The following is a 72,089-nucleotide window of genomic DNA, read 5'->3' as shown; positions in this document are numbered from 1 at the left end:
GTGGTATCTTCAGAATCTGAGATTCTTTCTTCTAACTCTTGTATTCTGTTGGTTATGCTTGTTTCTGTAGACTCTGTTTATTTACTTAAATTTTCCATGTCCAGCCGGTCCTCTGTTTGTGTTTTCTTCTTTGCCTCCATTTCAGTTTTCAAGTCTTGAACTGTTTCCATTATCTGTTTGATTGTTTTTCCTTGGTTTTCTAGGGTATCATTCACTGATTTATTCAATTCTTCAAACTTTCTGTTATATTTCTCATCCAGTTTTATAAGGGCGTTTTTTCACATGCTGTTTAAGGGCGTCAATCACTTTCATGAAATCAATCTTTTCTACTTCTTCTTGATTAAGGTGTTCATGTCCTCCCGTTGTGAGGTCGCTGGTTTCTGGTGGCTTCATGTTGCTTTTCAGCTTGTTGGACAAATTCTTGCCTTGGCGTCTGCCCATCTCTTCTTCAAAATGCTCCCTTATGGATCTTCTTTTACTGGATCAGGTCTCCTTGCCTACCCAACGCTGGCTCTCCCCAGTATTTGTCTTCCCAACGCTGGCTCTCCTGGTGCCCCAATGCTGTCTCTCCTGGCGCCGGCGCCGAGAGATCAGGCCTCCGTGCTGATGGGGCAGCTCGCAATCAAAGCGCCTACCCTGCTTGGTGCAGGCAGGCCATAGAAGCAAAGGAACTCCCACCCGCTTGGGTGCCCCGAGGATTCGGACCCAGTGCCCAGACAGGCTGGGCTGGGTGATGTTATGCGCCCAACGAGTGTGGTGGGGCTGAAGTGGGAAGGGTTCTGGATGGAAGCTGGGTGGGCTAGGAAAAAAGAGGCGGTATGCCGGGAGAAGAGGCCCTGCAGAGAGCCCAAGAAGGATAGGGGGCCAAGATATCCAACAATTCTTATGGAGGTATCCTACACTCAACATTGGGATTTTTGCTTAGAAATCTGTGGCTTCTTGGATGAGCATTATCTACCTATGTCATAAAACCTTTAAGAATTAGTCAAACCCTTTAAATCTTAGCTTATACAGCAATAGGTGGCAATACAGATTTTTAGACAACTTCAGGCTTGGTTGACAACAACCCAAACCCTACCTTTTTCCCATGCCCCCACTTCTGTACTTGTTTACAGCTAGTATTCACACCTTGGTGCATATTTACTGACTCTCCCACCACTGTCACTTCCCCTGCTCCACCTATATGACCACTCTCTTCCTTCTTGACATCTACAGATGCTACAACTTAACCATAAAAAATTTTAAATTTTGAAGCTAAGATTTGCATATGATAGAGAATCTATGATGTCTATTTCTAGGTGTAGGTTAAGTGTCCCCATATAACAATTTTTAGTTCCATTTATTTTTACAAAAATTATTTCCCTCTAGTGCTGTATGGAATTCCATTGTGTATATATACATCACATTTTAATTATCCACTTATCCATTGATCAGTAATATACATCTACACTGATTCAAGTTCCTAGATAATGTAACAGGGATGTGCACGTGTTTACTATAGGATATTGAGTCCTTTGGGGACTTTCTAGGCCATGTAGTAGTTTAATTTTTAGCTTTTTGAGAAACTGGCAATGTGATTTATATAGTGGGTGAGCAAGTTTATACTTCCACTTACATCGAACGAAAGTTCCTCTCTCCCCATACTTCCCCAACATCCTATGCTGTGTTGTAGGCTTTAACTACAAACAAAAAGTGGTTGATTACTCCTATAACATTCATGACACTGTTGCACCAATGGGAATATCTTGCCAGGTCAGTCACTATTATCTCGTGTCTCTTATACCTGTTTAAGGTATTGGCAGAACAACAAGCTGTGGTGGGGAGCAAATGTCTATAGTTGAAAACAGCTGCCTCATGGGTCTGACCAATCTTGTTGGCAGCAATAACAGTGGTAGAAAAATTAGAATTTTTTTTTAGGACCAGGGAATTGAGAGGGGTGTACCTGACCTGTTTAAGGTGGATCCTTTAATTCAGGTCCCTAGAACTCACAAGAATTCTCTGCGTTTATGAAAACCTAAGTTTTAAACAGCAGCATATTTATGTTAGAATGACTGCGACAGATATTTTGCTACAATAAAAATATTTTTAAAACTATGGAAGGCAGTGTGAAGAGAATTTTGTTAACTTGTATTTGTCCTCACACCTTTATAACTTGCAGGTACACACCTTAATAACTTGTATTTGTGCTTTGCTGAAATTTGTTTGGTGATGTTGTCCTTTTAAATGACAAAACCTCTCAGCTGTCAAACTGCATCAGAGATCTTTGAGAAGGATAAAATTTTACTTGAGTTAGTGATTAAAACACAACAGGGAACTCACTTGGTTGGCACCTAGAGCTACACTTCAGGGTCCTCCACGGTCGCTGAAGGTCTAATTTGTCTTTTGCTGTTTAGCGCAGGGCCTGCCAGGCTCCAGAAGATCCTGTGGGCTAAGAAATCTGTAGGAAGACAAGCCTACCTTGACCTGAGCAGCTAGGCTGTCTATTCCAGCAATTCTTTCCGTTGTCTGGTGATCTTAATTTAGATGAAAGGCAGTTTTGCCCAGTGGTCATAAGTTGGCAGTTTTGGAACAAAGTGCAGATGGACATTGTTGTGTGCCCATTTGTCTTCTGTCTTCTTTGGAGTAAATAGAATGCTGCTGCTAGGAGCCAACCTGTCTCTTTTTGTTATGAAAAGTCTTTTAATAATTAAATATTTAAATGCCATATTTCCCAGATCTCTTAGCAGTTGAGGGCTGTTTATCAGGGGCAACTACAGTATAAAATCTCCCTGGAGAGCTGGGTCTGAGCTTGGCTGTACTGGTTCTTAACTTAACAGGTAAGATTTATACTCATAAAAAGACAGAAAGAAGAAAAAACTGCTTGCTATAGAAGGTTAATGGCAGAACTGACAATAGTAGAGAAAATCTTAATATTTTTTTATTTTATTTTTTTTAGTTGTTGCAAAAAAAATTCCGCCTCCTCCCTGTTTCCCATTTTCCTCCCCCTCCTCGCACATGTTGCTGCCTCCCCCCACTCCCCTACCCCTCTCCCCCTCCCCCCACTCCATTCCCCCTCCCTCTCGAGAATGAAGAGCAGTCCAGATTCCCTGCCCTGCGGAAAGTCCAAGATCCTCCCACTTCTATCCAGGACCAGGAAGGTGAGCATCCAAACAGGCCAGGCTCCCACAAAGCCAGTTCATGTATTAGGATCGAAACCTAGTGCCATTGTCCTTGGCTTCTCATCAGCCTTCATTGTCCACCACTGTTGCAGGAGGTCTTCCCACTCCTCCAGCCTATAGACGCTGAGATACCAGCCCATTGGGGCGTGGTCTCTCTCCCTTTAAAAACGCGGCCACTTCTCTCTCCTCTCTCTCTTCACTTCCTGCTCCGCTTCCGGCGACTAGACTCCCTTCCTGCTTGCGTAGAGGGCTGTTGTCTGGGACGGTGATCTGTAAGTTTTTTCCCCTTTAAATAAATACCACCCTATTAACCATAATTCCAAACTGGTGTGGCATTGTTTGTGATTTACGCCTTCAGTTGGCGCCCAACGCTTGGTGTTAGGACCTCTCCTTCCCCCACTCGGCTGCCGGCTGCGAGTTCTGTTTGGCGCGAGCCTCCCTTCCTCAGCCGTGGCCTGTGCCTTGCGGCGGTGGCAGCGGCCTTGTTGGCGGCAGTCTTGTGGCCTGTGTCTTGTGCGTGGAGCCAGAAGCTTAATATAAATTATCACGCACTGGCTTTTCTTGCTGCAGTTCTTTATATTTTCTCTTTAGACACCTCAGATTGACTTCCAGTCCCCATGCACCCTATCGTCTGCCTCCCCACGTGGATTTAAACTCCACAGGCCTGAGTAGTCTCTGCCCACGTGGTTTGCTCTTTTCTGAGTCGTTTTTAAATCTCCCTTGCAAGCACAGCTCTTAAGTGGCGTGAACCAGAGCATGCGGTTGCTGAAAGCTGCAACCCCTCAGGGTGACTCTGTCACGTGGAGGCATAAGTGGCTTCCAGGTTGCTCTTCTCTACCCCTGGATTCTGGGTTTCTGGTTCCGTCTCTGGAATTGATTTAACTACATTTACTTTGTTGAGAAACTTGCATTTTCCAGTTTTTAACATCTACTAAGGCACTGAAACAGGACCCCGTTTTCATCACGACTTGCCAACAGCGCCACCTGCTGGATAATAGGTAATATGGCAGTTTTCGTTTCTAACGCAAATTTTACTGCTTTGTTTTCACTAATATAATGGATTAGTAAATTTATATTTACTAATACAATGGATTACATCATACAAGGTTTATATGATTATGGGGATACCTTAATTTGCTTGTTACTAGGTTTCAGTTTTCTTTTCCATATTCTATCATTAAGGAAGAATATGGCACTCCTAAGAATGATAGAATCTTTACAAACTAATAATGAACAGAAGAATATGGCACTCCTAAGAACGATAGAATCTTTATGAACTAATAATGAACAACTAATTGACAGGATTAAAATTATTGAAAATCAGAGGTTATCTGAACAAGTGGATACTATGACAGACAAAATTGACTCCATATCCAAGGGTATTAGAAAGTTACCTGAAAGGGTTCAGGCTGTTGAATTTGACCTTCAGACTTTATCACAAAGTTTTGATAAGGTAACAGACAGAATGTACCTCCAAGATGGGAATCTACATGATATACAAGAAAAGTTTAAGGAGGACATGTTATCTTTGAAGGAAAAAATTAAAGCTTTGGAATCACAGGTGCAGAATGGGACCAAAAAATTGATACTTCAGTGAAATCACTGGAAACATATACAGGTCAGGAGATTCAGGATTTAAGAGAGAAAATGATAAAAAGATTTGAAAAGATTGGAGAAATTATTGCAGCTGGTGAACAGAGTAAGGAGGCACAAGGACAGGATACAATGCCTCCACCAGCTATTAGAACTTGTTCTAGCAACATACCCTATACTTAATTCTGACAAAGCGTCAACTTCTAAAGGCTCAAAGGGAGTCAGAGAAGCTAGATGGACGCCAATAGCAATGAATGATCTGAAAGAAAATAAGCAAGCTGTTGTTAATTTTGGCTTGCACAATGCATATGTAAAGGACATGATAAAGACTTGGGCTTCTAATGCTAGAGCTACCCCCCATGATTTCCATCAGTTAGTGTCTGCAGTTTTAGATAATGGACCTTCCTTGATGTTTGGAATTTATTTCAGAGAAGAATCCAAGCATATGGAACAGCAAGGAAGAGCAAAAGGTGTGGAGGTTTCCCAAGATCAAATTCTTGGTGTAGGAGAATATGCTGATCCACAGGTCCAAGCTCTTTATGACGATGAAGTACTGTGTCTATGTCACCAAGCAGCTTTAAATGCTTGGAATAGGATACAAGATTGAGCAAAAAGGGTTGAATCATATACCAGAATTAGGCAAGGACAGAGAGAACACTTTATTGACTTTTTGCAAAGATTAATTAAGGCTCTGGACATAGGAGTAACAGACCCAGAAGCTAGATGAATACTTCTCGAATCTCTAGCTTTTGAGAATGCAAACATAGAATGCAAAAAGATAATTGGGCCTTTAAAGTCTAGATCAGCACCTATGGATGAATGGATTCAGCATACGATGAATGTTGAGATGTTTAGCTATAATGATGAATCTTGGGTAGGAGAAGCGATTTCCAAAGCAATGAGGAGACATCAAACTGCGAGGTGTTTTAATTGTGGTAAATTAGGACATTTGCAAAGGGATTGCAGGCAAAGAATTTCTAGGAATATCTCTTCTGGAAATGACAAAAATAGGAGACCTCGGCCTTCAGGTATATGTAGGAGATGCGGTAAAGGCTGGCATTGGTCCAACGAATGAAGGTCAACAACAGACAGATGGGGCAATCCGATACCGTTGGGAAACTCCTTGGGGGGCCTCTCACAGGCCCCAAGCCAACAGTGGCCCAGTCATTCCCAGTCACAGTGGAGAACATGCCTCACCAAGAAAATTAAAAGCTCCAATTTCTGCTGTAAAATGTAATACTGGTCTAAATGATGAATTACGTGTGGAGGATGAGTCAAAAAACACAGTAGGACAGAGTAAACGTATATGTTAGCAGACTTCTATTAACGATCAAAGACCAAAGCTAAGAGTCTGTATAAATGGCACTTTTATTGAAGGCTTATTAGACACAGGTGCGGATGTAAGTATCATTACCTCAGAATCTTGGCATCCGAATTGGCCTCTTCAAGAGGTAGATGTTCAGTTCCTGGGAATTGGAACCCTATCTCGTGTAAAACAAAGCACAAGATGGGTTGAATGCATAGGGCCCGAAGGGCAAATAGGAAGACTAAGGCCATATATAGCCAATATTGCAATAAATTTATGGGGCCGTGACCTGCTACAGCAATGGAATACCCAGATTAACATTCCTGTAGTTCCAGGAACTCATAATTCTGGGAAGGATATGATGAGGTATTATGGAAAAAGGTCACCAGCCATTCAGGCTGTACAAGAACATACAGCAAATACCAAACCTTTAGAGGTACCAACAGCCCTACCTTTAAAATGGCTAACTGAGAAGCCAATATGGATCAAACAGTGGCCTCTAGCTGAAGATAAACTACAGGCATTGGAACAGCTGGTGCAAGAGCAACTAGATGCTCACCATATTGAAGAATCAACCAGCCCTTGGAATTCTCCTGTGTTTGTTGTAAAAAGGAAATCTGGTAAATGGAGAATGGTGACAGATCTAAGAGCTGTCAACAAAGTAATTCAACCTATGGGCCCACTACAATCTGGAATTCCTTTGCCTTCTCTGTTACCAAAAGGATGGCCTCTTATAGTTATTGATTTGAAAGATTGTTTTTTCACTATACCGTTACAAGAAAAGGGTAGAGAAAAATTTGCCTTCACAGTGCCTACTTATAATAATTCTCAGCCTAACAGGAGATATCAATGGACTATCTGATGGAGGAAGGTCATTGGTTAAATAAAAAGGAACTGCCTTGGCCCTTTTTTATTGGTTAGGACATAGGTAGGTGGAGTAAACAGAACAGAATGCTGGGAGGAAGAGGAAGTGAGGTCAGACTCGACAGCTCTCCTCTCCAGAGCAGACGCCTCAGAGAGAGACGCCATATTCCCTGTTCCAGGGAAGATGCACGCTATGAAGCGCCGACCCACGATGGACTTAGGCTAGAATCTTCCCGGTAAGACCGGTGCTATACAGATGATAAGAAATGGGCTAGTCCAGGTGTGAGAGTTAGCCTAGAAGAGGCTAGGTAGAAATGAGCCAAGCAGTGTTTAAATGAATACAGTGTCTGTGTAATTATTTCGGGGCATAAACTAGCCAAGCAGGCGGCTAGGGTGTTGGGGACACAGCCCCGCCGCTGCTTATATTACTACAAAAAAACTCTCTCTCCGGAGCATCATATCCTTAGACCCAAATTCTGAAATCATACCCTCATGATATCCGTACTGGTTCCACTTGGCTGCCCATATAATGAAATGTCTCTCTGTACTTAGCTCCTTCACAGTCAAAAATTTTAAAGAAAACCCAATGTACATAATCCAGACTCTCTGTGAATTTCCCATTTTTACGTGGCTTATTTTTACTCTATCACTTTACTTTATTCTGTCTCTTTAAAGACTTTACCTTTTTTTTAAACCATTAACTTTATTTTCTATATTCTTTTTCTTCTCTCTCCCAAGCCTACGTACATTCATCCAACAGTGTGACTCATTTAGTGGTCTGAATCTGTCCTATTGTGAATCTGCAATTTTTTACTATCCAGAAGCACTTTTGATTTGTGTCTTTAAATCAGTAGGCACTTAAGAATCTAAGCTCTGACATTCCTAGGTTAACTTTTTGCTTTTTGAGCGTTTATCTTTGACCTGGAATATCTCTGTAGACCAGGCTGTCTTTGAACTCTCAGAGATCCGCCTGTCTCTGCCTCCCAGGCATTGGGATTAAAGGTGTTTGCTACTACACCTTGAACTCACAGAGATCTGTTTGTCTCTGCCTTTTAGGCACTGGATTAAAGGCGTGTGCTACCACACCCAACTACTCTCTTTCTTCCTTATTTTTGTTTTTACTTTAAGAACTTGAACTTTTAGTCTGCATATATTTTCAACACACTGTAAACCATTTAGAAATTTTCATTGCCTTTGAATCTCTCTTTGCTGTACATCTCTCTGTTTTTTGACCACATGAGTCTTTAATTTAACAAGCAATCTCAGTAGGACTAAAGCCGTGGCTTTGACGGCTGGATCCAGTCCATTCCTTAGCTTTCCAGCCTCACGGCGGATATACAGGCTGCAACCATGTTTATAGCCACACCTCTATGGCGTTTCAAGGTTCCTGCCAGCCAGCAAGCTACAACAGACAACACTCAAATCCTCTCTCGGTAGCCGGCCCTCCTGTCTCAAACAGTCAGAGTTTGCCCTGGCAGGATGGCCCAGAAAGCCAGCATTTTTAAATGGCGCAGCTTTTTTCCTGCTACGGCTGAAAACCGAAAAGCATGTGTTCAGCTTTTCGTCAACACCGTTTAAGTGTTTCGTGGCAGGAACTCTTAATGAGCTGCAGGCTTTGCAGCTAAAGCTGAGTCAGGAAGCCTCTCTTAGATGAGGCGCTTGCTTGCCTCTAGCAAGCAAAGTAGACCAGAGAAATTGTCACAATCAAGAAAACATGCTTTACTCTTTCCCAAGCTTTCTCAGGCTTTCAGTGGACTCAGTTAGCCACACGTCTGGGCGTCATTTGTAGTAATATGAGTGGTGGCGGGGCTGCGTCCCCAACACCCCAGCCGCCTGCTCGGCTAGCTTATGCCCCGAAATAATTACACAGACACTGTATTCATTTAAACACTGCTTGGCTCATTTCTACCTAGCCTCTTCTAGGCTAACTCTCACACCTGGACTAGCCCATTTCTTATCATCTGTATAGCACCGGTCTTACCGGGAAGATTCTAGCCTAAGTCCATCGTGGGTCGGCGCTTCATAGCGTGCATCTTCCCTGGAGTGGGGAATATGGCGTCTCTCTTTGAGGCGTCTGCTCTGGAGAGGAGAGCTGTCGAGTCTGACCTCACTTCCTCTTCCTCCCGGCATTCTGTTCTGTTTACTCCACCTACCTATGTCCTAACCAATAAAAAAGGGCCAAGGCAGTTCCTTTTTATTTAACCAATGACCTTCCTCCATCAACTATCCTCCGACAGGGTATGCTCAACAGTCCTACATTGGGCCAATATTTTGTAAGCAAGCCATTGGAAATAATTCGTAAACAATTCCCCAAGTCCATAATTTATTATTACATGATGACATCTTGTTATCTGATTCAAATAAAGATACTTTAGAAAGGATGTTTGAAGAAGTAAAGAAAGTCTTGTCTAGGTGGGGATTACAAATTGCCCCTGAAAAGATTCAAAGAGGAAATTCTGTTAATTACCTAGGTTACAGAATAGGGTTAGAGAAAATTAAACGCAAAAGGCACAAATTAGGAGAGACCGGTTAAAGACTCTTAATGACTTCCAAAGATTTCCAGTCTACAACCAGCTGTTGGGATAACACCTGAGCTAATAGTTCATTTAAACAAAACCTTAGATGGTGATAAACATTTGAGTAGTCCAAGAAAACTGACAGCTGAAGCAGAAAAGGAACTGACAATGATTGAGGAAAAATTACTGGAGGCACATGTGGATAGGGTGAACCCAAATCTTAGCTGCATCCTAGTCATATTGCCTTCCAGAATTTCTCCTACAGGGATTCTAATGCAGAGGGAAGATATTATTTTAGAGTGGATATTTATACCTAATAAACCAAGTAAAAAATTAAAAACTTATGTGGAAAAAGTCTCTGAATTAATTATAAAAGGTAAGCTGAGACTTTGTCAACTAGCAGGTATAGACCCAGCAGAAATTATAGTGCCTTTTACTACAGAAGAAATAAAAAAGTTATGGGAAGACAATGAACCATGGCAAAGAGCTTGTGCTAATTTTTTGGGAGAAATTAATAGCAACTATCCCAAAAGTGGTAAACTTAACCTCATAAAAAGAACGTTTTGGATTCTTCCTAGAATTGTACGTGATGCTCCAATAACTGGAGCCTGTACTTTCTACACTGATGCAAATAAATCAGGGAAAGCAGGTTACAAGTCAGATGAATTGAGTAAGGTGGAACAAAGCCCTTATAATTCTGTCCAGAAGGCAGAATTATATGCCATTCTTATGGTGCTAAGGGATTTTAAAGAACCTCTTTACTGAACTTCCTAATTACCCAGGTAACATTATTTCCCTTCTCGGATCTTTGATGGGGTTGAAGACTATATAAATATAGTTACTTTCTCTCATGACTTGGCCAAGTTATTTATTATACAAGACCTAAGCTAGTTAGAATAGGATATTTGTACTTATTATATATGATTTCATGATAGGTTTAGAACTCTCTTATTTAAACAAAAGGGGGAGGTGTTGCGGGAGGTCCTCCCGCTTCTCCAACCTATAGCTGCTGAGATACTAGCCCATTGGGGCGTGGTCTCTCTCCCTTTAAAAAAGCGGCCACTTCCCTCTCCTCTCTCTCTTTACTTCCTGCTCCGCTGGCGACTAGACTCCTGGTTGCGTTGCGTAGAGGGCTGTTGCCTGGGACAGTGATCTGTAAGTTTTTTCCCCTTTAAATAAATATCACCCTATTAATCATAATCCCAAATTGGTGTGGCATTGTTTGTGACTTACGCCTTCATATCTCCACTCAAGTCGGAGGATGCATGTCTGGTAGCAATATTGGACCATGGTCCAGGAGTGGGGCTCTCATTATGTTGAAGCTGGGGCTGTTTGATTCATAGAGGTTTGGGTTGAGAATATGGTAGGGCACCAAATTGTGGGATTGTATGGGATTAGGCCATCAATGTCAACCTCTAACATTCCTGTATGTTCTCTGGTTGAGTAGAGACTCTCTTCCATTGTTAAAGGACTGAAGCACTCTGGTCTGGAGGTTTGGGGGTGGGTAATCGCATTTGGGGTATATGGAAAGTGGGTGACATTCAAATGTGAGTGTCCAATCTGGAATACTAGCAGCCATTGTGGTTTCTTGTAGTGCTGGGAGACTGTCCCTGTTGCAGGATGAAGTAATGTAGGAAGGGTGATCAAAGACATGAAATATGGTGAACAGGCACAAGAAAGTGAGAGCCTTGGGGAATTCAACATGCAAATCTCCTACATGGCCTTATGTTGGCAAGCATGTTCTGAGGTAAAGATTTGATAAACCAATGCAAGATTGTGTTAAGTCATTGACTTCTCTGTCATTGATGCTTTCTCTGTGGAGAATAGTCATCTGTTGAACTGCCCAAGGAAAGTTTACACAATGTTCAAGACACTTGTGGCAACAGTAAAACTTTTCTGCATAGGAAAATAGCTTAAAAGTATGTAAAAATTAAAAGTAGAAGTACGCTTTCTGTGAAAGAATCTGCCTTTCACTTTTCTCTATATTGACATTGTAGACAGTCCAGACAGCTCATCAGAGAACCAGAGTCATGCATTTTTAGATGTTAATTTTTCTTTTTTTTAATTGAGAAAAGGAAAAAAAACCAAGTTTTCACCTCCTCCCAGCCTCCCATTTCACTCCTCCTCCTCCCACCCTTCTCCTCCTCTTCCCACTCCTTTCCCCCTCCCTCTCCAGTCCAAAGAGCAGTCAGGGTTTGACGCCCAGACGTGTGGCTAACTGAGTCCACAGAAAGCCTGAGAAAGCTTGGGAAAGAGTAAAGCATGTTTTCTTGATTGTGACAATTTCTCTGGTCTACTCTGCTTGCTAGAGGCAAGCAAGCGCTCTCATCTAAGAGAGGCTTCCTGACTCAGCTTCAGCTGCAAAGCCTGCAGCTCATTAAGAGGTCCTGCCACGAAACACTTAAATGGTGTTGACGAAAAGCTGAACACATGCTTTTCGGTTTTCAGCTGTAGCAGGAAAAAAGCTGCGCCATTTAAAAATGCTGGCTTTCTGGGCCATCCTGCCAGGGCAAACTCTGACTGTTTGAGGCAGGAGGGGCAGCTACAGAGAGAGGACTTGAGTGTTGTCTGTTGTAGCTCGCTGGCTGGCAGGGACCTTGAAAGGCCACGAGGCTGGAAAGTTAAGGAATGGACTGGATCTAGCTGGCAAAGCCACGCCTTCAGTCCTACTGATATTGCTTGGTAAATTAAAGGCTCTTGTGGTCAGAAAAACAGAGAGAGATACAGTAAAGAGATTCAAAGACAAAGAAAAATTTTAAATGATTTACAGTGTTAAAAATATATGCAGACTAAAAGTTAAAATTCTTAAAGTAAACCTCTGTGACTTCAAGGTGTGGTAGCACACGCCTTTAATCCCAGTGCCTAGAAGGCAGAGACGAACAGATCTCTGTGAGTTCAAGGTGTAGTGGCAAACACCTTTAATCCCAATGCCTGGGAGGCAGAGACAGGCGGATTTCTGAGAGTTCAAAGACAGCCTGGTCTACAGAAGTAGGCTCAAAAAGCAAAAAGTTAACCTAGAAATGTCACAGCTGAGATTCTTAAGCGCCTCGTGATTTAAAGGCGCAAATCAAAAGTGCTCCTGGATAGTAAAAAATTGCAGATTCACAATAGGACAGATTCAGACCACTAAACGAGTCACACTGTTGGATGAATGTACGTAGGCTTGGGAGAGAGAAGAAAAGGAATATAGAGAATAAAGTTAATGGTTTAAAAAGAAAAAAGTAAAAGTAAAGTCTTTAAAGAGACAGAGTACAGATAGTTATAGATATAAATAAAAATAAGCCGCGTAAAGATGGAAAATTCACAGAGTCTGGATTATGTACATTGTGTTTTCTTTAAAATTTTTGACTGTGAAGGAGCTAAGTACAGAGAGACATTTCATTATAAGGGCTGCCAAGTGGAACCAGAACGGATATCATGAGGGTATGATTTCAAAATTTGGATCTAAGGATATGATACTTTGGAAAAGAGATTCTGCTTTTGTTTTCACAGAGGATCAGACCTTGTGGATTGCATTTATCCCGATTTGGTATGATGGACCACGTCCTCCTGAAGGTTTGCTGTGAACATCTTCAGAAAATTGCTTTGCTCAACTGCCAACTGAGATGAAACTAGCACACAGGTTATACCATGAAAGACCTAATTAACGACGCCCCCATTCAGCAGGAAGCAGTTTGGAGAGAAAAAACTGCGCCCATGTTCCCAAATACAGTTTATAAATGTTCTTTTACATTTAAAGGGGGATATGATATAGACATGAATAATTTGCATTAGTATAGATTTTGCTTTATTGATAGAGATTTACGGTCAATTTTGTTATATGTATAAATGTTTCTGATGTAACTTTTACTTGATAACTGTTTTGTTATATGTAATTTTGCTATGTTAAGGTTAAAGCCTTCCTTTTTTTGTTTAAACAGAAAAAGGGGAAGTGATGTGGGAGTGTCATATATCAATCTGTTGATTTCTTTGGCTAAGCAATAAAGAAACTGCTAGGCCCATTGGATAGGCCCACCCTTAGGTGGGTGGAATAAACAGAACAGAACGCTGGGAGGAAGAGGAAGTGAGGTCAGACTCCACAGCTCCGCTCTCCGGAGCAGACGCAGGAAAGACGCCATGCTACCTGCTCCAGGGAAGACGCACACCATGCCCCAGCTCTGACCCAGGATGGACTTAGGCTAGAATCTTCCCGGTAAGCGCACCTAGGGGCGCTACACAGATGATTAGAAATGGGCTAAATTAATATGTGACAATTAGCCAGTAAGGGCTAGAGCTAAGGGCCAAGCAGTGTTTAAAAGAATAGAGTTTCCGTGTAATTATGTGGGGCATAAGCTAGCCGAGCCAGGCGGCTGCGTGTTTGGGGACGCAGCCCTGCCGCCGCTCCCATATTACTACAAGGGTTCCCTGCCCTGTGTTAAGTCCTAGGACCTCCCCCTCCGTCCATATCTAGGAAGGTGAACATCCAAACTGGCTAGGCTCCCACAAAGCCAGCACATTACGTAGGATCAAAACCCCGTGCCATTGTCCTTGGCTTCTCATCAGCCCCCATTGTTCGCCATGTTCAGAGAGTCCAGTTTTAACCCATGCTTTTTCAGTCACAGTCCAGCTGGCCTTGGCGAGCTCCCAGTAGATCAGCTCCACTGTCTCAGTGGGTGGGTGCACCCCTCATGGTCCCGACATATTTGCTCATGTTCTCCCTCCTTCTGCTCCTCATTGGGACTTTGGGAGCTCAGTCCAGTGCTCCAGTGTGGGTCTCTGTCTCTATCCCCATCCATCACCAGATGAAGGTTCTATGATGATATGCAAGTTATTCGTCAGTATTGCTAAAGGCTAGGGTCATTTCAGGTTCCCTATCCTCAGCTGCCCAAGGAACTAACTGGGGACCTCGGCCTGGGCACCTGGGAGCCACTCTAGATTCAAATCTCTTGCCAACCGTAAGGTGGCTCCCTTAACTAAGAATTGTGCTTCCTTGCTCCCCTATCCAACCTTCCTTTATCCCAATCCTCCTTTTTCCCCCAGTTCCCCCCATCCTCCCCTTCTCCCTTTTCTCTCCCCATCTCCCCTTACCCCCATCCTACCCCACCCCCAAGATCCCAATTTTCTCCCCGGCAATTTTGTCTACTTCCCATAGCCAAGAGGATAACAATATGTTTTTTGTTTGGTTCACCTTCTTACTTAGCTTCTTTAGGATCACCAATTGTAGACTCCGTGTCCCTTATTTATGGCTAGAAACCAATTATGAGTGAGTACATCCCATATTCATCTTTTTGGGTCTGGGTTACCTCACTCAGAATAGTGTTTTCGATTTCCATCCATTTGCATGCAAAATTCGAGAAGTCATTGTTTTTTACCGCAGCGTAGTACTCTAATGTGTATATATTCCACACTTTCTTCATCCATTCTTCCATTGAAGGGCATCTAGGTTGTTTCCAGGTTCTGGATTTTTCAAATAATACTGCTATTAACATGGTTGAACAAATGCCCTTGTCATATGATTGGGCATCTCTTGGGTATATTCCCAGGATTGCTGGGTCCAGGTGTAGGTTGATCCCGAACTTCCTGAGAAACAGAAACACTTATTTCCACAGTCGTTGCACAAGATTGCATTCCCACCAGCAATGGATGAGGGTACCCCTTCCTTCACAGCCTCTCCAGCAAAGGCTATCATTGGAGTTTTTGATTTTAGCCATTCTGACAGGAGTAAGATGATATCTCAAAGTTGTTTTGATTTGCATTTCCCTGATGGCTAGGGAGGTTGAGCATGACCTTAAGTGTCTTTTGGCCATTTGAACGTCCTCTGCTGAGAATTCTCTGTTCAGTTCAGTGCCCCATTTTTTAATTGGGTTTATCAGCATTTTAAAGTCTAGTTTCCTGAATTCTCTATATATTTTGGAGATCAGACCTTTGTCTGTTGCGGGGTTGGTGAAGATCTTCTCCCAGTCAGTAGGTTGCCTTTTTGTCTTGGTGAAAGTGTCCTTTGCCTTACAGAAGCTTCTCAGTTTTAGTAAGTCCCATTTATTCAATGTTGCCCTTAATGTCTGTGCTGTTGGGGTTACACATAGGAAGCGATCTCCTGTGCCCATCTGTTGTAGGGTACTTCCCACTTTCTCTTCTATCAGGTTCAATGTGTTCTGACTGATAGTGAGGTCTTTAATCCATTTGGACTTGAGTTTTGTGCATGGTGATAGATATGGGTCTATTTTCATTCTTCTACAGTTTGACATCCAGTTATGCTAGCACCATTTTTTGAAAATGCTTTCTTTCTTCCATTGTATACTTTTGGCTCCTTTATCAAAAATTAGTTGTTCATAGGTTTGTGGGTTAAAATTCGGGTCTTCTATACTATTCCATTGGTCGACTTCTCTGTTTTTATGCCAGTACCACATTGCTTTCATCACTGAAGGGGTTAAGTCAGCTCCCTTTAGAGGGCGGGGTTTGCCTCAGGCGAATCCCTGCCAATAAAGGGTGCGAGGAGAGGCGGCTCGCCCTTTTTGTTTCCTCCCTACCTGAGCTACGCTGGAACTTTGGTTCAGTAAGTTTAACAATGAAGTGGTAAATATTCTTTGATATCTGCATTGCCTTTATTTTGTGCGGGTACACATCACTGTAGCTCTGTAATAGAGTTTGAAGTCAGGGATGGTAATGCCTCCAGACAATCCATTATTGTGTAGGATTGTTTTGGCTATCCTGGGTTTTTTGTTTTTCCATATAAAGTTGATTATTGTCCTCTCAAGATCTGTGAAGAATTTTGTTGGGACCTTGATGGGGATTGCATTGAATCTATAAATTGTCTTTGGTAGAATTGCCATTTTTACTATATTGATCCTCCCAATCCATTTTCTGGTAAACTCCTCAATTTCTTTCTTCAATGCCTTAAAGTTCTTGTCAGATAGATCTTTCACTTCCTTGGTTAGAGTTACCCCAAGATATTTTATGCTGTTTGTGGCTATCGTGAAAGGTGAAGCTTCTCTGATTTCCCTCTCTGCTTTCCTATCCTTTGTGTATAAGAGGGCGACTGATTTTTTGGAGTTGATCTTGTATCCTGCCACATTATTACTAAACACATGATTACTAAAGGTGTTTATCAGCTGTAAAATTTCTTTGGTGGAGTAGATGTTAATTTTTCAATGTACAATAATATCTATAGTAGAATAGTAGTCCTGTTTACCTCATCACAAATACTAAATAAGGCATAATACCATTCACAGAAAAGACTTGTTCCCTATTTTCTAAGTTCTCTACAGGCATATCCACTGAAAGATGGGCATTGGCCTACACTCACAAAAACACTCTCCTATCATTGTAAGGAGTATGCTTGGTGGTTCCTGGCCACATGGCTATCTTAGACCTGAAATAATCACACAGAAAAAGTATTATTTAAATCACTGTTTGGCCCATTAGCTTTAGCTTCTTATTTGCTAACTCTTACATATTAATTTAGCACATCTCCATTAATCTGTGTATCACCATGTGACAGTGGCTTTCCAGAAAATTTTAGGCCTCTGTCTCTGGTGGAAGCAGCTCCATGATCTTCCTCTGACTCTGCCTTCTTCCTCCCAGCATTCTGTTACATTTCCCCCACCTTCCTATCAACAGGTCAAGGGAGTTTCTTTATTCATTAATGGTAATCACAGTATACAGATAGGACTCCCACATTACCTGGTATCAGAAGTGGGATGCAAGTAGTTACTTGCAATAATTAATTGATGTACCAATGTTGTGGACTAAATCTATGTAAAACCTGAAAAAGCTTAAAAAGAACAAAAGAACAGCATTAAGCATGGTTTGGGTCTCTGTTTGCTTGAGGAAGGCAGAGGCATGGCTTCTTTGGGAAAAAATGTCCTGTTTGGTCCAAAGCAGGTAATAAAAGCCAAGCAGTTTTGAAGTGCAGCTTCCTGGGCCATGCTTCCAGCACAAACTCTGGCTTTGGAGCATTTCAACAGTATTTTTGAGCCTGGGTGTTTGTGTGCCCACTCAGAGTTGGAAGGCAAGTGGATGAGACTATGTCTGTGGCTCGGCGCTCTCTGCCTGGGCAGTTGGAAGGCTCATGTTTACTAGGCTTGCACAGGTGGAAGAGCAATTTTGACTATTATATATGACTATGTATTAATCTGTATTTCTTAATTATACATTACATTTTTGATGAGCTATACAAACAGAATGCCTTAATCAAGATCAGAAATACATATGCATAAAACACTGTAGCAGGAGATGACTTATTAAATAAAACCCCATTCTATTTCAGTTTTTATCATCCTAAGTGGGCCTAAGTAAATGCCATAGATTACATTCAACTGATTGACATTCATCACTGTGTAGATTCTAAAGCATGTGCTAGGGCAACTAACATTTATAACACACCTAGCTGTGAAGAATTTCCCCATAGGTATACAGTTACTCTCTTGAATGATCTGATGTGGTTCCATTATCCTCAAACTGCATCAAGATTGGAAGCAAGAGACCTGTCCATTGTAAACATCATATGTGTTCCTATTTCTGCATCCTTCATTGTCATACATGTAAAATCACTGCCCTTTAATCCCAAAGTTCACTTCTTCTTGTTTTGCTAAAAAAGGAATTATGAACTGTGAATTATATGCTTGCATTCTTTGAATAGTGCAATTGAAACTTTCCTTGTCACTTACTTGATTGACAGCCCTGGTGTGTGATTGTTAGCATCACATTAGAGAGGGAATAGAGCAGTTACATATTAGCCCATCTTTGCCATTCTTTTAAAACAAATGTATTGTTGAGCTCCCATTAGATCAGCCCCACCGTCTCAGTGGGTGGACACACCCCTTGTGGCCCTGACTTCCTTGCTCATGTTCTCCCTCCTTCTGCTCCTCATTTGGATTTTGGGAGCTCAGAAGTGCTCCAATGTGGGTCTCTGTCTCTAGGTTCATCCATCGCTAGATGAAGTTTCTATGGTGATATGCAAGATATTCATCATTATGGCTATAGGATAGGGCCAGTTCAGGCTCCCTCTCCTCAGTTACCCAAGGATCTAGCTGGGGACATCTCCATGGACACCTGGGAACACCTCTAGAGTCAAGTCTCTTGCTGACCCTAAATTGACTCCCTTAATTAAGATATCTACTTCCCCTGTTCCCATATCCACCCTGCCTCCATCCCAACTGTCCCATACCCCCAAGCTCTCCCCATCCTCCCCTTCTAACTTTTTTCTCCCCATTTCCCCTTAGCCCCACCCCATCCCCACCTCAAAGTTTCCATTTTTTGCCTGGGATATCCCCAATGCCAGCTGGATGATGAAGCATGTGATCAAACCGGACTCCCTGAACGTGACTGACAAGGAGGGCTGACTGAGAAGCCAAGGACAATGGCACTGGGTTTTGATCCTACTGCATGCACTGGCTTTGTGGGAGCCTAGTCTGTTTGGATGCTCAACTTCCTAGACCACAATGGAGGGAGGAGGACCTTGGACTTCCCAAAGGGCAGGGAACCCTGACTGCTCTTTGGACTGAGGAGGGAGGGGAAGGGGAAGCGGGAGCAGAACGGAAATAGGACAAGGAGAGGAGATGGAAATTTTTAATTAAATAAAAAAATGTAGTGTCTCTTTGTATTTAATTGTTTATTTTCTGACACTTATTTCACATGTATCTCTTAAATTAGCTTTTAGTAATTTTGCTAATTATAACTCTTTATTTTACCAATGTGGGGACTACACACATTTTAATTTTTCGTATTGTTAATAGTTGTTATCAAACGCAGAGATTTACTCCACTGGGACTCTATAACTGCTCAAGGGTTGATGTTTCTTAATGTTTTGGAGAAAGGAATTGGTGTTTGGGCTTCAAAGGATCTAGTCTCAAATTCCTGTTGTTTGTTACTAAAATTTTCAATAACACCTTTTCTGTGTGGTAATAAAAATATTCAAAAATTATTTTTATTTTGAAAATATATATATGTAAATACATAAAGAAATCATAGTAGTACAATATCTAAGCGGGAAATAGTTTCATTTTACTCTGAGTAAATCATTTAGAATGAAGAAGTATGATTACTGTTCATTAGTCAGATTATATGAAATGACTAGGAAGAGACTCTTCCCAAAAATAAATACAAATTGTTATTATTCACTCCCAGCTTGCTTATTACACACTTTTATTATAGAAAGCCTCATAAACATTTTCCTCAGATTTTAGTCTTTATCATCTTCTATTTTATAAAGATGTTAAACTGGCTTATACCAATTAATGTAGGATGCTATTGTTGTGTTAGTGTAACTGGAAATGTAGTCAAAGCAGTTTTGTAGTATAAAAAACAATTGGTCAGAAGTCTCCAGTGAGAATATATGACATTCTGTGTAAATATAAATTAGGTGAAGAGTCCTAAGAAGGTAGAACCTGGCCTTAATCTCTGCAATAAGAACCTGGAGCTGGTCTATCTTTGTACTTTTGAGCCCAGTCTAATCTGTAGCAAATTGTTATTCAAAACCTTGGAATCCATTCTCTGTTATTTACCCACATTATAATTAATACTTTCTGTATACATTGGTGAACACATACATACAGCTTTACAAAATACATCTTTGGTATTTAAATTCATTTAAATATAAATCTTAAAAAGAGATTTTACACCTCCATTAGATAAATCAGATAAAATAATAACACAAAGATCAAGGGCATATGTTAACTATAATGCCCACTCATTATAAAGAATTGAAGGCATAACAGCCAAATGTTTCCCATACTATTGTACACCCAACGGGCATTATTTGACAGTTTTATCAAATTCAGTTAATTTCGTGAGAAAATATGATAAACTCTTAGGATCACACGTCTCTTGAATTTTTCACATTGATCGATGATTTAAAAATGAATATATGAATAGGTTTATTGTTTGGTTAAAGCCTCTGTCCTTGTCTTTAACTTTAGAGTAATTACTGAAAAACCAACAATTGAAAACAATCTTTGAAAGGTGCTGATGTATCACTTTATTTACAGAAGATGCACTCTGATGAACTTTTAAAGCTTTTTACAAGCTTCCACCTACTTATATTATTCTAATCTAACAGCATAGGCCATTTGTATTAGTATTGGCAGTGGTTGAGAATATGGAACAGCTCATAATAGTACATCTATTGACTACTCAGGATAATCTGTATCTCTCTGTTCATATTAGTCACCATATCCTTTTACAGAACAACAACTAAAAACTTCCAGTTTTTACTGGCCTTAGATTTTCCATGGACGAAGTCAATAGGAACACTGATCTACCAAATTCATCATTCCTATTTGAATGTTCAGAGCGTGGTTGTGCAACTGGGATAAAAATGTATAGTCACTTTCACTTTTCTGAAGAAGTTCGTGATTTGCCCCCTAATTATATGTGTCATGAACAGACTATGTGTCTAGAGGTGCTTACAGGACCAAACTTGGCAACAACTGTGATCACTGGGACCACGCTCAACCTCTAAATGCCTCAACAGGTGAGAATTTGTGTTGTGACTTTGCAAGAAATTCTAACCTGCTCTTATAATCCTAGATGCTAAGAAGATTCTGAGGAGGATACTACCATCAAATTTGTGGTAAATGGTGTCATTCAACGTTTTATTCATTAGTAATGGGGCCCGATTTCCCCTTTTGAAATTGAAATGATGGAAGAAGTAACAGATAAGGAGTTTTTTTTAGGAACACGTGACCTAAAGTGTGTTTACAAGTTCTTATGTATGTGTGCTACCTCATGGTGCTCCCTGTGTTGTAGGTCCTTCAGATTACCTATGGACCTTTCAATCCCATCCTGACCAGTCATGAACAATTTCCCTCTCTGTATCAGATGGCTGCCAAGGACACATATTTAGCCATGGCCATGATCTCTCTGATGCTTTACTTCAACTGGAACTGGATTGGACTGACCATCTCAGACAATGATCAGGGTACTCAATTTCTCACACAATTAAGAGGAGAGATGGAAAAAATTACAGTCTGCTTTGCCTTTGTGAGTGTGATCCCAGTCGAGATGCATTTATTCTTGACAAGAGCTGAAGTTTATTATAACCAAATAGTGACATCATCCACAAATGTGGTTATCATTTATGGAGACCCAGAGAGTTCTCTAGCTGTGGGCTTTAGAAGGTGGCAATCTCTAGGTTTACAGAGAATATGGGTCACCACCTCACAGTGGGATGGCACTGCAACTAAGCATGACTTCCCACTTGATTCATTCAATGGGAAAATAACTTTTGCACACCATCATGCTGAGGTTTCTCATTTTAAAACATTTGTCCAGACATTGAACCCTCTCAAATACACAGACGAATTCCTGGCCAGGCTGGAGTGGATGAACTTGAACTGCAAAGTCTCAGCTTCTATGTGTAAGACCCTGAAGAATTGCTTACCAATGCTTCATTGCAATGGCTAAAGGCACAGACTTTTGACATGGCCTTTAGTGATGAGAGTTATGACATATACAATGCGGTGTATGGTGTGGTCCATGCCATCCATGAAATGCTTCTTCAGCATGTACATAATCAACCCATGGATAATGGAAAAGGACATTATGCTCACTGCTTGAAGGTCGTGTTTCTTCTTTTGGATGAAATTTGATGTCATCAACGTCAATGTCTTTAAATGTCTGTCAAAGGTTCCAATTTACTAAATTAGGGAATATTTCAGAAAATAGAAAGATTTATGAAATTTTTTCTTTATAATAATGTAAATCTGATGCTGGTATAAATCTTAATGCAGAAGACATGATGTGGAAGGTACAATTTGTAAAGAAAGTACACTGATTTTGTTACAGAGTACCTGACAATCACCACAGCTATACTAACACTGTAAGCCTAAGTCCTTCCTCCTTAATCCTCTTCTTTATGACAAGATGAATCCTTGCATATATATTTTCAAATATGTAATAATCCATATATGACATGATTTTCACTAGTGTTCTAAACTGAATCTGCTCACACTGTAGGCACTTGGGACCTCATTTCTCATCCTGAGTGAAAGTAATTACACAGTAAACAGTGTCATTCTTCAGTTAAGGACATGCATTTGTGTACATAAGTATGAATGCATGGTTCTTCTTGTGTATGATTTCACCTTTTTGTGTTTCTAGGTATTTCTTATTGTATCTATTTTAATGGGTATATATATATATATATATATATATATATATATATCTGTACATTTGCTTATGTATCTGTTTGAGGAACTGAAAATAAATTTCTCTTGTATCAATGTCTTTCTGTATGACAGTTTGTTTCTGTGAATAACTTTTTGTGTATATTTTCAGTGCATGTATTTATATGTGTTGTGTTCACTTTGTATATTGCTTGAACATATGTATATATTTGTTTTTGTTTGTCTGCCTGTTTCTCTCAATCTATCTTTGTATATGAGCATAAATACATTAATATCAATAGCTCCCTGTGTAGGTGTTTTTGTCTGTGTGTGTATCCCTGTGTGTATTTGTAATTTAATTTGTGCTTGTATTTGTGGCCCTCTTTATGTGTTTCTCAGCTTTCTGTTTTTGTGTCTGTTTTGGTGCATATGTCTCACTTTGTATATTATTGTTTTCATGTGTGAATGTTGGCATTTGTGTGTATGTCTATATAAAATGTATGTTGATGCATTATGTATGTCTATATAGAAGTGAATCTCTGACTGTATGTCTCTGTCTCTCTCTCTCTCTCATGGTGTGTGTGTTTTCATATTGGTGTTTTGTATCTGCATATATGTCTGTGATTCTGTTTGGTACTTTTTTCTGAAAGAACTTAAATTGTTGGAACATTATGATAACTATAATTGTCCACATGATTTACTGTTATTTCACCTCTGGTCACCTTCAAAAATACTGCCTTTAAGATGAAATAAAATGCATTTTATGAATTCAAGAAAGGGCACACACTATAGAATGGTGTGTCTCTTTCAGCTGCACTCCTTTCTGAGGAAAACACGCTTCACTAATCCAGTTGGAGACAGAGTGATTATGAACCAGAAAGAAAATCATCAGGAAGAGTATGGCATTTTTCATATTTGGAATTTCCCATATGGTCTTGCACTTATGGTGAAAATAGGAGAGTTTAGCTCATATTTTCCATATAGTCAACAGCTGCATATATATGAAGACATGATAGAGCATGCAACAGGAAGTAGACAAGTGGGTCTGACTTAACTGCATTCTTTTTCATTACACAACAGTAAAACAGACAATGGGATTGGTTTGTGCTGTCTTATAACCATCTAAAAATAATTAGTCACAGTACAAAGCATTTACTGTCCTCTTTGTATGTTTCTACATTTCCATTTTTGATGTGACATTTTATTAATACTTTAAGAATTTCAGATATGCGTACAATAAATATTTATCATTTCAGAATATATTTCTTTTTAAATATATAGTGTATAATAAATATTACTACTGTGCTATATGTTTATTGATTTTTTTGAGCTCTACATTTTTTGCTCCCCTCTCTGCTCTTTCTCTCCCGTTCCTCCAACCCCCCAAAAGTACCCATGCTTTCAATTTACTCAAGATATATTGTCTCTACTTCCTGTGTAGATTAGATCTAGGTATGTCTCTTCTACCATCCTCATTGTTGTCTAAGTTCTCTGGGATTGTGGTTTGTAAGCTGGTTTTCTTAACTTCTTGTTTATAAACCACTTCTGAGGAAGTACATATGATCACTGTCTTTCTGTGTCTGGGTTAACTCACTCAAAATGATGTTTTCTAGCTCCATCCATTTTCCTGCAAATGTTAATATGTTATTTTTTTCTACTGTGTAATACTCAATTGTGTAAATGTACCATTTTTTTATTTATTCTTTGGTAAGGGGCATTTAGGCTGTTTCCAGGTTCTGGTATGACAAACAATGCTGCTATGGACATAGTTGATGATATGTCCTTGTGGTACAATTGAGCATCTTTGAATAAATACCCCCAAAGCGGTATTACTGAGTTTTAGGGAAGGTTTTATTGCCTACTTTTCTGAGAAATCATCATACTTGCTTTCAAATGGGTTGTACCAACTTGCATTCCCACCAGCAATTCAAAAGTGCTCCCTTTACCCTACACCTCTCCAGCATAATTAGTCATCAGTGTTTTTGATCTTTGCCATTCTTTTTTTCCTTTTTTTATTGAGAAAAGGAGAAAAAAAAATCAAGTTTCCACCTCCTCCTAGCCTCCCACTTCCCCCTCCTCCCACCCTTCTCCCCCTCCTCCCACCCTTCTCCCCCTCCTTCCACCCTTCTCCCCCTTCCCCTAGTCCTTTCCCCCTCCCTCTCCAGTCCAAAGAGCAGTCAGGGTTTTCTGCCCTGTGGTAAGTCCTAGGTCCTCCCCCCTCCATCCATATCTAGGAAGGTGAACATCCAAACTGGCTAGGCTCCCACAATCCCAGCACATAACGTAGGATCAAAACCCCGTGTCATTGTCGTTTGCGTCTCATCAGCCCTCATTGTTCGCCATGTTCAGAGAGTCCAGTTTTATCCCATGCTTTTTCAGTCACGGTCCAGCTGGCCTTGGAGAGCTCCCAATAGATCAGCTCCACTGTCTCAGTGGGTGGGTGCAACCCCTCGTGGTCCCGACTTCCTTGCTCATGTTCTCCCTCCTCTGCTCCTCATTGGGACCTTGGGAGCTCAGTCCAGTGCTCCAGTGTGGGTCTCTGTCTCTATCTCCTCCATCACCAGATGAAGGTTCTATGATGATATGCAAGATTTCGTCAGTATTGCTCTAGGATAGGGTCATTTCAGGTTCCCTATCCTCAGCTGCCCAAGGAACTAACTGGGGACCTCGGCTTGGGCACCTGGGAGCCCCTCTAGGGTCAGGTCTCTTGCCAACCCTAAAGTGGCTCCCTTAACTTAGAATTGTGCTTCCGTGCTCCCCTATCCAACCTTCCTTTATCCCAAACCTCCTGTTTCCCCAAGGCTCCCCTCCTTCCCTTCTAAATTTTCTCTCCCCATCTCCCCTTACCCCCATCCCACTCCACACCCAAGATCCCAATTTTCTCTCCGGTAATTTTGTCTACTTCCCTTAGCCAAGAGGATAACTATTTGTTTTTCCTTGGGTTCACCTTCTTACTTAGCTTCTTTAGATTCACCTATTGTAGACTCTGTGACCCTCATTTATGGCTAGAAACCAATTATGAGTGAGTACATCCCATGTTCATCTTTTTGGTTCTGGGATACCTCAGTCAGGATAGTGTTTTCTATTTGTATCCATTTGCATGCAAAATTCGGGGAGTCATTGTTTTTTAGTGCAGCGTAGTACACTAATGTGTATATATTCCACACTTTCTTCATCCATTCTTCCATTGAAGGGCATCTAGGTCGATTCCAGGTTCTGGCTATTACAAATAATACTGCTATGAACATAGTTGAACAAATTATTTTGTCATATGATCGTGCATCTCTTGGGTATATTCCCAAGAGTGGTATTGCTCGGTCCAGGGCTAGGTTGATCCCGAATTTCCTGAGAAAAGGAAACACTGACTTTCACAGTGGTTGCACAAGATTGCATTCCCACCAGCAATGGATGAGGGTACCCCTTCCCCCACAGCCTCTCCAGCAAAGGCTATCCTTGGTGTTTTGACTTTATCAATTTAGATGATATCTCAAAGTTGTTTTGATTTGCATTTCCCTGATTGCCTAGAAGGTTGAGCACGACCTTAAGTGTCTTTTGGCCATTTGAACTTCTTCTGTTGAGAATTCTCTGTTCAGTTCAGTGCCCCATTTTTTAATTGGGTTAATTAGCATTTTAAAGTCTAGTTTCGTGTGTTCTCTATATATTTTGGAGATCAGACCTTTGTCTGTTGCGGGGTTGGTGAAGATCTTCTCCCAGTCAGTAGGTTGCCTTTGTGTCTTAGTGACAGTGTCCTTTGCTTTACAGAAGCTTCTCAGTTTTAGTAGGTCCCATTTATTCAATGTTGCCCTTAATGTCTGTGCTGTTGGGGTTATATATAGGAAGCGATCTCCCGTGCCCATCTGTTGTAGGGTATATCCCACTTTCTCTTCTATCATTTTCAGTGTCTTCAGGCTGATATTGAGGTCTTTAATCCATTTAGACTTGAGTTTTGTGCATGGTGATAGATATGGGTCTATTTTCATTCTTCTACAGGTTGACATCCAGTTATGCCAGCACCATTTGTTGAAGATGCTTTCTTTCTTCTGTTGTATACTTTTGGCTCCTTTATCAAAAATTAGTTGTTCATAGGTTTGTGGGTTAAAATTCGGGTCTTCTATATGATTCCATTGGTTGACTTCTCTGTTTTTATGCCAGTATCACACTGTTTTCATTACTGTAGCTCTGTAATAGAGTTTGAAGTCAGGGATGGTAATGCCTCCAGAAGATCCTTTATTATATAGGATTGTTTTGGCTATCCTGGGTTTTTTGTTTTTCCATATAAAGTTGATTATTGTTTGTCCAGATCTGTGAAGAATTTTGATGGGATCTTGATGGGGTTTGCATTGATTCTATAAATTGCCTTTGGTAGAATTGCCATTTTTACTATGTTGATCCTCCCAATCCAAGAGCAAGGGAGGTCCTTCCATCTTCTGCTATCCTCTTCAATTTCTTTCTTCAATACCTTAAAGTTCTTGTCAAATAGATCTTTCACTTCCTTGGTTAGATTTACCCCAAGATATTTTATTCTGTTTGTGGCTATCGTGAATGGTGAAGCTTCTCTGATTTCCCTCTCTGCTTCCCTATCCTTTGTGTATAAGAGGGCGACTGATTTTTTGGAGTTGATCTTGTATCCTGCCACATTACTAAAGGTGTTTATCAGCTGTAAAAATTCTTTGGTGGAGTTTTGGGGGTCGCTTAAGTACACTATTATATCATCTGCATATAACGAAAGTTTAACTTCTTCCTTTCCAATTCGAATCCCCTTGATCCCATTATGTTGTCTTATTGCTATTGCTAGAACTTCAAGCACTATATTGAAGAGGTATGGCGAGAGTGGACAGCCTTGTCGTGTTCCTGAGTTAAGCCGAATGGCTTTGAGTTTCTCTGCGTTTTATTTGATGTTAGCTGTCGTTTTGCTGTATATAGCTTTTATTATATTTAGGTATGACCCTTGTATCCCTAATCTCTCCAAGACTTTTAACATAAATGGATGTTGTATTTTGTTGAATGCTTTTTCAGCATCTAATGAAATGATCATATGGTTTTTTTCTTCCAGTTTATTTATATGCTGGATTACATTGATAGATTTTCGTATGTTGAACCAGCCCTGCATCTCAGAAATGAAGCCTACTTGATCATAATGGATAATTTTTCAGAAGGGTTCTTGTATTTGGTTTGCCAGTATTTTGTTTAGGATTTTTGCGTCGATGTTCATGAGTGAGATTGGCCTGAATTCTCTTTCCTGGTTGAGTCTTTGTGTGGTTTTGGTATCAGAGTAACTGTAGCTTCATAAAAGGAATTAGGTAATGACACTTCTGTTTCTATACTGTGGAATACATTAAGGAGTATAGGTATTAGCTCTTCTTGGAAGTTCTGGTAGAATTCCGCATTGAAACCATCTGGTCCTGGGCTTTTTTTGGTAGGGAGGTTTTTGATAATAGCTTCTAATTCTTCGCGACCAATAGGTCTGTTTAGATTGTTCACCTGGTCCTGTTTTAAATTTGGTATATGGTATTTATCCAAAAAAGTGTCCATTTCTTTTACATTTTCCAGTTTTGTGTTATACAGGCTTTTGTAATAAGATCTAATGATTCTCTGAATTTCCTCTGTGCCTGTGGTTATGTCCCCCTTTTCATTTCTGATCTTATTAATTTGCATATTCTCTCTCTGCCGTTTGATTAGTTTGGATAGGGGTTTATCAATCTTGTTGATTTTCTCCAGGAACCAGCTTTTTGTTTCATTGATTCTTTGGATTGTTTTCTGTGTTTCTATTTTGTTGATTTCAGCCCTCAGTTTGATTATTTCCAGTCTTCTACTCCTCCTAGGTGAGTCTGCTTCTTTTTTTCTAGAGCTTTCGGGTGGGCTGTTAAGTCTCCAATATGTGCTTTCTCTGTTTTGTTTAAGTGGGCACTTAGTGCCATGAACTTTCCTCTTAGGACTGCTTTCATAGTGTTCCATAAGTTCGAGTATGTTGTTTCTTTATTTTTATTGAATTCAAGGAAGACTTTAATTTCTTTCTTTATTTCTTCCTTAATCCAGGTATGGTTCAGTAGTTGGCTGTTCAGTTTCCATGTCTTTGTAGGCTTTCGGGGGGCAGCATTTTTGTTGAATTCTAACTTTAATCCATGGTGATCTGATAAGATACAGGTGGTTAGTAATATTTTTTTGTAACTGTGTAAGTTAGCTTTGTTACCGAGTATGTGGTCAGTTTTCAAGAAGGTTCCATGAGCTGCAGAGAAGAAGGTATATTCTTTCCTCTTTGGGTGGGATAATCTATCGATGTCTGTTAAGTCCATTTGCTTCATTGCCTCAAATAATTCTCTAATTTCTCTGTTAGGTTTCTGTCTGATTGACCTGTCCATTGGTGAGAGAGGAGTGTTGAAGTCTCCTACTATTAGTGTGTGCGGTTTGATGGCTGCCTTGAATTTTAGCAATGTTTCTTTTACATACGTGGGTGCTGTTATATTAGGGGCATAGATATTCAGGATTGAGACTTCTTCCTGATGAATTGTTCCTGTTATGAGTATAAAATGTCCCTCTCCATCTCTTCTGATTGATTTAAGTTTGAAGTCAACTTTGTTAGAAATTAGAATGGCCACACCAGCTTGTTTCTTAGGTCCGTTTGCTTGATAAGCCTTTTCCCAGCCCTTTACTCTGAGTAGGTGCCTGTCTTTGTGGTTGAGGTGTGTTTCTTGTAGACAGCAGAATGTTGGATCCTGTTTTCGTATCCAATCTCTTAGCCTGTGCCTTTTTATAGGTGAGTTGAGCCCATTGACATTAAGTGATATTAATGACCAGTGGTTGTTAACTCCAGTCAGTTTATTAGTAGTAGGGTTTGTGTGTTTTTCTTCTTTGAGTTGCGCTGGTGAAGGGTCTCTAGATTACTGAGTTATTGTTGGCATTGTTGGACTCCTTGGTTAGTGATTTTCCTTCTATTATTTTCTGTAAGGCTGGATTTGTGGCTACGTATTGTTTAAATTTGTTTTTATCCTGGAAAATTTTGTTTTCTCCATTTATAGTGAACGAAAGCTTGGCTGGGTATAGTAGTCTGGGCTTGCATCCATGATCTCTTAGTTTTTGCAGTACATCTATCCAGGACCTTCTGGCTTTCATGGTTTCCATAGAGAAGTCAGGTGTAAGTCTGATAAGATTACCTTTATAAGTAACTTGGCCTTTTTCCTTTGCGGCTCTTAATAGTCTTTCTTTATTCTGTTTGTTTTGTGTTTTGATTATTATATGGCAAGGGGATTTTTCTTTGATCCAGCCTATTTGGTGTTCTGTATGCTTCTTGAACCTTCATAGGTACATCTTTCTTCAGGTTGGGAAAGTTTTTCTATAATTTTATTAAGTATATTTTCTGGACCGTTTAGCTGCACTTCTCCTTCTTCTACTCCAATTATTCTTAGGTTTGGTCTTTTTATTGTGTCCCATATTTCCTGAATGTTTTATGATGAGAATTTGTTGTTTTTGCAGATTTCTTTGATCAGAGTGTTTATTTTCTCTATGGTATCTTCAGTGTCTGACATTCTCTCTTCTATCTCTTGTAATCTGTTGTTAGTACTTGTCTCTGTAGTTCCTGTTCATTTACCCAGATTTTCCATCTCCATTCTTCCCTCTGTTTGTGCTTTCTTCATTGCTTCCATTTCATTCTTCAAGTCTTGAACCGCTTCCCTAACCTGTTTGATTGCTTTTTCTTGTTTCTCTTGGTTTTCTTGCGTGTCTTTGAGCGATTTATTCATTTCCTCTACCTTTTTGTTTGTAATCTCTAATTGTTTATGGCAGTTTTTCACCTCCTGTTTAAGGTCCTCTATTATTTTCATTTAGTTCACTTTTGAGTCGATTTCTTCTATTTCTTCAGGAGTAGGGTGTACAATTCTTCTTATTTCAGGATCCCTGAATTCTGCTGGTGTCATGTTGCCTTTCAGGTTGTTGGAGGAATTCTTGCATTGGCGCCTTCCCATCTCTTCCTTCAAATGGAGCCAGGAGAGGCCTGGTGTCTTGTTCCAGTCTTTGTTGTGATTGACTCCATGGGTATATATCTTCAGTGTAGAAGCAGGAACTGTTCCCGTCCAGATGGGATTCCTCAGCAACTAAACATGACCGCCGGTAGGCCAATGATCCAGGGCAAAAGGATGAATGGAGCAAGGGGGGGTGCAGTATCCCGAAGCGCACAGGAAGCCTGGAGCTGGAGCTGAAGGTGCCCGGGCTCCCTTACAGGGGACCCTGAGGCCTGCCCGGTAGACAGGCACTCACCGCTCTGGGTGGGTAGCCTTAATGTAGGAGCTTAAAACTGTTCTTGAGCACTGGCCCTAGCATACAGCAGGGCAGGGTTGGGGAGGGGATCTGGGGGGGCTGTGTCATACGAAAGAAAGACAGCCCTGCAGAAGGAGCTGGGGGAGGGGGGTTTGTGCTCTCTTCAGGGACAGTCCGCCCCTGGATAGCACACAATCACCCGTCCAGATGGGATTCCTCAGCAACTCTCGATCTTTGCCATTCTTACAGTTGTGAGATGGACTCGCATCTCAAAGCCAGCCACGCTGAACTTTATAGAAGAGAAAGTAGAAAGTACATATGAACGCATTGGCAATGGAGACCACGACCTAAATATAACCCCAGCAGCACAGACACTGAGAGAAACAATTAATAAATTGGACCTCCTGAAACGGTATAGCTTCTGTAAAGAAAAGGACACTGTCAATAAGATGAAACAGCCTACAGAATGGAAAAAAAATTTCACTAACCCCACATCAGACAGAGATCTGGTCTCCAAAATATAAAAAAATCTCAAGAAATTAGTCATCAAGAGAACAAATAATTCAAATCAAACTTTTACTCAGGTTCCTCAAATATGGGGAGGATTTGTGAAGAATATACACCCCAGGAAACAAAGTTCTTTTCAGCTCAATAGATATCCATTATGCCCTTTCTCACTCTGCATATTTAGCTGTATTTTTTTTATAATATGCCAGGCTTTGCAGTGCTGTTTTTAGAGTTCATGTGTGTTATCTGACATTTTATGAGACATCCCCCCTATTTCAGATATCTGTTCATCTTTGCTTTCTGTGACGTTGCTGTGATTAAATATTGACCAAAATATTATAGAAAAGAAGGTTTGATTGGGATCATGAATTACAGCAAAGAAATGACAAGGCAGGCAGGCATATGGAGACTGCTTCTAAGTCACATAATCTGAAGGAACATAGCTTACTGATTTTCTCTGCATTCTTACACAGCCCTGACTAGGGACAGCACTGCCCACAGTGGGCTGGGTAGTCCTATATCAAGTACCCATTAATAAAATGCTTAAATAATTTGATAGCATGCTAATTCAATGGAGAGAAATATTTTAGGTAAGGTTCCCTCGAACTTAGTAATGTACTTTGTATCACTGTGATGAAAATTAAGTAGAAAAACCACTTTGTAAGCTCTATAGTGTTTGTTCGTATCAAAAAAAAAAATTCTTCCTCCTAAATTTCTAGGTAAGGGAAGCGACTCAAATTTACATCAGTTTGTTTCCATACATTTGTATGCCTGGTATTATAAAATGTATTAAGCTTAATCTGCTAACTATTTTGGTGTATATAAAACTAGGTAATTGGTGTATCAACATGATAATGAAATATACTTATAGATGTAGGTAAAACTCCTGACACCAGTGTGTATCTGATTTTTTACAGATGCCGCCCTCAGTGTGCAGTGCTGATTGTCTTCCTGGATTCAGAAAATTCTGGCAGGAGGGAATGGCAGTCTGCTGTTTTGATTGCAGCCCCTGCCCACAAAATGAAGTTTCTAATGAGACCAGTGAGTGTTAGCTAGTGAGATAAATCCTTCACATCACATAGATCATCTTCTCTCAGTCATACTGAATGATCAATTGACCAAAAGACAATTGAAGAAATAAAATATATTACTTTCCTAAGTTAAGTTTCATAGGTCTATGATTTTTAACAATTTATTTTAAAAAACTCGTTATACCATTGTAGTGGTATTTCAATTTTATTTTAATGAATAAAAACTATCTGAAGATCTAAGAGTAAAACAGTCCCACCAGTCAGCCTTACAGACCACATTATGGTAACATACACCTTTAATCCCCGTAGCCACAATAGCATGAATGTTTAATCTCAGTCACTACCCTTTCTGATATAGAAATCAGGGTGCATACCTTTAGTCCCAGTGCTATATCCCTTTAATCTGAGCCCTAGAGAGGGGGATGTAAAGTTCTCAGACATGGTCTGTTAGTTTTTTATATTTCACATTTGTTTCATTTTTGTACATCGTATATAAATTTTGCATATTGATACCAATTTTGTATATTGATACAAATTTGATATTAATTTTGTTAAAACATATTGTTATGAATTTTGAATCTTGTTCATGGTATTGTACCTATACAGCTCATTTAACAATATAATGCTAATTTCTAGTTCTGGAAACTTAGTATTACCAACTGTTTAGGAAAATAGAGCAGACCAATCTACTCCAGAGAAGATAATGGATATTGAAGAAACTCCACATTGAGGTTACTTCCTTTGTGGAAAAAGTAAGTCATTTATAGAATAAATTAGCTATAACCTTTGGACTCACCAAGATAAGCTACAGACTAAATATTTTTCTCAATATTTCAAATGCAAATGGACTCCATATTGTGGATATATTTCTTCCCTGTATATATTATATACAGTCACTGTACTTATTTTGTATAGTTTTTATATTAATTATAGCCTTATTTTTATTATTTTTTTGACAAAAAATGGTTATGTAGACGAATTTCAATTGTACTTTAATAAATAAAGACTGTCTGAAGATCTGAGGGTAAAACTGTTTTACTTTTCAGCATTATAGAAGAGATTATGGTAAACAAAAAAACCACCTTTAATCCCAGTAGCCACCCTGGTTAATATAGAATTCTGGTGCTGCATGTTTTTATCCCAGTGCTGCATTCCTTTAATTCGAAACCTAGAGGGAAATATAAAATGGGGTGGGGAGACAGATCTCAGACACAGTCTCTTTCTTATATTCCAAGAGGCAAGATTGCCATTTCAGACTGAGGTCAAGGTAAGAGCCAGTGACTTGGTGTTTTTCTTTGCAATCTTCAGGTTGAGACCCAATTTCTGACCCAAAGTTTTTACTAATTGTGCTTCATACCATGACATATATCTTTGACTCCTTGAAAGTCTGTATTTGCTGGACTTTCCTCAAGAAACAGTTTTTACAGTCATACAAAATTGTGACTGAATTCTACCCATGTGTGGAGTGTTCTATAGATGTCTGTTAAGTCCATTTGGTTAATTACATCTGTTAGTTTTCTTATTTCTCTGCTAAGTTTCTATTTGGTTATCCTGTGCATTGGTGAGAGAGGAGTCTTGAAATCTCCTGTTATTAGTGTGTGGTGTTTGATGTGTGAATTAAGTTCTAATAATGTTTCTTTTACATATGTGCTTCCTGTTATATTAGGGACATAGATATTCAGGATTGAGTGTTTATCTTAATGAATTATTCCCATTATGAGTATAAAGTGTCCTTCTCCATCTCTTCTGTCTGATTTTAGTTTGAAATGAATTTTGTTAGATATTAGGATAACCACACGCACTTGTTTCCTAGATCTGTTTGACTGGAAAATCTTTTACCAACTTGATGGAGGAAGGTCATTGGCTAATAAAGGAACTGCCTTGGCCCATTTCATTGGTTAGAAGATAGGTGGGAGGAGTAGACAGAACAAAACGCTGGGAGGAAGAGGAAGTGAGCTCAGACTCGACAGCTCTCCTCTCTGGAGTAGACGCCTCAGATAGACGCCATGCTCCCTGCTCCAGGGAAGATGCACGCTATGAAGCTCCGACCCAGGATGGACTTAGGCTAGAATCTTCCCGGTAAGACTGGTGCTATACAGATGATAAGAAATGGGCTAGTCCAGGTGCGAGAGTTAGCCTAGAAGAGGTTAGGTAGAAATGAGCCAAGCGGTGTTTAAATGAATGCAGTGTCTGTGTAATTATTTCGGGGTAAAGTTAGCTGGGCAGGCGGCTGGGGTGTTGGGGACGCAGCCCCGCCACCACTCATATTACTACAAATGGCACCCAACGTGGGGCTAACTGAGTCCACAGAAAGCCTGAGAAAGCTTGGAAAAGAATAGAGTAAAGCATGTTTCTTGTGACAATTTCTCTGGTCTACTCTGCTTGCCAGAGGAAAGCAAGTGCCTCATCTAAGAGAGGCTTCCTGACTCAGCTTTAGCTGCAAAGCCTGCAGCTCATTAAGAGGTCCTGCCACGAAACACTTAAACGGTGTTGAAGAAAAGCTGAACGCATGCTTTTCAGTTTTCAGCCATAGCAGGAAAAAGCTGTGCCATTTAAAAATGCCGGCTTAAAAAAAAAAAACAAAACAAAACAAAAAAAATAAAAATGCCGGCTTTCTGGACCATCCTGCCAGGGCAAACTCTGACTGTTTGAGACAGGAGGGCCCGCTACCGAGAGAGGACTTGAGTGTTTTCTGTTGTAGCTTGCTGGCTGGCAGGGACCTTGAAACGCCAAAGAGGTGTGGCTATAAACATGGCTGCAGCCTGTATATCCGCCATGAGGCTAAAAAGCTAAGGAATGGACTGGATCTAGCTGGCAAAGCCACGGCTTTAGTCCTACTGAGATTGCTTGGTAAATTAAAGACTCATGTGGTCAAAAATAGAGAGATATACAGTAAAGAGAGAGTCAAAGACAATGAAAATTTCTAAATGATTTACAGTGTTAAAATATATGCAGACTAATAGTTAAAATTCTTAAAGTAAACCTCTGTGACTTCAAGGTGTGGTAGCACACGCCTTTAATCCAGTGCCTAAAAGGCAGAGACAAACAGATCTCTGTGAGTTCAAGGTGTAGTAGCAAACACCTTTAATCCCAATGCCTGGGAGGCAGAGACAGGCGGATCTCCGAGAGTTCAAAGACAGCCTGGTCTACAGAAGTAGGCTCAAAAAGCAAAAAGTTAACCTAGGAATGTCACAGCTTAGATTCTAAGCGCCTAGTGATTTCAAGGCGCAAATCAAAAGTGCTCCTGGATAGTAAAAAATTGCAGAATCACAATAGGACAGATTCAGACCACTAAATGAGTCACACTGTTGGATGAATGTACGTAGGCTTGGGAGAGAGAAGAAAAATATAGAAAATAAAGTTAATGTTTAAAAAAAAGGTAAAGTCTTTAAAGAGACAGAATAAAGTAAAGTGATAGAGTAAAAATAAGCCACGTAAAAATGGGAAATTCACAGAGAGTCTGGATTATGTACATTGTGTTTTCTTAAAATTTTTGACTGTGAAGGAGCTAAGTACAGAGAGACATTTCATTATAAGGGCTGCCAAGTGGAACCAGAACGGATATCATGAGGGTATGATTTCAGAATTTGGATCTAAGGATATGATACTTTGGAAAGGAGTTTCTTATTTTGTTTTCACAGAGGATGAGACCCTGTTCATTTCTTCTATTCCGATTTGGTATGATGGACCACGTCCTCCTGAAGGTTTGCTGTGAACATCTTCAGAAAATTGCTTTGCTCAACTGCCAACTGAGATGAAACTAGCACACAGGTTATACCATGAAAGACCTAATTAACGACACCCCCATTCAGCAGGAAGCAGTTTGGAGAGAAAAAACTGTGCCCATGTTCCCAATTATGGTTTATAAATGTTCTTTTACATTTAAAGGGGGATATGATATAGACATGAATAATTTGCATTAGTATAGATTTTGCTTTATTGATAGAGATTTAAGGTCAATTTTGTTATACGTATAAGTGTTTCTGATTTTGATTAAGGTATTGTGATTGTGTAGTTCATTTAAATATGTACTGTATAATTAAGAAATATAGGTTCTTAATGGATAATCATCGATAATAGTAAAGGTTGTAGTCATGTTAGTTAGATTTTCTAGATATATAGAGATATTTTAGATAGACATTCTTCATGTCTTTCAAAGATTACAGAATAGGACATTTAATGTTTTAATAACTGAGGACTTTTCATGACAATGAGACACTCTGCTCCTGGCAGCACCAATCTACTTCAAGAGGAAGATGGGCATCGAAGAGGATCTTTATGGAGTTTGATAGCCATTTGGGCAAGAAACTGTTCTTGCCTGGACTATTGCATAAACTGGACACAGAGAACCCGCAGAGAGAGGACTACTGAACTTGCCTAAGGTGAGATGATCTTTCGGGGTTCCTGATTCATGAAAGAGTCTGAGAGACATTCTGCAGGACACAACAGATCGTGACTGAACTGACTTTGAATTTTCATGCTTTATGGTCTGCTGGATACCATGGGCCTGAAGGCTGAAGATGGATGCCCCAACGGTACAGAGGAACTTTGGGTGACTGTCCAGGCAGCGAGATGTCTCTGTCATTTCTAGAGTTTTAAAAGTTGCTTTTTTCTTGTTTGCTTAGGTAGTAATGTATCTTTCTGGAGTCTTTGATGGAGTTAAGAATAGTTAGTTATAGTTTTCCTTAGTTATGGTAAAGATTATTGTAAGTTTTACTTGATAACTCTTTTGTTATATGTAATTTTGCTATGTTAAAGTTAAAGCCTTTTTTTTTTTTTGTTTAAACCGAAAAAGGGGAAATGATGGAGGAAGGTCATTGGCTAATAAAGGAATTGCCTTGGCCCATTTCATTGGTTAGAAGATAGGTGGGAGGAGTTTACAGAACAAAATGCTGGGAGGAGAGGAAGTGAGCTCAGACTCGACAGCTCTCCTCTCTGGAGCAGAGGCCTCAGATAGACGCCATGCTCCCTGCTCCAGGGAAGGTGCATGCTATGAAGCTCCGACCCAGGATGGACTTAGGCTAGAATCTTCCCGGTAAGACCGGTGCTATACAGATGATAAGAAATGGGCTAGTCCAGGTGCGAGAGTTAGCCTAGAAGAGGTTAGGTAGAAATGAGCCAAGCGGTGTTTAAATGAATACAGTGTCTGTGTAATTATTTCGGGGGTAAAGCTAGCCGGGCTGGTGGCTGGGGTGTTGGGGACGCAGCCCCACCACCGCTCATATTACTACACCAACCCTTTACTCTGAGGTGGTATCTGTCTTTGAGGTTGAGGTGTCTTTCTTGTAAACAGCAGAATGTTGGTTCAGGCTTTTGTTTCCATTCTCTTAACCCGTGCCTTTTTATAGGTGAATTGAATCCATTGCTATTAAATGATATTAATGACCAGTGGTTGTGAACTCTGGTTATTTTTCTGGTGGTAGTGTTTGTGTGTTTCCCCTTTTTGAGTTGTGTTGGTGGAGGGTTGTCACATGTCTTTGCTATTGTGGGTGATTTGACTTCTTTGGGTTGAGGTTTTCCTTCTACTACTTTTTTTAATTTTTTTTTGTTGAAAAAATTTCTGCCTCCTACAAGCTTCCCATTTACCTCCCACTTCATCCACTTCTCTCCCTATCCCCCCACTCCTCTCTCCCTCCTACCAACTCTTCTCTCCCTCTCGCCACTCCTCTCCTCCCCCGACTCTATTCCCCCTCCCTCTCAAGTCTGAAGAGCAGTCTGTATTCCCCACCCTGTGGGAAGTTCAAGGTCCTCTCCCTCCATCCAAGTCCAGGAAGGTGAGCATCCAAACAAGCTAGGCTCCCACAAAGCCAGTTCATGCAGTAGGATCGAAACCTACTGCCACATTCCTTGGTTTCTCATCAGCCTTCATTATCCACCATGTTCAGAGAGCCCGGTTTTATTCCATGCTTATTCAGTCCCAGTCCAGGTGGCCTTGGTGAGCTCCCAATAGACAGCCCCACTGTCACAGTGTGTGGGTGCACCCCTCACGAACCTGACTTCCTTGCTTATCTTCTCCCTCCTTCTGCTCCTCATTTGGGCCTTGGGAGCTCACTCCAGTACTCCAATGTGGGTCTCTGTCTCTCTCTCCATCCATGGCCAGATGAAGTTTCTATGGTGATATGCAAGATATTCATCAGTATGGCTATAGGATAGGGTCATTTCAGGTTCCCTGATCTCCAAAATATATAAAGAACTCAAGAAAATAGACTTTAAAATGCTAATTAGCCCAATTAAATAATGGGGCACTGAACTAAACAGAGAATTCTCAACAGAAGAGATTCAACTGGCCAAAAAACACTTAAGGTCATGCCCAACCTCTTAGCAATCAGGGAAATGCAAATAAAAACATCTTTAATATATCATCTTACACCTGTCAGATCGGCTAAAATAAAAAAACACCAGTGATAGCCTTTGCTCGAGAGGTTGTGGAGTAAGGGGTACACTCATCCATTGCTGGCAGGAATGCAAACTTGTGCAACCACCTTGGAAAGCATTGTGGCGATTTCTCAGGAAATTCTGGATCAACCTACCCCAAGACTCAGTAATCCCACTCTTGAGAATATATCCAAGAGATGCCCTATCATATGACAAAAGCATTTGTTCAATTATGTTCATAACAGCATTATTTGTAATAGCCAGAACCTGGAAACAACCTAGATGTCCTTCTACTACTTTTTGTAAGGCTGGATTTGTAGATACGTATTGTTTAAATCAGTTTTTTTGTCATGGAATATCTTTTTTTCTCAACCCATGGTGAAAGAAAGTTTTACTGGGTATAGTAGTCTGGGCTTCCTTCCATGGTCTATTAGGTCTGCAGCACATCTATCCAAGATATTCTGCCTTACATGGTTTCCTTTGAAAAGTCAGGTGTAATTCTGATAGGTTTACCTATTTATGTTACTTGACCTTCTTCCTTTGCAGCTCTTACTATTCTTTCTTATTCAGTATGTTTTGTGGTTTGATTATTATATGGCAAGGGAAATTTTCTTGATCCAATCTATTTGGTGAACTCTAAGCTTCTTGTAACTTCATATGGAATGCCATTCACAGTGAGATCATTTACTTTCCATTGCCTATGAATCAAAGATATAGAATACTCAGCTCCCTCTCCAGCACCATGTGTTTCTCCATGCCAGCATGTCCCAGGAAGATAATAATGGACTTAGCCCCCAACTGTAGGGCATCCAATTAAATGTTATTGAAGTCTACTGAGCAAAAAAGTGTTTTATGACTGTCTAAATTAACCTTTTCAATCAAAATTAAATTATTTGTCCTATCAGGGGGTTCTGCTTTTACCTTTATAAACTGCTATTTTCCTACAGGCCACACATGTCTCCTCTAAACAGAGGCAGTGCTATGTACTCCCTGATCAAAACCCGTTCCCTCCTCCCTTGTTGACTTCCCTTTATTCATTCTCTATCTCTTGTTTTTGATTCTTTTTCCCTACCCATTGTCCTCTTGGACATCTCAATCTCCTTTTGGTTGAGAACTTGATCTTAGTATGTTGTTTGCAGACTCCAAGGGTCCCTACAGATTCTGTTACCTGTTTCTTATATGTCAGTGTGTTTTGGCTGGTGAATTCAAACTAGAAAATGTATCACACAATTTGTCCTATAGAAGACATGATCTCCATCTATTTCAGGGAAAATGTTCATAAAAGAGAAAGACATCAATCTCTCCAACCACAGGATCTGAGATATTAAATACACTCTGTGCAATACAGTGTTTAATCATTTTAATCTCTGTAAACTCACTAGTTTCAGTCAATTCATCATAGCATTCAGAAAGGACTGAAAATATCTGTGTATTCTGATAATATAAAATGGTGTCACCAAGACAAAGTTAAATAGACAACATATTCTTTTATTTCATTTCCCATATTTATAATGAATATTCTGAAATGAAAGTATTGCTATGCAGCAGAGTCTCTCAGCTACATCATCAGCAAAGGATTCAGATATCACAATGTTTAGTCAACTCAATGAACTGAAATATTCTGTCAATAAATGGCAGTAGTTGTAGTAATCATGTTTTTCTCTCTCCAGAAGATGTGGATAAATGTGTGAGGTGTCCAGAGGACCAGTATGCCAACAGAGAACAGAACCAGTGTATTTAAAAAGCTGTGGTCTTTCTGAACTACAAAGACAACTTAGGGATGGTTCTTACCTTAATGGCCTTGTTCTTCTCTGCATTCACAGCTGTGGTTCTTGGGATATTTGTGAAGTATCATGACACTCCCATTGTCAAGGCCAACAACCAGAGTCTCAGCTACATCTTGCTTAATTTCACTCATCTTTTGTTTCTTGTTTCCCTTACTTTTCATTGGGCATCCAAACTCAGCTACCTGTGTTCTGAAACATATTACATTTGGAGTTGTATTTACTCTGGCTGTTTCAACTGTGCTGGCCAAAACAGTGACTGTGATGTTTGCTTTCAAAGTTACAACCACTGGAACAAGGATGAGGTATTTTCTGGTTTCTGTTGTTCCCAACTACATCATTGCCATCTGTACGCTTATCCAAATTGTTCTCTGTACAATCTGGTTGCAAATTTCTCCTCCTTTTATTGACAAAGATGTTCAACCTGAGCATGGCCAAATCATCATTGTGTGCAACAAGGGCTCAGTTACTGCATTCTACTGTATCCTGGGATACCATGCCTCCCTTGCATTAGCGAGCTTCATTGTGGATTTCTTGGCCAGGAATCTCCCTGACACATTCAATGAAGCCAAGTTGCTGACCTTCAGCATGCTGTTGTTTTGCAGTGTCTGGATAACATTCCTTCCTAGCTACCACAGCACCAAGGGCAAGATAATGGTGGTTGTGGAGGTCTTGTCCATCTTGGCTTCCAGTGCAGGCCTACTGGGATGCATTTTTATGCCAAAGTGCTACGTAATTTTGTTAAGACCAGAGATAAATTCTCTTCAATAGATAAAGGGGAAAACAACTTCCTAAATGCACATTTCATAAATTGTATCTGACAACTATAGTATTGGCACCGAATCACCTAATACAATAAACTATATGAATGGCTAATGATTCTCATCATTTCTTTTAAGGATTAGGCACAGCAGTGTCATGTATACTACTTTTCTGTACAATTTCATCTATAATGATCCCCACAGCCAATTATTTTATAAGATTCAATTTATTACAATTAGTGTACAAGAGATGTATTCTTTTATACCTCAATTACTGGCAACATTAAGATTAATGCTAAGTAATTGTACTGATAAAGGAGTGAATGTGGAACTTTGAATGCAAATGAAAACAGAAAGCTTTTAGTAGAGTTAAATATTGCTATCAGATGGAAAAACTAATATGCTCATTTTTGGAGCAAGAAAAGTGAATACTATTGCATCTTAGGAGTTAGAGGAATAGAATTTAGGAGAGAGAGAAATGTATGATAAATAGATATAATGGGTTTTGAGGAAGATAAAATGTTTCTCTGCATTTAAATTCATGTGTGTTTTTTTCTGAGGAAATGAGTTCACTATCCATTCCTTACAACTTGCCGTCCCTATTACAATAGCTCTAATGAAAGAGTTGCACTCTTCTGACTTCCAAGAACAATTTTCTGTGGCTTGCAGGAAGAACTGTGAAGGAAACAACTCTTTAAATTTAGATTTCTTTTTCTCACCACTATGTCTGGTTGTTATTTCTATATTTTTTTCTTTCTGCTGCAGAAAGTTTCTCTGATGATCTCAAAACAAGGCCCTGATCTATAAGTGTAACACAATGCCATTGCAAGACGCTTGTTCTTTTTTTTTTTGTACATTAGGATTTGGTTTTACTGTAGATAACTAGACCATCTAGTCTCTGATTTTTCTTCACCCAAGTAGTTTCTGGTTGGATCAATTTTGTGGATCTGGTATTCAATCTAACCTGATATTGATTACTTACTCTTAGAAATTTTGTGCAACCATTCTTTAATCTATCTTGCGGGCAGGATATTTTTGTAGATCAAGAGGTTTTTGCATGTGTTTTCATCTATAGTTTATGTTTGGTACAGGATAAATTGTATTTCAGTACCAAAGACACTAGCATCCTGGGTTAAAACTCAATGTAAGCACCAGGTCAACTTCTGCATGTTCAATCTGTTGTGAATTTGAAATTGCTTAGGTTTTATTAAAAAGTTCTTGCCATCAATCTGTGGATATCATCTATAATCTTGTTGATAAATGGGGTGATTGGTGACAGACAGTTTATGACTTTTAGGCAATAACTCAATTGGATGTAACCATATGATAAAATGTCTGTCTCACTTATTCATTAGTAAATTCATTTAGATCTCCTGCCATGCTACTAAAAGTGTTTATCAGCTGAAGAAGTTCTTTGGTGGAGTTTTTGGGGTCGCTTATGTACACTATCATATCATCTGCAAATAATGACAGTTTAACTTCTTCCTTTCCAATTTGAATCCCTTGATTCCCTCATGTTGTCTTATTGCCATTGCTAGAACTTCAAGCACTATGTTGAAGTGGTATGAAGAGAGTGGACAAGCTTGTCGTGTTCATAATTTTAGTGGGATGGCTTTGAATTTCTCTCCATTTAATTTGATGTTAGATGTCTGCTTGCTGTAAGTAGCTTTTATCATATTTAGGTATGACTCTTGTATCCCTAATCTCGCCAAAACCTTTTTCATAAAGGGTTGTTGAATTCTGTCAAATGCTTTTTCAGCATCTAATAAACTTAAAAACACAATATAGAGGAATCCAAGAGTCAAAATCAATTCAAATGGAGAGAAACTCAAAGTAATTATACTAAAATCAAGAACAAGATAAGGCTGTCCACTGTCTCTATAGCTATTCAACAGGGTACTCGAAGTTCTAGCAGGAACAATAAGACAACAAAAGGAGATTAAAGAAAAACAAATTGGAAGGAAAAAGTCAATCTCTCACTATTTGAAAATGATATGTTATTATACATAAGCAACCGGAAAATCTCTACGAGGGAATGCCTACACTTGTTAAACACCTTCCATAATGTGCCAGGATGCACTATTAACTCAAAAAATTGATAGCCCTTCTATATTCAAATGATAAAGGGGATGAAAAAGAAATGAGAAAAACATCACCATTTTTAATACCCACAAATCTCATAAAAAAATCTTAGGGTAAAACTAACCAAACACGTGAAAGATGTATATGACAAGATCTTTAATTCTTTGAAGAAGAAATTTGCCAATGATATAAGTAAATGAAAAGATTTCCCATGCTCTTCGATATGTATTGACAAAATAGTAAAAATAACAGTTCTACCAAAACTACTCTACAGATTGAATGCAATCAACATCTAAATCTTAGCAAAATTCTTCACCGATCTTGGAGAACAATATTCAACTTTATATGGAATAACAATAAAAAAAATCTAGAATAAGCAGAACAGTTCTGTAGAATAAAAAAAAAACGTCTGGAGGAATTCCCATCCATGACATCAAGCTTTTCTATAGAGCTACAGTAATAAAAAAGGCTTGGTATTGACATAAAATCAGACAGGCAGACCAATGGAAATGAAACAAAGATCCTGACATTATTCCTCACACCTCTGAACACCTGATTTTTGACAAAGAAGCTAAAATTATACAATGGATAATATGTTGGAAGGAACGTGAGGCCACTTGTTGTTTTCAGGCCACCAAGATAGATTAAACCTGAAATAATCACACAGAAACTGTATTATTAAATCACTTCTTGCCCATTAGTTCTAGCTTCTTATTGACTAACTGTTATATTAATTTAGCCCAATTCTATTCATCTGTATTTCACCATGTGGCTGTGACTTACTGGATAAAGTTCCCAGTGTCCATCTCCAGAGTTTCGATTGCTTCTCTCTGAGTCGACCCATCTTTTCCCCAACATACAGCCTAGATTTCCCCACCTAGTTCTGTTCTTCACTGTCATAAGCTAAAAGTAATTCTTTATTCATTAACCAATAAAAGCAACATGCAGACAGAAGGACCTCCCACATACAAAAAAAAAGCAACTTCCAAAAAATGGTGCTAGCATAACTGAATGTCAGTATGTAAAACAATGCGAACAGATTCATCTACCCCATGTACAAAACATGTATAAATGGTCAAAAACCTCAACATATATCCAGTCACACTGAACCTCATTGAAGAGGAAATGAGAAGTATCAATGAAATTATGGGCACAGGAGACCACTTCCTAAATGTAACCCCAGTAGCATAGACATTGAGAGCACCAATTAATAAATGGGACCACTTGAAACTAAAGAGCAGCTATAGGCAAAAGACACAATCACTAAGACAAAATGGTAGTGTATTGAATGGGAAAATATCTGCATTAGAACCACATTGGACAGGGGACTGATCTCAAAATCTATATAAAAACCTCAAAAACTAGACACCAAATTATAAAATAATTAATAAGAATTGGGTAGAGATCTAAACAGAGTATAATCATCAGAATTACTGCAAATAGCAAAAAGACAATTAAGGAATTGCTCAGCATTCTTACCCATCAAGAAAATGCAAACCAAAATGACTCTGAGATAGTATCTTATGCAAGTTAGAATGGCTAAGATCAACAATACCAAAGACATCTTATGTTGGAAAGGATTCAGAGTAAGAGACACCCTCCTCCATTACTGGTGATAGTACAATCTTGGATAACCACTTTGTAAAACATTGTTGTGGTTTGGAAAAATCTTCCTCAAGATCCAGCAATATATTCTTGGGAATATACCCAAAGGATGCATACTATTACCAAAAGAACATTTGCTCAACTATGTTCACGACATTGTTATTTGTAATATCCATAAACTGCAAACAACCTAGATTACCCTAAACTGAAGAATAGATAAAGAAATTATGGTATATTTACACAAAGGAGTATTTCTCAGAGTTACAAAGAATGGAATCTTGAAATTGGCATTCAAATGGATGGAATTAGAAAAAAAAACATTCTGAGTGACATAACCTAGATCCAGATAGATGACCATGGTATATACTCACTCATGAGTGAATATTACAGGTAAATCAAAGTATAACCAGTCTATAGCCCATGATCCCAGAGAAGCTAGGTAACAAGGAGAACCCTAACAGAGACATAAATGGATCCTCCTGGGTTTGGAAAACAGACAAGATCTCCTGAAAATATTGGGAATATGAAGGAAGGATTGAAGGGGTGTGAGAAGAGAGAAAGAGAGGAAAGAGGGAATATGAGGGAACAGGATGCTCAAGAAGGGAGAAGGGCAGTGAGGGAGAGCAAGAAAAGAGGTATCTTGATCGAGGGAAACAGCAAAAGGCTAGTGTGAAACACGGCACCATGGAAATTCTCAGGAATTTACAAGGATGGTCCCAGTTAAGACTCCAAACAATAGTGCAGAGGATGTCTAAACTGGCCTTCCTCTTTAATCAGATTGATGACTACCTTAATTGTCATCATAGAATCTTCATCCAACAACTAATAGATCAGATACAGTGATCCACAGTAAAGCATTGGGCCTAGCTCTGAAGACCAATTCATGACAGGTAGGAATGATAATGTGAGCAAAGGGGTCTGGTGTATGATGTTGATACCCACTGAAAAAGCTGACGTAAGCTAGTGATACCTCACTGACTCTGGACTGATTATGAGGGAACCTGCATAGGATCAACCTGGGACCACTTATGCACAGGACAGCTGTGAGACTTAGAGAGTCTGTGGGATCATTGGCAATGAACAAGGATTATTCCTTTGAACTGGCTTGAACTGGCATCTTGGAGCACATTCGTTTTGGAGGAATACTTTGCTCAGTCTAGATATAGAGCAGAGGGCCCTGGTCTTGCCTCAAAGTGAAGTCTCAGTTTTTATTGACTAGCCATGGGAAGCCTTGCCCATTGTGGGGATTAGATGGCAGCTTGGCAGGGAAGGGTGGAATACAAGGATTGAGGAAACATTGTATTAACACATTCTTGATAGAAAAAGGAAAAATAAATAAATAAGCACCATACAATTCAATAACTATTGAAACCAATGATGAAATTAAACATATTTGATTGCTGGATTCATACTTCTCTTACATATATTGGAATGAAGATTAAGCTTCATAAGATTTATTTTCACATAACAGGCTTCTCCTCAACCTGGAAGAATTCAATGATGTCATTAGAAGGAATGGGATCATCATATTACTTGAACAGACTCCAGAAATGCAGATTTTTCACAGATTCAAAATGTACCAGTGCGAGTGTGTTTGTGTGTGTGTGTGTATGTGTGTGTGTGTGTGTGTATTCAAAGAAAGAAAGAAAGATATTATTTGAGATGTAAATGCATGAAAGAATTTTGTTAAAATACTCCCTAAAGCCAGTTTGAAGAAAATATAACACTTGTATGCTAAGCTGGACTATGGCACACAACCATTAAGTGAGAAGAAACTTTTGTGAACTGAAGAATAAAATTGGTAGTAAGTTAAGCAGAAGTGCACAGCAGAGGTGTAAACAGTGAGGAAGGTCATACAACATGTATGTGAGTGTGATATGATGGAATCTCTTAGGTTATCTATTAATTAAAACAATAGTAATTATTACACATAAAACAAAACTGGGTACATAGCCAAACCTATACTGATGTAAATTTCATTTGCACTCTTGAAGGATGATTTTTCTGATTCTCGAGTTAGAATAATTTTCAATTTTCTGAGAAAGGGGCTGTTCAAACTTCTTTGCAGGATTTTGAGATCTTACTCCTCATACTATGTCACCTTGACGAACCTTAACAAGGCAAGGTGTTTATTCTTGCTACAAATTGGAATCCCACGTCACATTGATATCCATGGGAGGGCTGATATTTTCTGAATGGAAACAGAGAAGGAGGAGATTGTGGTTAGAGGCAGATGGGAGGCAGGGGAGGTCTGAGAAAATGGGAGGGAGATGAAACTGTAGCTGGGATATAAAATAAATAAATACATAAAGAGGAAGTTGATTTGCTTTGTGTTCCTATGAGAGACTCTTTCTGTGATATCCTTCTCCGTCACATGTTAGTCCCCCAAAACAGCTCATCACAGAATCAGGGCTCATGTCCTTTTACATGGTGATCTTTAAATGTACTAAGTTCAAAAGGAGAACTCCAGGCCTGTTTACCTCATATTAAATGCTAAGTAAATCTTCCAAACAAGCAGAGAAAGATTTGCCCTACTGTTGGGGACCAGCCTCAACAAAAGTACCACTTGCCAGGGTAGGAGTGTGGAGATTTAAAAAAAATGGTAAAGAATACAAAGATGCATGTTAAATTAATAAAACAGAATAGTACTGGGAGGGAGTTCCAATAAATACTGAAATTGCTCACATATAATTTCCAATTGGTTAGAATATTCCAGGCGCCAAAAAGTATGAGTAAGATTAAAAGAACTGTATTATCATGATACAAGAAAATGAATAGAAGAGTTGAAATTCTTTGGTTATATCCATATTTACATATTCTCCTGCTAGAACATAGGAAGCCTTGCTTACACCCTAGCTCAAACATTGTATAGGCAAACAATTCCCTTGTTGGAATCCAATGCTACCTCTTTAAAGGAAGTGGAACCTTAGTTGGATCCTGAGTCTTTTGTTTGAGGTAGAAGCATATCTACTCTCTATTCCTGAAATACCTGACTGCCTATTAACAACACATGTTGAGAATAACCTTGAGAAAGCAGAACTCACTGATCAAAATCTACATGGGACTTTTGTTTGAGGTAGAAACACAATAACCTTGAAGGCATAGAGGTATCTTTCAACTTTCTGACTTTAGGTAAATGTGGAAATAAGCTCATATTTTGGGACCTCCATGCCCTATTTTTGTTCTGCTTTTACTGCAGTCCATGTCCATCCACTGAAAGAGACTCATCGGCTCACACTCATCAATGCACCCTCACAGTGGCAATGCACCGCCTAGAGGGCAAGCGAAACAGTAGAGTTGGAAAATGGTATAAGAAGAATTTATGATTCCAGGTTCTGGCTATCACAAACAATGCTGCTATGAACATTGTAGAGCATATACTTTTGTTGTATGATAAGGCCTTTCTTGGGTATATTCCCAAGAGTGGTATTGCTGGGTCCAGGGGTAAGTTGATCCCGAATTTCCTGAGAAACCGCCATACTGCCTTCCAAAGTGGTTGCACAAGTTTGCATTCCCACCAGCAATGGATGAGTGTACCCCTTTCTCCACAACCTCTCCAACAAAGGCTATCATTGGTATTTTTGATTTTAGCCATTCTGACAGGTGTAAGATGGTATCTTAAAGTTGTCTTGATTTGCATTTCCCTGATCGCTAAGGAAGTTGAGCATGACCTTAAGTGTCTTTTGGCCATTTGAAGTTCTTCTGTTGAGAATTCTCTGTTCAGCTCAATGCCCCATTTTATAATTGGGTTGATTAGCCTTTTACGGTCTAGTTTCTTGAGTTCTTTATATATTTTGGAGATCAGACCTTTGTCAGTTGCGGGGTTGGTGAAGATCTTCTCCCAGTTGGTGGGTTGCCTTTGTGTCTTAGTGACAGTGTCCTTTGCTTTACAGAAGCAACCTAGATGCCCTTCAATGGAAGAATGGATGAAGAAAGTATGGAATTTATACATATTAGAGTACTACTCAGCAATAAAAAACAAGGACTTCATGAATTTTGCATGCAAATGGATGGAAATAGAAAACACTATCCTGAGTGAGGTAAGCCAGACCCAAAAAGAGGAACATGGGATGTACTCAATCATATTTGGTTTCTAGCCATAAACCAAGGACATTGAGCTTATAATTAGTGATCCTAGAGAAGCTAAATAAGGAGAACCCAAAGAAAAACATATAGGCATCCTCCTGAATATTAACCTTCAGCAAGCGATGAAAGGAGACAGAGACAGAGACCCAAATTGGAGCACAGGACTGAAATCTCAAGGTCCAAATCAGGAGCAGAAGGAGAGAGAGCACGAGCAAGGAACTCAGGACCGCGAGGGGTGCACCCACACACTGAGACAATGGGGATGTTCTATCGGGAACTCACCAAGGCCAGCTGGCCTGGGTCTGGAAAAGCCTGGGATAAAACCAGACTCTCTGAACATAGCGGACAATGAGGACTACTGAGAACTCAAGAACAATGGCAATGGGTTTCTGATCCTACTGCACACACTGGCTTTGTGGGAGCCTGGGCAGTTTGGATGCTCAACTTACTGGACCTGGATGGAGGTGGGGGTTCCTTGGACTTCCCACAGGACGGGGAACCCTGATTGCTTTTCGGGCTGGGGGGAGACTTGATTGGGGGAGGGGGAGGGAGGTGGGCGGTGGTGGCGGGGAAGAGACAGGAATCTTTAATAAATAAATAAATTAAAAAAAAAAACTAAAAAAAAAAAAAAGAAGAATTTATGAGTAAGTAACCTGGAATGTTTCCAGATGTTGGTCCTGAGCAAATTCTATCTTGGTCAATATGTAAATTTTTCAAAAAGCTTGCTTAAATTCAGGCAAAAGAAAACAGAATATGTATTGAGCACATGGTCTCTTCACAGTATCTGTTTCCTTTGCAGATTTTCACAAGACATATTCACAACCACTACAGAATCTAAAATGAGAAAAAAAACTGTAGTAAATTACAGATAAAGCAGAAAAAAATTGTCAGATGACTAATTGATCTATGAAAACTCATGCTCATGGAGGGAGATATGAGGGAGATTATGTTATAGAAAAAATATTTGCCTCATCTTCTATTTATTATTTATTGTTTGGAGGAAGTATAAGAGATATTAGTGAGTGTTTGAAATGTGGAACACAGAATCTGTAGTGATCTTGTTGAATATCCAAAAACATTTTATAATGCTATAAATGTAACTGATTCTATGGGTATTTGGATGATTGTAGAACAGCAGGATTCAGAAAAATTTAGAATTGGAGCTCAGTATTTGTTCTCAAGACAATGGAAGCACAGTATTTGGTTAGATATCCTGTTACTGTCAGTCCTGTAGTATAAGCCCACTGTGCGAGCTGTGTGAAACTCAATTTCTCTAACCATGGAACTGTTGTTCCCTGACAGAGATTTTGTGAATGAATTCCCAGTGTGCAACTAGGAATTTTGACTTCTTGTATCCTTCTAGTCTCAATGTGGATCATCTAACGAAAGCCACTGACATCATTTCTAAAGGCATTAACATGAAAATATTGTTCTGGCAGTCATGGCCCCAAATTTTCTCAAAATCACATCCTCCATGGAGCCATAATTTCCACAAAATAAATGATGTCATAAAACTACCTGAATTCTTCTCATATATTTCCGAGCTAAATTTGGATCACATGTATATCAGGTGCACAGCCGTAGGGGAAGAAAGTCTCCAAGATTCCCCAGAGGTGAAAAATCATCTGGAAAATAAAGGAATCAGTAATACACAAATAGCCTTTCCTTTGGCTGCAGAAATAAAAGCAGGTGGGAAAATATGGGAACCCATATAATGTGCTGATCTGAAGAGCACTTCACCACACACACTTCCCAGGCTTCAAGAAGGACAAAGATGATTGCTTTGATTTTTCTCTTCTTTTTCCTGAACATTCTACTTCTTGTGTCCAGGTTCACTCATCCCAGGTGCTTTTGGAGAATATATGAGAATAAAGACACAGATGAAGATTTGTTGACAGATTGTATTTTCTTCCTTAATACAGAGCAGCGGCCTGTGGAGAAAGATTATTTAAACAACATTCTGAATATAAAGTGAGTTTCTTTGAATTGTCTATGTAAATGTCACGATAAGTATTCCATAGGGGGTCAGAAGTATTTGTACATCCATAGGCTTTTATTTCCACAGGAGAGCGTTCACTGTCTCTTAAAAAAAAGAATTTTTTTTGTTGTATAAATGATATGTTTGCATTCTTTGAAATATGAGTTGTCACTAATAGTGGTGTCTGCTTCCTTTCTTTGCACTTACCTGAGTGGCAGCTGCAGCATGTGATACTTTTCAACACTTGAGAGTGTTTACCTACTAGATCTTTGCCATTATTTAAGAAGCACGCATCTCTTCTCTATAGATCTAAACTGGTTACTCACTGTCAACACTATTTAATTTATGTCTTATTTTTCTCTCAATAATTTTACTAATTATAGCTTTGTCTTTTACCAATTTGTGAACTATGCACTTTAGATTTTGTGCATTGTTGGTTGTTCTTCTCAAATATAGCACTTTGATCACTATGCCACCCCCAGAGCTCAAATCATCGACAATTCCTCATGTTTAGTCTGCAGGAGTTAATGCTTCACTTCCATAAGTTCTTATCTCAAGTTCCTGTTGAGTATTATCAAAACTTTTGATGGCATTTTCCGTAAGGTAACAGCAAATATTTTAAGATTGTTTTTTATTTCAACATGTAGAGGTAAATATTTATATTTATTCATAAAGATACCACAATGGTAAGAAATCAAAATAGAAAATAGATTGTTTTTAAGTCTGAATGTATCATTCAGTAAGAAAGCGAATGTTTGAGTTTGTTGTTTATTGTTTATATAATCGATATTATATAAGAAGCCATAGAAGTTTTCAATTATTATTATAGGTTGATATTATTTAAGGGTAAACATGAGCACAAAATGTTATTGTTGACTATTTATATTATAAAAATTCATAAATATTTTCCATACATTGCACACTTTATATTATTGTACTTTATAAGCTTGTGATAATGGCACAAATGAATCTCACTGCAATTTCCAGATGTACATAGTTCTCAATTGCATGCCAGTATTTTGAGTTTATAGCTGGAAATGTAGACAAAAGATGTTTTGTATAAGAAAATTTAAGTTGTGCAGATATACCAGGTACAATTCCCATCGAACACACCTATTTAAGCATTAAATACTTGGACAATATTGTGGTTTAAGCCCTTAATCTCTGCATTTATGAAATGGAGTAGGTGTATCATTATGCATTCAAGGCCAGTGGCAAATAAAAACCAATTTTACTGAAAAATGTGAGATCCATTCCCTTTTATTTTCTATATGAGTGTTTCTCTTGTCCATACACACAAATCAATTTATTTACAAAATGTTGTCTGATAGATAAATGTATTAAAAATTAAATATTTAAAGAACATTTTGTACCTTTAAGCGATAAACCTGAAAGATGAAAATACAAGGTAGTGATGGTAGACATGAGGGAATATATTAACTATATTGTCCACTAAATATGAAGGAATTATTAGTACAGGAATCAAACATTACCCCCAAGAGACTACTGTGCACTTACCAGTAATTCCTTGAATACCTCCTCCAGTTAAGTTTGTTTCATAAAACTTATCTGAATCTTGGTTAATGTATTATGTCTACTTTTAATATTGCTCAATTATTTCAAACTGAATATATGATAAGGTTTTCTGTATCACCAAAGCCCTACCTTTTATTTATCCATTGTGCAAGCACTAAAAAACCAGAGATGCATGGCCTTTTCTGTGAAATTTGAAAATGGCTCAACTTATATATAAGAGATTTACTTTCATGAACTTTTAAATGTTTTTAACTTTTCAGCAACTCATGTCATTGCAAACTCACAACACGGGATATGCTTCATTATTGAGGGAGGTTGGAAATATTGTCCCGTATGAGATAATACTTCTTTTTACTACAAATAATCCTATGTAGATCTCTGTCCATAATAAACACTCTTGCCTTTTATAGAACATAAACTGAAAAAAACCAGTATTTTTGTGCCTTTGTGTTTGTGTGCCCACTCAGAGTTGGAAGGAAAGTGGATTAGTCTATGTCCGTGCCTCGGCGCTCTCTGCCTAGGCAGGATCATGTTTACTAGGCTTGCACTGGTGGTAGAGCAATTTTGACTATTATATATGATTACCTATTAATCTGTATTTCTTAATTATACATTACATTTTTGAATAAGCTTTAAAAAAAGAATGCCTTAATCAAGATCAGAAATACATATACATAAAACACTGTAGCAGGAGATGACTTATTAAACAAAACCCCATTCTATTTCAGTTATTATCATCCTAAGTGGGCCCAAGTAAATGCTATAGATTACAATCAACTGATGGACATTCATCAATGTGTAAGATTGTAAAGCATGTGCTAGGGCGACTAATACTTGTGACACACCTAGCTGTGAAGAGTTTTCACAAAGACATACAGTTACTCTCTTACATGATCTGATGTGATTCCATTATCCTCAAACTGCATCAAGATTGAAAGCAAGAGACCTGTCTATTATAAACATCGTATGTGTTCCGATTTCTCCATACTTCATTTACGTACATGTAAAATCACTGCCCTTTAATCTCAAATTTCAGTTCTTTTTCTAGTTTTGCTAAAAAAGGGATTATGAGCCATTAAATATATGCTTGCATTCTTTGAAAAGTGCGATTGACACTTCCCTTTTTACTTCCTTGATTGACAGCCCTGGTGTGTGATAGCAACACATTAGAGAGGGAATAGGGCAGTTACATACGAGCACAACTTTGCCATTATTTTAAAAACAAATGTATTGTCTCTCTGTGTCTAACTTGTTTATTTTCTGACACTTGTTTCTTATGTATCTCTTAAATTTGTTTTCAGTAATTTTGCTAATTATAACTCTTTGTTTTTATCAACATGGGGACTACCCAAATTTTAATTTTTCGTATTGTTAATAGTTGTTATCAAACGCAGAAATTTAGTCCACTGGAACACTATAACTGTTCAAGGGTTTATGTTTCTTAATGTTTGGGAGAAAGGAATTGGTGTTTGGGCTTCACAAGATCTAGTCTCAAATGCCTCTTGTGTGTTACTAAAATTTTCAATGACACTGTCTTGTGGTAATAAAAATATTCAAAAATTATTCTTATTTTAAAATATACATGTAAATGAATAAAGAAATCATAGTAGTACAATATCTAAGTGGGAAATAAGTTCATTTTACTCTGAGTGAATTGTTTAGAATGAGGAAGTATGATTAATGTTTATTGGTCAGATTTATGAAATGATTAGGAAGAGACAGAAGTTACTGCTCTTCCCCAAAAAAATAAACACAAATTGGTATTATTCACTCTTATCTTGCTTATTACCCACTTTTATTACAGAAAGCCTCATAAACAATTTCCTCAGATTTTATTCTTTATCATCTTCTGTTTTATAAAGATGTTAAACTGGCATATACAAATTAATATAGGATGCTATTGTTGTGTTAGTGTAACTGGAAATGTAGTCAAAGCAGTTTTATAGTATAAAAAACAATTGGTCTGAAGTCTCCAGTTGGAATATATGACATTCTGTGTAAACATAAATTAGTTGAAGAGTACTAAGAAGGTAGAACATGGCCTTAATCTCTGCAATAAGAACCTGTAGCTGGTGTATCTTTGTACTTTTGAGGCCAGTCTAATCTGTAGCAAATTGTTGTACAAAACCTTGGAATCCATTCTCTATTAATTACCCACATTGACATTAATACTGTCTATATACATTGGTGTACACATACATACAGCTTTACAAAACACATCTTTGGTATTTAAATTCATTTAAATATAAACCTTAAGAAGAGATTTTACACCTCCATTAGATAAATCAGATAAAAAGAATAACACAAAGATCAAGGGCATATGTTAACTATAATGCCCACTCATTATAAAGAATTGAAAGCAAAACAGCCGAATGTTTCCCATACTATTGTACACTCAACAGGCATTATTTGAGAGTCTTAACAAATTCAGTTAATTTCATAAGAAAATATAATAAACTCATAGGCTCACATGTCTCTTGAATTTTTCACATTGATCGATGATTTAAAAATGAATATATGAATAGGTTTATTGTTTGGTTAAAGCCTCTGCCATTGTCTTTATCTTTATAGTAAGCACTTAAAAACCAGAAATTGAAAACACACTCTTTGAAAGGTGCTGATGTATCACTTTATTTATGGAAGATACATTCTGATGAACTTTTAAAGCTTTTTACAAGCTTCCAGCTACTTATATTATTCTAATCTAACAGCATAGGCCACTTGTAACATTATTGGCAGTGGTTGAGAATATGGTACAGCTCATAATAATCCATCTGTTGACTACTCAGGATCATCTGTAGATCTCTGTCCATATTAATCACCATATCCTTTTACAGAACAACAACTAAAAACTTCCAGTTTTTACTGGCCTTAGCTTTTTCCATGGATGAAGTCAACAGGAACCCTGATCTTCTACCAAATTCATCATTCGTATTTGATTGTATAAACCATGGGTGTGACGATGGGCCAAAAATGTATAGTTGCTTGAATTTTTATGAATTAGTTCATGATTTCCCCCCTAATTATGTGTGTTATGAACAGACTATGTGTCTAGTGGTGCTTACAGGACCAAATTTGGCGAAATCCGTGATCATTGGGAACATGCTCAATCTCTTGAAAAATCATCAGGTGAGATTTTCTGTTGTAACTTTGCAAGTAATTCTAATTCTACTCTTATAATCCTAGTAGCTAAGAAGATTCTGAGGAGGATACTATTATCAAATTTGCATTAAACGGTGTAGTTCAAGGTTTATTCATTAGTAATGGGGCCTCATTTCCCTTTTTGAAATTGAGATGAGGGAAGAAGTAACAGATAAGGAGTTTTTTAAGGAAGTCTTGACCTAAAGTAAGTTTACAAATTCTTATGTACGTGTGCTACCTCGTGCTGCTGCCTGTGTTGTAGGTCCTTCAGATTACCTATGGACCTTTCCATCCCATCCTGAGCAATCGTGAACAATTTCCCTCTCTGTATCAGATGGCTGCCAAGGACACATCTTTAGCCATGGCCATGATCTCTTTGATGCATTACTTCAACTGGAACTGGATTGGACTGGCCATCTCAGACAATGATCAGGGTACTCAATTTCTCACACAATTAAGAGGAGAGATGGAAAAAATTACAGTCTGCTTTGCCTTTGTGAGTGTGATCCCAGTCGAGATGCATTTATTCTTGACGCAAGCTGAAGTTTATTATAACCAAATAGTGACATCATCCACAAATGTGGTTATCATTTATGGTGACCCAGAGAGTTCTCTAGCTGTGGCCTTTAGAAGGTGGCAATCTCTAGGTTTACAGAGAATATGGGTCACCACCTCACAGTGGGATGGCACTGCAACTAAGCATGACTTCCCACTTGATTCATTCAATGGGAAAATAACTTTTGCACACCATCATGCTGAGGTTTCTCATTTTAAAACATTTGTCCAGACATTGAACCCTCTCAAATACACAGACGAATTCCTGGCCAGGCTGGAGTGGATGAACTTGAACTGCAATGTCTCAGCTTCTATATGTAAGACCCTGAAGAATTGCTTATCCAATGCCTCATTGCAATGGCTCAAGGCACAGACTTTTGACATGGCCTTTAGTGATGAGAGTTATGACATATATAATGCGGTGTATGCTGTGGCCCATGCCTTCCATGAAATGCTTCTTCAGCATGTACATAATCAACCCATGGATAATGGAAAAGGAAATTCTGCTCACTGCATGAAGGTCGTGTTTCTTCTTTTGGATGAAATTTGATGTCATCAATGTCAATGTCTTTAAATGTCTGTCAAATGTCCCAATTTACTAAATTAGGGAATATTTCATAAAATAGAAAGATTTCTGGAAATTTTTTCTTCATAATGATGTACATCTGATGCTGGTATAAATCTTAATGCAAAAGACATGGTGTGGAAGGGACAATTTGTAAAGAAAGTACACTGATATTGTTATAGAGTACCAGAAAATCACCACAGCTATTCTAAAACTGTAAGCCCAAGTCCTTCCTCCTTAATCTTCCTCTTTATGAGAAGATGAATCCTTGCATATTTATTTTCAAATATGTGATAATCAACTTATGAGAAGATTTTCACTAGTGTTCTAAACTGAATCTGCTCACACTGTAGGCACTTGGGACCTCATTTCTCACCCTGAGTGAATGTAATTACGCAGTAAACAGTGTCATCCTTCAGTTAAGACATACATTTGTATACATAAGGATGAATGCATTGTTCTTCTTGTATATGGTTTCACATTTTTGTGTTTCTAGGTATTTCTTATTGTATCTGTGTTAGTGAGTATATATATATATATATATATATATATATATCTGTATATTTGTTTATCTATCTCTTTGAGGAACTGAAAATAAATTTCTCTTGCATCAATGTCATTCTGAATGGGAGTTTGTTTCTGTGAATAACTTTTTGTGTATATTTTCAGTGCATGTGTTTATATGTGTTGTGTTCACTTTGTATATTGCTTGAACATATGTATATCTTTGTCTTTGTCTGTCTGTTTCTCTCAATCTATCTTTGTATATGAGCATAAATACATTAATATCAATAGCTCCCTGTGTAGGTGTTTTTGTCTGTGTGTGTCTCCCTGTGTTATTTGTAATTTAATTTGTGCATGTATTTGTGGCCCTCTTTATGTGTTTCTCAGCTTTCTGTTTTTGTGTCTGTTTTGGTGCATATGTCTCACTGTGTGTATCATTGTTTTTATATGTGAGTGTTTGCATTTGTGTGTAAGTCTATATAAAATGTATGTTGATGCATTATGTATGTCTATATGGAAGTGAATCTCTGACTGTATGTCTCTGTTTCTCTCTCTCATGGTGTGTTTGTTTTCATATTGGTGTTTTGTATCTGCATATATGTCTGTGTTTCTGTTTGGTACCTTTTTCTGAAAGAACTTAAATTGTAGGAACATTATGATAACTTTATTTGTCCACATGATTTACTGTTATTTCTCCCCTGGACACTTTCAGTAATACTGCTTTTAAGGTGAAATAAAATGCATTTTATGAATTCAAGAAAGGGCATACACATTTTAGCATGGTTTGTTTCTTTCAGCTGCACTCCTTTCTGAGGAAAACACGCTTCACTAATCCAGTTGGAGACAGAGTGATTATGAACCAGAGAGGAAATCATCAGGAAGAGTATGGCATTTTTCAGATTTGGAATTTCCCATATGGTCTTGGACTTAAGGTGAAAATAGGAGAGTTTAACTCATATTTTCCATATGGTCATCAGATGCATATATATGAAGACATGATAGAGCATGCAACAGGAAGTAGACAGGTGGGTCTGACTTAACTGCATTCTTTTTCATTACACAACAGTAACACAGACAATGGGATTAATTTGTGCTGTCTTATAACCAAGAAAAATAATTAGTCACATTACAAAGCATTTACTGTCCTCCTATTGTATGGTTCTACATCCATTTTTGATATGACATTTTATCAATACTTTAAGGATTGCAGATATGCGTACAATTAATTTTTTTTTTTTTGGTTTTTCAAGACAGGGTTTCTCTGTGGCTTTGGATCCTGTCCTGGAACTAGCTCTGTAGACCAGGCTGGTCTCGAACTCACAGAGATCCACCTGCCTCTGCCTCCCGAGTGCTGGGATTAAAGGCGTGCGGCACCATCGCCCAGCCCATACAATTAATTTTTATCATTCCAGAATATCTTTATTTTTTAATATATAATATATTATGAATGTTACTACTGTGATATATTTTTATTGACATTTTTTGAGCTCTACATTTTTTTCTGCTCCCCTCCTTGCTCTTCCTTTCCTGGTCAACCCTCCCCCAAAAAGCACCCATGCTTTCAATTTACTCAAGATATATTGTCTCTACTTCCTGTGTAGATTAGATCTAGGTATGTCTCTCCTACCATCCTCATTGTTGTCTAAGTTCTCTGGGATTGTGGTTTGTAAGCTGGTTTTCTTAGCTTCTTCTTTAAAAACCACTTCTGAGGCAGTACATATGATAACTGTCTTTCCGTGACTGGGTTATCTCACTCAAAATGATGTTTTTCAGCTCCATCTATTTTCCTGAAAATTTTAAGATGTCGTTATCTGTTTCTGCTGTGTAGTATTCCATCATGTAATGTTCCACTTTTTTTTTGAAACCATTCTTTGGTAAGGGGCATTTAGTCTGTTTCCAGGTTCTTGTATGACAAACAATGCTGCTATGGACATAGTTGATGATATGTCCTTGTGGCACAATTGTGCATCTTTGGATAAATACCCCAAAGTGGTATTACTAGGTTTTAGGGAAGGTTTTATTTCCTACTTTTCTGAGAAATCATCATACTGGTGTCCAAATGGGTTGTACCATCTTGCATTCCCACCAGCAATTCAAAAGTGCTCCTTTTACCCTACACTTCTCCAGCATAAGTAGTCATCAGTGTTTTTGATATTTGCCATTCTTTTTTTATTAAATTTTTTAATTAAAAATTTCTGCCTCCACACCACCTACCTTTTCCCTCCCTTTCCCCCCACTCCCCACGTTCCACTCCTCTCTCCCCTCATTCTCCAGTCCAAAGACAGTCAGGGTTCCCTGCCCTGTGGGCAGTCCATGTTCCTCCCACCTCCATCCAGGTCTAGGAAGGTGAGCATCCAAACCGGCTAGGCTCCCACAAAGCCAGTGCATGCAGTAGGGTCAAAACTCAGTGCCATTGTCCTTCACTTCTCAGCAGCCCTAATTGTTTACCATATTCAGTGAGTCTGGTTTTATCCCATGTATTTTTAACCCAGTTCAGCTTGTCTTGGTGATCTCCTAATAGATCAGCCCCACTGTCTCAGTGGGTGGGTGCCCCCTTTGCAGGCTTGACTTCCTTGCTCATGTTCTCCCTCTTTCTGTTCCTCATTTGGACCTTGGGAGCTCAGTCCATTGCTTCAGTGTGGGTCTCTGTCTCTATCTCCATCCATCGCCAGATGAAGATTCTATGGTGATATGCAGGATATTCGTTAGTATGGCAATAGGATAGGGTCATTTCAGGCTCTCTCTCCTCAGCTGCCCAAGAGATACCATCTTACACCTGTCAGAATGGCTAAAATAAAAAACACCAATGATGGCCATTTCTGGAGAGGATGTGGAGTAAGGGGCCACTCATCCATTGCTGGTGGGATTGCAAACTTCTGCAACCACTATGGAAACCAGTGTGGCAGTTTCTCAGGAAATTTGGTATCAGCCTACCCCAGGACCCAGCAATAAAACTCTTGGGAATATATGGAATATACCCAAGAGATGCCCTATCATACTACAAAAGTATTTGTTCAACCATGTTCATAGCAGCATTATTTGTAATATCCAGAACCTGGAAACAACCTAGTTGCCCTTCCACGGAAGAGTGGATGAAGAAAGTGTGGAATATATACACATTAGAGTACCACTCAGCAGTAAAAAAGAATGACTTCTCGAATTTTGCATGAAAATGGATGCAAATAGAAAACGTTATCCTGAGTGAGGTAACTCAGACCCTAAAAGATGAACATTGGATGTACTCACTCATAATTGGTTTTTATCCATAAAGATAGGACAGTGAGCCTATAATTCGTGATCCTAGAGACGCTAAATAAGAATGGGGACCCAAAGAAAAATATATAGTTATCCCACTGGATATTGGAAGTAGTCAAATTGTGGGCAAAAATTTGGGAACTGGGGGGTTGGGTGGGATGGGGGAATGGTGATATGGGAAGAGAAACGTGAGAAGGGGAGGATAGGGAGAACTTGGAGGAATGGGATGGTTGGGATAATGAAAGGTTGGGTATGGGAGCAGAGAAGTATGTATCTTAATTAAGGGAGCCATTTTAGGGGTGGCAAGAGCCTTGACTATAGAGGGGTTCCCAGGGGATCTTTGCCATTATTACAGTTGTAAGATGGACTCTCATCATAAAGCCAGCCACACCGAACTTTATAGAAGAGAAAGTGGAAAGTACATTTGAACGCATTGGCACTGGAGACCATGTCCTAAATATAACCCAAGCAGCACAGACACTGAGAGAAACAATTAATAAATGGGACCTCCTGAAACTGTATAACTTCTGTAAAGCAAAGGACTCTGTCAATAAGATAAACAGCCTACAGAATGGAAAAAAAAAACTTCACTAACCCCACATCAGTCAGTGATCTGGTCTCCAAAATATAAAAAAAAAAAAAAAACTCAAGAAATTAGTCATCAAGAGTACAAATAATTCAAATCAAACTTTTACTGAGGTTTCTCAAATATGGGGATGATTTGTAAACCATTTATATCTCAGGAAACACCGTTCTTTCCAGCTCAATTGATATCAGTTATGCCCCTCCTCACTCTGCCTATTTAGCTTTATTTTTCTTTGTGTCAGGCTTTGCAGTGCAGTTTTTAGAGTTCATGTGTGTTATCTGACATTTTATGAGACATTCCCCCTATTTCAGATATCTGTTCTTTTTTGCTTTCTGTGACTTTGCTGTGATTAATATTGACCAAAATCTTATAGAGGAGAAGGTTTGATTGGGATCATGAATTACAGCAAAGAAATGACAAGGTAGGCAGGCATATGGAGACTGCATCTAAATCACATAATCTGAAGGAACATAGCTTACTGGTTTTCTCTGAATTCTTACACAGCGCTGACTAGGGACATCACTGCCCACAGTGGGCAGGGTAGTCCTATATCAACTACCCATTAATAGAATGCTTAAATAACTTGACAGCATGCTAATTCAATGGAGAGAAATATTTTAGGTAAGATTCCTTCTAACTTATTAATGTACTTTGTATCACTGTGATGAAAATTAAGTAGAAAAACCACTTTGTAAGCTCTATAGTGTTTGTTCATATAAAAAAAAAACATTCTTCCTCCTAAATTTCTAGATATGGGAAGCTGCTCAAATTTACATCAGTTTGTTTCCATACATTTGTATGCCTGGTATTATAAAATGTATTAAGCTTAATCTGATAACTGTTTTGGTGTATATAAAACTAGCTAATTGGTATATCAACATGATAATGAAATATAGTTATAGAAGTAGGTAAAACTCCTGACACCAGTATGTATCTGATTTTTCACAGATGCCGCCCTCTGTGTGCAGTGCTGATTGTGGTCCTGGATTCAGAAAGTTCCGGCAGGAAGGAATGGCCGCCTGCTGTTTTGATTGCAGCCCCTGCCCACAAAATGAAGTTTCTAATGAGACCAGTGAGTGTTTGCTAATGAGATAAATCCTTCACTTCACATAGATCATCTTCTCTCAGTCATACTGATTTGATCAAATGGACCAAAAGACAATTAAAGAAATAAAATATATTACTTTCCTAAGTTAAGTTTTACAAGTCTATGATTATTATCTATTTATTTTAAAAAAACTCGTTATACCATTGTAGTGGTATTTCAATTTTATTTTAATGAATAAAAACTATCTGAAGATCTAAGAGTAAAACAGTTCCACCGGTTAGCCTTACAGACCACATTATAGTGACATACACGTTTAATCCCAGTAGCTACAATGTGATATGCACATTCAATCCCAGTCACTACTATAGCTGATGTAGAAATCAGGGGGTACACACCTTTAATTCCAGTGCTATATGCCTTTAGTCTAAGCCCTAGAGAGGAAGATGGACAGTTCTCAGACATGGTCTGTTAGGTTTTTGTATTTTACATTTGTTTTATTTTGTATATTGTATACAAATTTTGTATATTGATACCAATTTTGTATATTGATACAAATTTGAGATTCATTTTGTTAAAACATACTGTACATGCATTTTGAATCTTGTTCATGGTATTGTACCTATACAGCTCATTTAACAATATAATGCTAATTTCTAGTCCTGGAAAATTAATATCATCAGCTGTTTAGGAAAATAGAGCAGACCAAGCTACTCCAGAGAAGATAATGGATATTGAAGAAACTCCATAAGGAGTTTACTTTCTTTGTGGCAAAAGTAAGTCATTGATGGAAAGTAAATTAGCTATAAGCATTTGGACTCACCAAGATAAGCTACAGACTAAATATTTTTCTCAATATGTCAAATGCAAATGGACTCCATATTGTGGATGTATTTCTTCCCTGTATATATTATATACAGTCATTGTTCTTATTGTATATAGTTTTTATATTAATTATAGCCTTCTTTTTATTATTTTTTGACAAGAAAGGGAAATGTAGAGGCATTTCAATGGTACTTTAATAAATAAAGACTGTTTGAAGATCTGAGGGTAAAATTGTTTTACTTTTCAGCATTATAGAAGAGACTATGGTAAACAAAAAAACCACCTTTAATCCCAGTAGACACCCTGGTTAATATAGAAATCTGGTGTTGCTTGTTTTTATCCCAGTGTTGCATGCCTTTATTTGAAACCTAGAGGGAAATATAAAATGGGGTGGGGAGACAGCTCTCAGACACAGTCTCTTTCTCAGATTTCAAGAGGCAAGATTGCCATTTCAGACTGAGGTCAAAGTAAGAGCCAGTGACTCGGTGTTTTTCTTTGCAATCTTCAGGTTGAGACCCAAGTTCTGACCCAAAGTTTTTACTAATTGTGCTTCATACCATGACATACATCTTTGACTCCTTGAAAGTCTGTATTTGCTGGACTTTCCTCAAAGAAACAGTTTTGACAGTCATACAACATTGTGACTGAATTCTACCCAAGTGTGGAGTGTTCTATAGATGTCTGTTAAGTCCATTTGGTTAATTACATCTGTTAGTTTTCTTATTTCTCTGTTAAGTTTCTATCTGGTTGTCCTGTGCACTGGTAAGAGAGGAGTGTTAAAATCTCCTGTTATTAGTGTGTGGAATTTGATGTGTGAATTGAGTTCTAGTAATGTTTCTTTTACATATGTGGGTCCTTTTATATTAGGGACATAGATATTCAGGATTGAGACTTTATCTTGATGAATTTTTCCTGTTATGAGTATAAAGTGTCCTTTTCCATCTCTTCTGTCTGATTTTAGTTTGAAATGAATTTTGTTAGATATTAGGATAGCCACACGCACTTGTTTCCTAGATCTGTTTGATTGGAAAATCTTTTCCCAACCCTTTACTCTGAGGTAGTATCTGTCTTTGAGGTTGAGTTGTGTTTCTTGTAAACAGCAGAATGTTGGTTCCTGTTTTCATTTCCATTCTCTTAACCTGACCTTTTTATTGGTGAATTGAATCCATTGATATTAAATGATGTTAATGACCAATGGTTGTGAACTCTGGTTATTTTTTTGGTGGTAGTGTTTGTGTGTTTCCCCGCTTTGAGTTGTGTTGGTGGAGGGTTGTCAGATGTCTGTGCTATTGTGGGTGTTTTTGACTTCTTTGGGTTGAGATTTTCCTTCTACTAACTTTTGTAAGGCTGGTTTTGTAGATACATATTGTTTAAATCAGATTTTGTCATGGAATATATTTTTTTCTCCATCGATGGTGAAAGAAAGCTTTACTGGGTATAGTAGTATGGGCTTGCATCCATGGTCTGTTAGGGTCTGCAGCACATCTATCCTAGATCTTCTGCCTTACATGGTTTCCTTTGAGAAGTCAGGTGTAATTCTGATAGGTTTACCTATTTATGTTACTTGACCTTCTTCCTTTGCTGCTCTTAATATTCTTTCTTTATTCAGTATGTTTTGTGTTTTGATTATTATATGGCAAGGGATATTTTCTTGATCAAATCTATGTGGTGATCTCTAAGCTTCTTGTACCTTCATAGGGAATGCCATTTACAGTGAGATCATTTACTTTCCATTGCCTATGAATCAAAGATATAGAATACTCAGCTCCCTCGCCAGCACCATGTGTTTCTCATTGCCAGCATGTCCCAGAAAGATAATAATGGACTTAGCTTCCAACTATAGGGCATCCATTTGAGAAAAAAGTGTTTTATGACTGTCCAAATTAACCTGTTCAATCAAAATTAAATTATTTGTCCTATCAGGGGGTTCTGCTTTTACCTTTATAAACTGCTATTTTCCTACAGGCCCCACCTGTCTCTTCTAAACAGAGGCAGTGCTATGTACTCCCTGATCAAAACCCGTTCCCTCCTCCCTTGTTGACTTACCCTTATTCATTTTCTATCTCTTGTCTTTGATTCTTTTTCCCTACCCATTGTCCTCTTGGACACATCAATCTCCTTTTGGTTGAGAACTTGATCTTAGTATGTTGTGTGCAGACTCCAAGGGTCCCTACAGATTCTCTTTCCTGTTTCTTATATGTCAGTATGTTTTGTCTGGTGAATTCATACTAGAGAATGTATCACCTAACTTGTCCTATAGAAGACATGATCTCCATCTATTTCAGGGAAACAATTCATGAAATATAAACACATCAAAAATCTCTCTAACCACGAGATCTGAGATATTATTATTTTTTTATTTTTATTTATTTATTTATTAATTAAGGATTTCTGCCTCCCCCCCCTCATCTGCCTCCCATTTCCCTCCCCCTCCCCCGATCAAGTCACCCTCCCTCATCTGCTCGAAGAGCAATCTGGGTTCCCTGACCTGTGGGAAGCCCAAGGACCGCCCACCTCTATCCAGGTCTCCAAAGGTGAGCATCCAAACTGCCTAGGCTCCCCCAAAGCCAGTACGCACAGTAGGATAAAAATCCCATTGCCATTGTTCTTGAGTTCTCAGTAGTCCTCATTGTCCACTATGTTCAGCTAGTCCGGATTTATCCCATGCTTTTTCAGACCCAGGCCAGCTGGCCTTGGTGAGTTCCCGATAGAACATCCCCATTGTCTCAGTGTGTTGGTGCACCCCTCGCGGTCCTGAGGTCCTTGCTCGTGCTCTCTCTCCTTCTGCTCCTGATTTGGACCTTGAGATTTCTGTCCCATGCTCCTCTGTCTCTGTCTCCTTTCATCACCTGATGAAGGTTAATATTCATGAGGATGACTATGTGTTTGTCTTTGGGTTCACCTTCTTACTTAGATTCTCTAGGAACATGCATTATAAGCTCATTGTCCTTTATTTATGGCTAGAAACCAAATATGAGTGAGTACATCCCATGTTCCTCTTTTTGGGTCTGGCTTACCTCACTCAGGATAGTGTTTTCTATTTCCATCCATTTGTATGCAAAATTCAAGAAGTCCTTGTTTTTTACTGCTGAGTGATACTCTAATATGTATATATTCCATACTTTCTTCATCCATTCTTCCATTCAAGGGCATCTAGGTTGTTTCCAGGTTCTGGCTATTACAAACAATGCTGCCATGAACATAGTTGAACATATACTTTTGTTGTATGATAGGGCCTCTCTTGGGTATATTCCCAAGAGTGGTATTGCTGGATCCAGGGGTAGGTTGATTCCGAATTTCCTGAGAAACCGAAACACTGCTTTCCAGAGTGGTTGCACTAAGACAAAAAGGCAACCCACTTACTGGGAGAAGATTTTCACCAACCCCGCAACTGACAAAGGTCTGATCTCCAAAATATATAAAGAAATCAAGAAACTAGACCGTAAAAGGCTAATCAATCCAATTATAAAATGGAGCACTGAGCTGAACAGAGAATTCTCAACAGAAGAACTTCAAATGGCCAAAAGACACTTAAGATCATGCTCAACTTCCCTAGCGATCAGGGAAATGCAAATCAAGACAACTTTAAGATACCATCTTACACCTGTCAGAATGGCTAAAATAAAAAACACCAATGATAGCCTTTGCTGGAGAGGTTGTGGAGAAAGGGGGACACTCACCCATTGCTGGTGGGAATGCAAACTTGAGATCTGAGATATTAAATACACTCTGTGCAATACAGATATTTTAATCTCTGTAAACTCACTAGGTTGAGTCAATTCATCATAGCATTCAGTAAGGACTGAAAATATCTGTGTTTTTTGATAATATAAAATGTTATCACCAAGACAAAGTTAAATAGACAACATATTATTTTATTTCATTTCCCACATTTATAATTCATATACTGAAATAAAAGTATTGCTATGCAGCAGAGTCTCTCAGCTACATCATCAGCAAAGGATTCAGATATCACAATATTTACTCAAACACTGAATTGAAATATTCTGTCAATAAATGGCAGTAGTTGTAGTAATCATGCTTTTCTCTCTCCAGCAGATGTGGATAATTGTGTGAAGTGTCAAGAGGACCAGTATGCCAACAGAGAACAGAACCAGTGTATTCAAAAGGCTGTGGTCTTTCTGAACTACAAAGATACCTTAGGGATGGTTCTTACCTTAATGGCCTTGTTCTTCTCTGCATTCACAGCTGTGGTTCTTGGGATATTTGTGAAGCATCATGACACTCCCATTGTCAAGGCCAACAACCAGAATCTCAGCTACATCTTGTTAATTTCACTCATCTTCTGTTTCCTGTGTCCCTTGCTTTTCATTGGGCATCCCAACTCAGCTACCTGTGTTCTGCAACATATTACGTTTGGAATTGTATTTACTCTGGCTGTTTCAACTGTGTTGGCCAAAACAGTGACTGTGATGCTTGCTTTCAAAGTCACAACCCCTGGAACAAGGATGAGGTATTTTCTGGTTTCTGGAGTTCCCAATTATATCATTGCCGTCTGTACGCTCATCCAAATTATTCTCTGTACAATCTGGCTGCAATTTTCTCCTCCTTTTATTGACAAAGATGTGCACTCTGAGCATGGCCAAATCATCATTGTGTGCAACAAGGGCTCAGTAACTGCATTCTACTGTGTCCTGGGATACCATGGCTCCCTTGCATTCGCAAGCTTCATTGTTGCTTTCTTGGCCAGGAATCTCCCTGACACATTCAATGAAGCCAAGTTCCTGACCTTCAGCATGCTGTTGTTTTGCAGTGTCTGGATAACCTTCCTCCCTGTCTACCACAGCACCAAGGGCAAGATAATGGTGGTTGTGGAGGTCTTGTCCATCTTGGCTTCCAGTGCAGGCCTACTGGGATGCATTTTCATCCCCAAGTGCTATATAATTTTGTTAAGACCAGAGAGAAATTCTCTTCAAAAGTTAAGGGAGAAAACATCTTCCTGAACACACATTTCATAAATTTTAACTGATAATTACCGTATTGGTTCAGAACCACCTAATATAATACAATGTAAACTGTATGAATGGCTAATGATTCTCATCATTTCTTCTAATCATGAGGCACAGCAGTGTCATGTACACTACTTTTCTGTACAATTTCATCTATAATGATCCACACAGCCAATTATTTTATAAGATTCAATTTATTACAATTACTGTACAAGAGATGTATTCCTTTATTCCTCAATTCCGCAGCAACATTAAAATTAATGCTAAGTAATTCTACTGATAAAGGAGTGCATGTGGAATTTTGAATGCAAATGAAAACAGAGAAATTTTTTAGTAGAGTTAAATATTGCTATCAGATGGAAAAACTAATATGCTCATTTTTGGAGCAAGAAAAGTGAATACCATTGCATCCTAGGAGTTAGAGGAGTAGAATTTAGGAGAGAGAGAAATTTCTGATAAGTAGATATAATGGATATTGAGGAAGATAAAATGTTTCTCCACATTTAAATTCATGTGTGCTTTTTCTGAGGAAATGAGTTCACTATCTATTCCAGGCAACTTGCAGTCCCTATAACAATAGCTCTAATGAAAGAGTTGCACTCTTCTGACTTCCAAGAACATGTACATTCAGATGTGCATATAATAACACACTCAAAAAGCAAACATACTAATTGAAGTTAAAATAATTTTTAGAATTGAATTTATAAAACATTGAAATGGAACACTGGTTTATTTTGTTTCTTCATTAAAAATATTTTTCCCACATAATAGTCCCTGATTATGGCTTCTCCTGCCTTTATTCCTTTATTCTTCTATACTCCTTCCCATAACCTTTTTATGTTATTTTATCCACCACTTCTATCTCTCACTGCAAAATAGTTTTCTATGGGAAAGTAAAAAATTAATACTAAGATTAAGAAAAGCTAACGCATTATGTTAGGTCAAAATGAAGAAGCATGAGGAAACATCTAAAAAGAATCAATGAGAATAAGTCTAATGCATTTGCACAGTCATGAATTCCATAAAATTTAACCTGAAACCTATAATAAATATTCAAAGTATCAGTAGGTTAAAAAGAGGGAATTGTTATACATATGTACTACATATATATTATATATATATATACACACACACACACACATACACACACACACACATATATAATGTATGTATTGGTTAATATATATGCTATGACATGCTAACAATTAGAGACAAGGGGGAAACTCTGACACAACACTGGGAGACAAGGACATCCAAGAATTAGGTTGAGTGAATTTTCTGTTCACATCTCTTTCTGGGCATTCAAATTCTTTCTTGAGACTTTTAGGAGGAAAGGCAATTATCATTAGTCAGTGATTATAAACGGGATTTTATTTCAGGATTAAGGATGAAGCCTGTGTTTACTTATACTTTCAGGTATGTAACCGCCACTGAAACACACATGTAAGAACTGTGCCTGCTGCTCCAGGTTCTGGGATTTCTTCATGTTTCAATCCTGTTTATATAGAAGGCCCTTTTTCTTTGGTGTCCTCCATCCAGCCTGGCTTTAATATACTGTATATCATCTTCCATACTATTTTCAGAACTGTGAAGGAAACAACTCTTTTAAATTTAGATTTCTTTTTCTCACCACTATGTCTGGTTTAGGGACATCATTTAGGGGTTGATTATAATTGGTATACGATTGAGGGTTAGGGGAGGAATTTTATAAGCTCAGGGATCATTTTGAAAACAAAAAAGAGGGATGATGGGATAATCGATTTGTAATTGTGAGTTACTGTTTTTAGACAAATATATTGGTATCGATTCTTGTATATTGATACAAAGTTAAATTATATTGACTATTGTATGCATGCATGTTTCTACCTCTGTTTAAAATATTTTTTATGTATTGACATATATTGTATTGATATAGATATTGTACATATTTACCATATTGCAGTGTACTTTTCTACCTCTGATTAAGATACTTATATATTGTTTGTGTATTGATATATATTTACCATATTGCAATGTACATTTGTACATTGTTTATATTTGGAGGTCATTGTCCTCATTTGTTTCACAGTCGTTTATTGTCTTAGTCTTTAAGTTAGATAGATATTGAGAATTATATAGATTAATAGTCATCTAAGTTTGTCATTTATAATTAGACTAATCAGGTTCTTTAGATATATAGAGATTATACTCAGTATAGATAGATAATCTTCAACCTCTTCAAAGAGCTGTAGAAAATGGCCTTTAATCTAACTCAGAGTTTCGTGATAGTGAGACACAATTGCTCCTGGCAACACCAGGAAACGCTCTATTCCCGAGAAAATGTTGGGCACCAAAGACACTCCACCTGGAGCCTTTCTTTTTGGCAAAACTGGCCTTTGGGGGAAAGAAATGCCCATACCTTAACCACTGACAGAGATACAGAGCATGCATCAATGGATAAAACAGGACTGTCATATCCTGCCAAGACAGGGTAAGATAGTTTTGAAAAGTTGCTTGCCTTTGAAAATGGTATGCCAGTTATGTTAGGCCTTAGCCAAAGTTGGTTGCTTCAACGCTGCTAACGTGACTTTGGGTGATTGCCCAGGTAGCTAGTTGTCTCTGTGATTTGTTGCATGTTTTGGAAGTTGTTTTACTGAACTTCCTAATTACCCAGGTAACATTATTTCCCTTCGCAGAACTTCGATGGGGTTGAAGACTATATAAATGTAGTTACTTTGTCTCATGACTTGGCCAAGTTATTTATTATATAAGACCTAAGCTAGTTAGAATAGGATATTTGTACTTATTGTATATAATTTCGTAGTAGGTTTAGAACTCTCTTACTTAAACAAAAGGGGGAGGTGTTGCGGGAGGTCCTTATACTCCTCCAGCCTATAGCCGCTGAGATACCAGCCCATTGGGGCGTGGTCTCTCTCCCTTTACAAAAGTGGCTACTTCCCTTCTCACCCCTTTTTCGCTTCCTGCTCTGTTTCCGGCGACTAGACTGCTTCCTGATTTCGCAGAGGGCTGTTGTCTGGGACGGTTATCTGTAAGTTTTTTCCCCTCTAAATAAATACCACCCTATTAATCACAATTCCAAACTGGTGTGGCATTGTTTGTGACTTACGCCTTCACCTCCCTTCTCTTTTTTCTCTTGCATTTTGTTTTCATGCAATCACATAGCACATTAAGCATTTTCTCTCCCATACTGCCTTACCCTCTCCATTGTTGCCCCTCCCTAATGTTTCTCAGTGCTTTTGAAATATTTTTTGAGTTTTTAAAATTTTGTGTGCATGGGTGTTTTTGCGAGTCTCTGTACCCCTTGCATGCAGTTTCTGTAGAGACCACAAGGGGGCATTTGGAGCCCCTGGGGCAGGTGCTTCCTATATGGTTGTCCATGTGGGGGCTGGGAATCAAGTCCTGATCCTCTGCGAAAGAAGCAAGTGCTCTTAACTTCTGAGCCATCTCTCCAGCCCCAGGATTTTTGAAAAAAGATTTATTTTATTGTTTGTGTGTATGTGTGAGGGGTGTTTGAACAATCGTGTGGGGGTGCCTGCAAAGGCTAGAAGACAGCATCGAATTCTCTGGAGCTGCTCTTATAGGTGTGAGCGGCCGCGATGGATTTTGAGGGCTGAAACCCGATACTCTGCAAGAACATCAAGTTCTCCTAACGTTTGCGCCTTCTCCCCGTCCCTTTAAAGTAAATGGTTTAGTTAACATTCGAATACTGGGGTTCCATTACAGCATTTTATACACGTGGGTCATGATCTTTTGTTTTGTTCATCTTCCTCCCCAATCCATCCTCCCTGCCACATGCTGTGTCTTTCTGGTTACTTCTTTAGTCCAGATTACCTCCTGCTTGCTTACTCTCTCCCTCTCTCCCCTCCCTCTCTTCCTCCCTCCTCTCTCCTCTTCTCTCTTCTCCTCTCCTCTACTCACTCTCTCTCTCTCTTTCCCTCCCTCCTTTTCTTTCTTTTTTTCCTTTTATTGAAAAGGATTGTTTATCTCACATAACATATCCTGATTATGGTTTCTCTCCCTTTACTTCTCCCAGCTCCCCTCCCACCTGGATCCACTCTGTTTTAAAGGATAATAGTAAGGTATACAAAATAAAATATACTAAGATTAGAGAAAGAACCCATCAGAGCGG

At 38.7% G+C, this 72,089-nt stretch overlaps 1 protein-coding gene and 1 pseudogene across 1 annotated transcript; both read left to right on the top strand.

Annotated features, from left to right (window-relative positions):
* The first annotated feature begins 17,339 nt into the window (after nucleotides 1–17,339).
* LOC142837542 (vomeronasal type-2 receptor 116-like) lies at nucleotides 17,340–41,237 on the top strand (annotated as a pseudogene).
* A 9,537-nt stretch (nucleotides 41,238–50,774) lies between these two features.
* LOC142842256 (vomeronasal type-2 receptor 116-like) lies at nucleotides 50,775–67,954 on the top strand. The gene is made up of 6 exons (XM_075959101.1): nucleotides 50,775–50,971; nucleotides 55,352–55,643; nucleotides 55,918–56,730; nucleotides 58,077–58,304; nucleotides 62,069–62,192; nucleotides 67,050–67,954. The coding sequence occupies exons 1-6, from the start codon at nucleotides 50,775–50,777 to the stop codon at nucleotides 67,952–67,954; spliced, it is 2,559 nt and encodes an 852-aa protein (XP_075815216.1).
* The last annotated feature ends 4,135 nt before the right edge of the window (nucleotides 67,955–72,089 follow it).

This window comes from Microtus pennsylvanicus, chromosome 1, assembly GCF_037038515.1.
Source record: "Microtus pennsylvanicus isolate mMicPen1 chromosome 1, mMicPen1.hap1, whole genome shotgun sequence".
Lineage (NCBI taxonomy): Eukaryota > Metazoa > Chordata > Mammalia > Rodentia > Cricetidae > Microtus > Microtus pennsylvanicus.
Note: the sequence above shows the minus strand (reverse complement) of the source record. Positions and strands in the feature narration are given on the sequence as shown.

What these genes read in the sequence shown, in the direction of transcription:
- LOC142842256 (XM_075959101.1), top strand. Translation starts at nt 50,775, where the DNA reads ATGATTGCTTTGATTTTTCTCTTCTTTTTCCTGAACATTCTACTTCTT. An exon ending in AACAACATTCTGAATATAAA is followed by an intron (nt 50,972 to 55,351) that starts GTGAGTTTCTTT and finishes ATCCTTTTACAG; the next exon opens with AACAACAACTAAAAACTTCC. An exon ending in ATTCTGCTCACTGCATGAAG is followed by an intron (nt 56,731 to 58,076) that starts GTCGTGTTTCTT and finishes TGTTTCTTTCAG; the next exon opens with CTGCACTCCTTTCTGAGGAA.